General features: G+C 42.7%; 1 non-coding gene across 1 annotated transcript; it reads right to left on the bottom strand.

The window, feature by feature from the left end:
• Positions 1–27,829: 27,829 nt before the first annotated feature.
• Positions 27,830–27,904, bottom strand: Trnal-caa (transfer RNA leucine (anticodon CAA)). The gene has a single exon. It is a non-coding gene; the product is annotated as a tRNA-Leu (tRNA).
• Positions 27,905–72,089: the final 44,185 nt, after the last annotated feature.

The raw sequence follows: 72,089 nt of genomic DNA on the forward strand, positions 1-72,089 counted from the left end.
TGATACCCTTCTAAGTGCAAAGACAAACAAGCACAAGTGTAGAGAATCATCAGCGTAGCTTCGACAATACACTTGAAAGAGCCGGCCGCTGTGACCGAGCGGTTCTAAGCGCTTCAGCCCGGAACCGCGCTGCTGCTACGGTCGCAGGTTCGAATCCTGCCTCAGGCATGGATGTGTGTGATGTCCTTAGGTTAGTTAGGTTTAAGTAGTTCGAAGTATAGGGGACTGATGGCCTCAAATGTTAACTCCCATAGTGCTTAGGGCCATTTGAACCACTTTGTTGAATAGAGTGCATGGCAGAGAAAATGACCTTCACCTAACTTTGTTTTTGGATGAATCATGATTCCATCAAAGTATTCGCTAACTCACAAAAACTGTTTTTGGAGTTGTGAAAGGCCTAACGTAGAACACGAGGCCCGCTGCATGATAAATAAAATAAGAGTGTACTGCACTATTAGAGGTGAGAGAAGAATAGGCCCTATCCCAGGAAACAATTAACAGAGGGAGATATGCGGAAAACATTTTACCGTCTCTTTTCAGTCATTTAACTGAGAGATGACGTGCTTTCACGACCTTTCAGCAGGACTACAGCCAACTTCTCATTACAGCAAATTCATCAACTGTTTCTTTTGAAAGCCCTTGTCGCCAGTTTTGTAAAGACCATGTCGCTACTGCTGTGGAGGCCGAGTTGCCAGTGTTGTTACGGTAGGCTGACTTTGTGAGTTCGTGAAACGGCTTCTTGTACGGTACACCGCTAAGACAATTTCTTCTTTCCGCTATTACACAGCTGCGCCTCAGGGATATTTAACCTATAGGAGAATGAAGGTTCTACAACACTGCAACAAATTAGCAAAAAAGTCATACAAATGAATTATAAAGGTTCACTTATCTTTGGGACTTATTGAATGAATATGTCTGCAACTCTGCATGTAATATAACACAAAACGGTCCTCAATAGCTGTGTGCAAATAATCATAGGTAAATTTCACAGTGCATAAGAAATGCAATTACAACAACTGTCTATTGACTTCAAAGAGTTCACTAAACGACGTTCCCTGTCTAACTGAGCCCTGGACGATGATCTATAACCTAGTGGGCGAGAGCTGCTCTACTATCTTCCGAGTAGGCTTCTGTTCGTTGTCGTCCAGTCACTGGCGAATTGTACTCGACCGGAAATTCGCAGATATCTTCATCCTCAGCGCCGCCCGTGGCGCTGGTGAAACTCGCGCAAGTGGCGAGTCTCTATGTCACTGGCAACAGCTCACATTTTTACGCCAGTGATGCCTTTGCCCTGGCTATGTCTTGTTCGGACAACACAACAGTTTATATACAGAGTTATCACTAACAATATATAGCTTCCTCGTTCCCCCGATTTAACCCCCCTCAGATAATTTATCGCCGCGCGGGGTAACCGGGCGGTCTAGGGCTCCTTGTCGCTGTCTGCGTGGCTCACCCCGTCGCAGGTTCGAGTCCTCCCTCGGGCATGGGTGTGTGTGTTGTCGCTAGCGTAAGTTAGTTTAAGTTGGGTTAAGCAATGCGTAAGCTTAAGGACCGATGACCTCTGTAGTTTGGTCCCATAAGACCTTAGCACAAAAAAAGAAATGTCTGGTGGGCATTAAAAGACAAAGTGTCCAAATAATTTCACAGTCTTTAGATGAACTTAAAACTAACATTCATCTACAAATTACTGCTATTTCTCAGAGAGAACTGCAGAGTCTAATGAGCAGTTTCCTAAGTAGGTGTGAGAACTACTTGAGCAACAAGGGGAGGCAGTTCCAGTAACTCCTTGCTTAATACAGAGGGGTCCAAAAGTATGTATCCACTGTTTAAAATTCCATAACTGGCAAACTAATTGACGGAATTGTCTCATCTTTGGTAGTGTAATAGTTTGTAGTTCCGGCAATCGCCATACAAGCGTTGTATTGCGTTGTTTTGTTTTGTCAGATGACAGTCGCCAGATAGTCAGTGTTTTGTTTTTAGTTGCACCTAGTTACTCGAGTAAACATGGCTGGCGCAAGGCTTACATTCGATGAAAGGAAATCAGTTTTGAAGTGGTATTTTAAGTACGAAAACATTAATAAGGTTCAACGGAAATGGCGTAATGAGTATCAAATAGAGCCACCGACACGTTTAACGATTCGTCGCATTCGAGACAAATTTGAAGCCGAAGGCTCTGTTAAAAGTGTACACAAACAACGATCTGGACGACCTGTAACAGTAACAAATCCAGCTAACTCCTGTCGTGTGTTACAACAGTTTCACTCGCTCACCACAGAAGTCTGTGAGACAGTGTGCCTGTGAAACTGGAGTGAGTCGCTCAAGTGCTCGGGGAATTTTGAAGACAGCAAAGTGGAAGCGCTACATCCCACGATTGCTACACGCAATGAACGAGGACGAGCCAGATCGAAGAACGGAGTACTGCGAGTGGTTTACTAACATGGTGCGCAACGATGAAGAGTTTGCAGAGATGATTGTGTGGTCTGATGAGGCACAGTTCAAACTCAATGGTACAGTAAATCGCCACAATTGCATCTACCGGGCTGCCAAAAGTCCGAACGTCCATGTAGACAAAACCGTGAATTTGCCAGGAGTAACTGTGTGGTGTGGGTTGTCTTACCGGGTCTTGATTGGGCCATTCTTCTTTGACGGCACAGTTACCGGTGAGGTGTACCTTCAGAAGCTTCAGACATCCATTTTACCTGCCATCCGAGACCTGTAAGGACACAGAAGAGTTTACTTTCAACAATATGGTGCCCCAGCCCACTACCAAAATCGTGTTAACGCTTATCTTGACGAAAATCTACCAGGAAGATGGATAGGGCATAGAGGTGCTGTGGAGTATCCACCACGTTCCCCAGGCCTAACTCCTCTGGCCTTTTACCTGTGGGGAGCACTAAAGGACGTCGTTTATCGACAAAAGCCACGCCCATTGGATGAACTTCGAGAATCCATCGTACATTCATGTGCAAATATCCAACTGAACACGTTGCAGTCAGTAGTTCGTGCTGCAGATCGGCGGCATCGTTTGTGTGTAGGTTTTAATGGTGACCATTTCGAACACTTACAGTGATATCTTTAAGTTGGACTTTGAGCTACACTTTCACCAAATATGAGACAACTTCGTCAATTAGTTTGCAAGTTATGGACTTTTAAACAGTGGATACATTTTATGGACCCCTCTGTATATGTCTGTAATTTACTTTTCTTTTTAAGTCTTTATATTATGTATGTTAGAAATAACTGACACGACAAACCGTACTATATTTGCTCCGGGCGTCCTGTCACCGGCGCCTTGTCCACAGCAGCCGGGCTCGCCGACCGGCCGCGCGCCGCGACAACTATTCCGGTAACAATTGATCACCCTATCATGAACTAGCCCACCACAAGAAGAAGTGCAGGTGCTTAAATTTCCACCCTCCGTCACAAAAGTAGGCTACCTAGGTGTTGAGGAACTTCGGTCATTTGAACATCGTGCAAGCAATGCATTGCGGCAGATTACTGTTCTTGACATTAACATGATCAGTCCCATTCCAACCAACACATTGACACTCACCTTGCAAGATATGCTGTGGTTCCTCTTTTCGCTGCTCACTCTGCAGGTGCCATCAAATCCTTGCACATGCTGTGTGGCACATGCTGGGGTACGTGTACGAACTATGCACGAATACCTGCTCTCCAAAATGTGGCCGACCCTTGCGCCGCGGGGTTCTAGGCGCTTCAATCCGGAACCGCGCTGCTGCTAGGGTCGCAGGTTCGAATCTTGCCTCGGGCATCGATGTGTCTGTTTTCCTCCCGTTAGTTAAGTTTAAAAAGTTCTAAGTCTAGGGGACTGATGACCTCAGATCTTAAGTCCCATAGTGCTTAGAGCCATTTGAACCAAAATGATGATAACAATCACGATACAGTTGTTGATTATAGAAATGGACACCTTCAGGCTAAGATGATTTTTTACAAGAAATAATGTTGATTTACTGTTAGTTCAAAGTACTTGAATAATTGAAATTAAACGTTAGTTTGATACCGTTCACAAATTACTTTCAATAATCAGTGATTTATTTTTATTAATTCCAAACAAAAAAATGAAACATATTTTGTAGGAAATCTGATGTACACTGAGGTGACAAAAGTCATAGGATACCTCCTAATATCTTGTCGGACAGCCGAGCCGGTTAGCCGCTAGGTCTGAGGCCCCTTGTCACGGTCCGCGTGGCTACCCCCGTCGGAGGTTCGAGTCCTCCCTCGGGCATGGGGGTGTGTGTGTTGTCCATAGCATAAATTAGTTTAAGTTAGATTAAGATTTGTGTAGGCTTAGGGACCAATGACCTCAGCAGTTTGGTCCCATAGGAACTTACCACAAATTTCCAATTTTTTTCTTGTCGGACAAGTCATTGAAAGTCCCCTGCAGAAAAATTAAGCAATTCTGCCTCTATAGCAGTCTATAACTGCGAAAGTGTTGCCAGTGCAGGATTTTGTGCTCGAACTGAACTCTCGATTATGTCCCAGAAATCTTCGATGGGATTCATGTCAGGCGATCTGGATCGCCAAATCATTATCTCGAATTATCCTGAATCTTCAAACCACTCACGAACAGTCGTGGACCAGTGACATGGTGTATTGTCATCCACAAAAATTCCACCGTTGAATGGCTGCAGATCGTCTCCAGGTAGCTGAACATAACCACTTCCTGTCAGTGACAAGTTCAGTACAATGTGAGGATCCAGCCCATTCCATGCAAATACAGCCCACACCATTATGGAGCCAACACCAGCTTGCATAGTGCCTTGTTGACAACCTGAGTCCATAGTTTCGCCGGTTTTGTGCCTGACTCGAACCCTACTATGAACTCTTACCAACTCAAATCGGGACACGTCTGACCAGGCCACTGTATCAACTTGTCCAGTGTCCAACCGATATGGTCACGACCCCAGGTGAGGCACTGATGGTTAAGTCGTCCTGTTAGCGAAGGCAGTCGGTCATCTGTTGCCATAGCCCATTAACGGCACATTTCGGCGCAGTGTCGTAACGGATTGGTTCGTCGTACGTCCCACATTGATTTCTGCAGTTATTTCACTCAGTTTTGCTTGTCTATTAGCACTGACAACTCTGCGCAAACGCCGTTGCCCTCTGTCGTTAAGTGAAGGCCGTCGGCCACTGCGTTGCTCGTGATGAGAGGTAATACCCGAAATTTTATATTCCTGCACACTCGTGACACTGTGGATCTCGGAATACTGAATATCCTAACGATTTCCGACATGGCATGTCCCATACGTCTACCTTCAACCACCATTCCATGTTCAAAGTCTGTTAATGTCCGTCGTGTGGTTATAACCGCATTGGAAAGCTTTTCATATGTATCACCTATGAAAAAAGACAGCTCCCTCGATACACCTCCCTTTGTATGCGATACTACCGCCATTTGTACAAGTGCATATCTCTACTCCATGACTTTGTCATCTCAGTGTAGTTTAATTTTGTACTCGGGCACGTTTTCTCTGGAGGTCGCAGATTTCGAGATATTCAAGAAAAATGTAAAAAAAGTAACCTTTAAACGCATTCGCACTCTAGTGCTCACCCTGAACCGGTTAGGATTTTTAGCACATTGTTCATGACACTTTCTGTCACCACTGTACAAAAATATGCGACGACACGAATTATTTCCTATATTTTCCTTCGTTGACTGGACAAGTTGAGAGAATTTTTGTGTCTAAATGTTACGAATTGAATGATCATCATAATAAAATAAGAGAAATCAGAGCTCGAAAGGAAAGATTGACGTATTCCTTTTTCCCACGCACCATTCGAGAGTGGAATGGTAGAGAAGTAGTATGAAAATGGTTCGATGAACCCTCTGCCACACACTTAAGTGTGAATTACAGAGTAACCTTGTAGATGTAGACCATGTAGATGTAGATACAGGGTCGCCAGAAACAGCCAGTAAAGTTCGTGAGGGTGTTGCAGGGTATGTTGTGCTGAGAAACAGTTATTCAGGAAAAAATTCGATACATTGCGCCGTTTCCGAGTTAATTAGCAGTGATGTTAGCCAATCAGGTCGTTGCACGCACAAATCCAAGTGGCCCTCCAGAGATAGTGTCGCCAAACGTAAGGAAGAGAGGAGAGGTGATTAGTGGGACCCGTCAACCAACAACTCTGGCAGGCGTAGCGTAGCGTTTCACAAGACAGTATTCGCCATATATACCATCAACTGAATGCCAGAGACAGTGCCTGCATTGCCACCCGTGTAGGTTACACCATGTACTAATATGCGTGTTTGCATATGTACTAATATGCGTATTAGCCCAGTAATGCAGAATTGCTTGAGCTATTAACCTGTAAATGTAATCATTTCATATGCTCCATATGCACTGTTGCAACAATAAATCTTGAGTGAAGTGTAAACCTCTAAAAGGGTGTACTAATTTTTGCAGGATGATTTTTCCAACGTGTACAAACTCAAGGGATTGGTCGATGAGAGGATACGAAACAAAAATTTTCTAATGAACTTACGTTCGGAAATGTATGGTTTCCATGCTGGAGACCGTTTGTTCAATCATACTTTGTTACAGAAACTGCCATTAACATGCGCTGTACCACGCAGCCACAGCTACAGTATGCATGGTTTCCTCCTAGAGGGTGGTCCTGTTCCTGATACGTCATGCCCTAGCGCTCTCTCCTGCTGTAGTAATTGCTGATGTTGCGTCCGATTCATTTCCCTTGCTGACTCACTTTGTGGTGGATGTGTTACAGCGTTGTACGTAATGGTTCCGTATACGAATCGAGAGCTTGCCGACATGGTGTTTACCTACGGAAAGGCGAATGGCAACGGGCGGCGGGCAGGAACATTGTATCGGAAGACTTATCCTCGCCGGCAACAATCAGAGCATTCAATGTTTGCAACAGTGTTTCGCCGTTCGTCTGATACACGATCGTTTCAGGAAGCAGGAAATCATGAAGGACGTATCCGAAATGTTCGAACACCAGACTTGGGGGAAAACGCAATTAACGCTGTGGGAGTCGACCGCCGTGTCAGTACCAGGGAGAGTAAGCCACACGACCGTGTGGAACATTGGTTCAAAATGGTTCAAATGGCTCTGAGCACTATGGGACTTAACATCTGAGGTCATCATTCCCCTAGAACTCAGAACTACTTAAACCCAACTAACCTAAGGACATCACACACATCCATGCCCGAGGCAGGATTCGAACCTGCGACCGTAGCGGTCGCGCAGTTCCAGAGTGAAGCGTCTACAAGCGCTCGGCCCCGCGGCCGGCTGTGGAATATTTTCCATGCCAATTGTTACTTCCCTTATCACTTACAGCGTATGCAGGGCTTACTAGCGACAGACTTTCCACATCGCGAGCCGTTTTGTCACTGGTTTCTTCACCAGGCAACCAATTCTAGGATTTGTGTCATCCATCCCATTCACAGATGAGGCCACGCTTACGTAAAGTGGTATCTCCAACTTTTATAACAGTCATCTGTGGGATGGTACGCAGAACCTGCATGGTATGGTGAAAGCGGATCACCATTATCGGTGCGTCCGGAATGTGTGGGTCGGGCTAATTGGCGACCGTATTTTCGGCATTTCTTGCGTGTGGCTTTGCGTCTCCTGCTGGAAGAAGTGCCATTGACGATTCGAAGGGTTATGTGGCTGCTACGTGATGGTGCTCCAGCCCACTCCGCCGTTAACGCCCGGACGCATTTCTATCGTGTCGATGGATCATATGGGGGGTTCAGTTGCGTGGCGTGCTCGTTCATCGGATACCAACCCGCGTGATTCCTGGTTATGCGGCCATCCCAAAAGTATCCTGTTTGCAGAGCCCATTCCAGATATAGAGACACTGAAGCAGCGCATTCATGCTGTCTGTGAACACTGTTCGGATGCAGCCTGGCCGATGTGAACGTGTGAGACAATATGCTACGTCGCCTACACGCATGCCCTGAAGCATGATATGTTCCAGGGGAAGAGTGAGTCTAACAAGGGGCAAGGACAGTATTTTTATGAGCTACCTGTTTCTGGTATACATTGATGCTACGTTTATGGAACGACCACATGGACTAGACGCCTTCAGCCGTTTGTTGGATCATTTTAATTGACTTGAAGCCAGCATCATGTTCACAATGCTGGACGACAGGAATGGGTAGTTTCCTTTTCTGGGCGTTTTGGTGTACAAAAAAGATGATGGGACTCTGAGAAACAGTGTTTATAGAAAATCAATGCATACGGGCTGCATCTACATGCGATGAGTTGTGGTCGAACGTACCAACACAAGGGGGCCCTGAAGGCGTTTGTAAGAAGGACTTATGCCATCTCGAGTACAGAAACGGTGACATAAGAAATAGAACATTTAGATCTCGCGTTCAAGTAGAATGGCTACCCTGACAAACAGATCCGCCGTGATTTATAGTCCGGAACTTTGTCGGAACCAATGGAAGACCTATATAGATCTGTTGCTATCCTACCTCAAGTTGGTAGCGAGTCCTCCAATGTGCGAAGGATTTTAAAATGATATAATATAAAAGTGTGCTTGTCCCTCTGCAAGACTGGGGCTCCCCTTGGGTAGATTGAAGATGATCTACGATTGAAGAAACTGAGCGTTTATAGAATCCCTTGCCATTTTGGGAAACCATATCTTATTGACCAAATGGTTCGCCCGTTCACGACAGATGTTTTGAGCACCATCACCAACGTGATCACCTAAGACTATGTAATCGGCAGTGGCAAAGCATTATCATACCGTCCGCCCCAATAGCTGAGTGGTCAGCGTGATGGAATGCCGTGCAAAGGGGCCCTGGTTCGATTCCCGGCTGGGTCGGAGATTTTCTCCTCTCAGGGACTGGGTGTTGTGTTGTCCTCATCATTATCATCTCATCTCCATCGACACACACGTCGCCGAAGTGGCGTCAACTAAAAAGACTTGCATCAGGCTACCGGTCTACCCAACGGGAGGCTCTAGCCACACGACATTACATTACATTGTTCTACCGACGGACAGAGAATGATATAAGATGGCAGACGGACGGTCACGCAGATCCCAGATTGAGATTCATTGGGAGAATCCTCGGGAATGCGGTCCAATATCAAAGAAAGTAGCTTACAAAACACTCGTTCCACTAATACTTCAAGAACGGTCGTCTGTGTCTGACTTGTACCAGATAGCATTGACAGATGAAATAAAAAACATTCAAAGAAGAGCAGCGCGTTACGTTACAGTCTCGTTTAGTAAGTGCCAGAGCGTCACTGAGACGCTCCGTCAACAGTGGCACATGCTGCAAGAGAACCGTTCTGCATACTTTATAGTCTACTGCTAAAATTCCGAGAATTTATGTTCCTAGAAGAGACAAGAAATATATAACTCGCAAAATGACCATGAAGATTATATTAGAGAGATTCGAACGAACAGGGACGCTTACCAGCAAACTTTCTTCTCCCGACTGAAACAGGAACAAGTGTAGCGCCAATGGTACACAAAGCACTCTCCACTACATACCGTAAGGTGACTTCAGCGGAACAGGTGGTAGATGAAGAAAAGTTGTTCCTGCATCTCACTGTAAGGGACTTTTCTCAAATTAATCGATTGAAATTATACTGGCAGATAATATTATAAATAGAAAGAAACGGTTCCCTCAGCTAAACGTGAAGCCACGTTTTATCAGATATCAAAAAGTAACAGTCGTTGACTCGCCCGCAGGGCCGGCTGAAGAACATTTTTCCACACAAGTGACTTACCTCGGTGCCCCCCTCGCCCCCCCCCCCCCTCCACACCCACTTTTTCTCGTACACTTGTTGGTTTTCGCTAGTTGTGATACACACGGTCACTGTATACAAATCTTACTTTTCGGCCCCCTTGTGCACCAGCCGGCGTGTTGTGTTGGATTGATCTTAAACCGACTCTGCTCGCCTGTGTACTTCGTAGCAAGTCATCTTTTATGCCAACTTTCGCCAATGGGGCACTCTTTTTATCTTGACTTTGCCTTCTGGGCTAATGGGCAACAGTCTCTCTCGCAGGCATTTTTGTTCTCCACGACATATTTTATCCGCTCTTTTAGCGTACTGATTGTTCATGAGATTAGACGTAATGGCTACCGATGAAATGGCTACATTTGGGATTCTAAAAATTGTTTCACATTCACGCAAAGAACATGTGTCGTGTAACGCGTTCTTGCTTGCTAGAGCCGGTTTGGGAAGGAGCATATGATTTAGAAACCGACGGGATGTACTTATGGCGAGTGGCTTACACATGAGTCCATCTCGATGATCAAAAAATGGTTCAAATGGCTCTGAGCACTATGGGACGCAACATCTGTGGTCATAACTCCCCTAGAACTTAGAACTACCTAAACCTAACTAACCTAAGGACATCACACACATCCATGCCCGAGTCAGGATTCGAACCTGCGACCGTAGCAGTCCCGCGGTTCCTGACTGAGCGCCTAGAACCGCTAGACCACCACGGCCGGCCCATCTCGATGATCCCAGTTACACGCAGGATGAGCGCAGAGGATTATCAGCAGTGCTCTAGTTCTGCTAAGTAAGCGTTCTACCCCCCGCCCCCCTGAAGCGATGATCTTACTTGGTCCATAGACCACAATAAATACCACGACAAATATTGTAATGAATTATCCTGAGTGCTCTAGTTCTTCCAAGTAAGCATTCTACCACCCGCCCCCTGAAGCGATGATCTTACTTGGTCCATAGACCACAATAAATACCACGACAAATATTGTAATGAATTATCCTGATTAATAATCAGACTGGCTTGGCTGCCTGTACAGATAAACGCATGGTAATAACTGCAACAAAGAATACTAATTCGTTTTTATCCGATTCGGGGATTCTGGTAAGCATATAGAGCCCCTCGACACATCGGTCAAATACCTTGTGGCGATAGCAAGAAACAGTTGTAGCGATACACTTATCCCATCCACCAATCCGTTCCGTGTAGCCTCAGCAGCATTGCTCTCGATCCTTCCTGCAACAAAGACGAAGCCACAGGCAGTTCAGAATTCTCCTGGTGAAACTGTGCACGATGTAGTTGCCAGGTAGGGAAATTGAAAGACATTTTGATTTTCAGGCATACGACGAAAAACGGATACACACCATCAATAATCGACTTGACCACCGTTATATTTACACTATGGATAACACTGTCGGCTGTCATCCACCTTGCACCAAAATTTAATGTAAATGCTGCCGTTTACTGTTCTGTGTTGTGTGCTGTTGTGACTTTTTTAAATTATGGATAAGTTTGAAACGAGAAAGAAGTGGAATATCGATTTTGATCCACACATTAGCGTTATGGTGCGTAAAAATATGTGGCACTACTATAATAGCCTGATTACCTGTCTAAAGAAGTTTAATGTTAGGACTGGAGTCGTTATTTGGAGGCGGGTGGGCTTATGGGTTTGTAATGTTCCAGCATTTCACAAGGCAACGGGGCGGTAAAGAGCATAACAAATAACATTACATTAAAATCAGCCCGTAATAGTACGCGTGGAGTTGCCTGTCTCCTAAACGTCGATGGATGAGATTCTATAAAAATAATTCGCTCAGAATTATATCAGCAGTAGTCCAAATGGCAAAATACTGCCCAATCTGGTCACCCGGGAAATACCCAATTATGAAAACCAGTTCCTATACGTATCGATGGAGAGGGGTTTGTGATGGGTTGAAGGGGTATGCGATGACAGAACAGTCTATAGTTCGTTCATTTCTAAAAAAGTAAACTTTAGCGTGCCGACTGTGCACTGCATTCATGGCCCCCCCCCCCCCCCTCGCCTTTCGTCAAAATGTACGCTCTTCTTATACTATAGTAACTGAATCCAGCAGGAATTACATGCATAATTAAATCTTAAAAATATCATGCATTCATGCACTATCAAATGACCAAACGTGCACAATTAAAGAAAAACATGCAATAACAGAATTTCTTCTGCTATTGTGATACATTTTATTTTATTTTAAAACGATGTACAACAACCAGTTTTACGCAATCACCACCGACTGTGATAGGTCTGCGCGTTGAGGCGCTGAGCTGCCAGTCCCTGGATTCGGGAAGAGAGGCGGTTCGAATCCATTCGCCGACAACCTTGAAAATGGGTTTCTATGGTCCCATTTCCAATTTAGCCAAATGCTAGGGTTGGTACATTTCTATAGGCCTCAGCCAATTCCTTCTCAATTCCTTTCTTTCCTGACAGATTACAATTCCCTTAAAGATGTAGCCTGTCTGCTTAAATCATAAGAGCTACATCGAAGGCGAGCCGAAAATCCCTTAGGAGACTCCCGGCACTAAAAGATGTACGACAATTAAATAATAATCCAAATTATCCTCGTTTAGGCTCATGCATTAATCTACCGGGATATTCTTTACTGCAGAAAATGATCTTTCTACATGGCAAGAAGTGAGAAATGCCTACATAAATGAAGAAATTTGGGAAATTGTAAGGTTGAATACTTCCACATCCTTTGCCTTTTTACTCTCTGTCGAACAGAATAACATCAGAAGTGTTTAATCCAGCAACCTGTCGGTAATATAACGGTGTTCCAAAAAATATACGTTCGTCCATTCCTCATCACTTCCTCAGCTCAGATCCAGACTGAAAGAGGCAGAGTATAAAATGACCTTGGAGGATTAAGGGAGATTAGAGCATGACTGCTTCTTGATGGTTTGCCAGAATAAGGCACTCCCAAGTAACGAGATTATGCCTCTGTTTGGTGAAAACTCCGTATCATCGTCGAATAAAATGGTTTATCGTTCTTTATGGAAATTCCATATTTTGTGGAGCAAAATTCAGGAAATACGCTACTATGGACAACAGCGTTATATTATGCACTAAAGACAAAAAAGGTGAGTTATATTCGGGATTAAAGTGTAAAATTTATCATATCAAGTACTAAAAAATCAAAATATGCAACATCCATAAATTTATAATCATGCAAGAAAAAACTATGGTTATTTGGTATTATTAAGACAAACCAAAAAACTGTAGTTTTTCTTTGCGTCTTTGTACATTTTTACGTTAAAGAAAATGAATGGTATCAGAGTTTGAGAAGTCTACGTAACATATACAAAACACGCATTTAAATGAATATCCTGGTTCTAATAATAACTGTTACTGAACTAAGTTTGATTGCAGGTTACACCGAATAATACTGTAATACTGTAATAACCCAAGCATACATGCAGCAGCTGAAGAAATGGTAAACTGTACTCTTAAAAGCATTATTGACTGTTTTTCTGTGAATGATCTCACCCTCAGTCTAAAAATTAAAAATGAATAAAAACACATTCAGTTTTGCACATCTAGGGTACTACAACAATACGTGTAACACACTGCGAGGGAATAACAAATTGGGGGGAACTTCACAATTCTTAGGGGTCCACATTTAAGAGAATTTAAACTGGAAAAATCACGTTTTGGAACGCCTAAAACAACTTAGTTCAGCCATATTTGCACTTTGAATCATTGCAAATCTTCGGGAGAGACAAATCAGGAAACTGACGTATTTTACATTCGATAACGTCATATGCAATAATGTTCTGGGGTAACTAATTTTTAAGAAAAAATGCCTTCATTGTCCACAAACGTGCTGCCAGAATAACCTATGGTGGTTACCCATGATTATCCTGTAAATATCTGTTTAGGGAGCTGTGCATTATGGCTGCTGCTTCACAGCATATTTATAACTTCATTAAGTTTGTTGTAAATAACCCATCGAATTCAAAACGAATGATGATATACATGTTTACAATACCTGAAGAAAAATTAACATTCATTACTCCACGTTAAGAATGTCTTTAACACAGGAACTGGTGCACAATGCTGCAGCTTGTAACCTCCCCGCAAAAATTATTAAATTGAAATTAAAATAATTATTATGGATAGCGATTCTAATTTTTGTGTGACCTCAGAACAAAATTGGTTCCCATTTATAATCTCCGTGCACAAATGCATTCACATTTAATGTACCCACAAAATTCTTTTCTCATTTAATATAAGCTCGAAACAGAAAAATTCCTAAACCTCATAATAAAAAATAAATTCAGTAACCTGGTAAAATTTGGACGACAGCAGTGCTGCGTCGTGGCCCTGTAAGATCATTCTGAATAAAAAGCAAAAATTCTTACCTCAATAAAAATAAAAAATCGGCGAATATATCTGCTCTTAACCTAAAAATTTTTTCGGCACAGTTCCGTGCAATGCTGGCTTATACATTTGTGATTTGTGAAAGGAAGCAACTGATTTTTTTTAAATGAATGCCTTTTTTTAAAAAAATTACTTTATATTACCAAAATTATTATTAGGACATTTTTAAAACATTTGGATGACAGTTCATATACATTACTAGATATGCGCGACGCTGCTTCTTTACCTTATACAATAATACTCCATCTCCAGACTCCCAACCAGAGCAGACTGCAGACAACCTCAGACACGCAACTAGCCACAACTAACTGCTACAGTTACACAGTTCGTACTGCAGCCAACACTGCTCTCTGGTCAGCGATTCTATATCACAGGCAGCGCATACCTCTTACAAGCTACAGCAGAGAGCAAAGTAAAACCTGTAAACAAACTGAAAAAGTTTATCCTTGAGAATTCCTATTCCATAGAAGAACTTCTATTATTGTAATGTGTAAAAGATTATGGATTGGAATTACTAACTCACATATGCCGATTTAATAAAGAAAAGTTGTAAATGTTCAGCATGTAGCCATTTGCACAAATTAGATAGCAATGTGAATCTAAAATGATTTGGTTCAAATCATTATGATTTACCATGCAAGTGATCCATGGAACATGAATCTCACTATGAGTAACTCACTAATAATCCAGACCATTTAGATAAAGTGGAGTGGCATGTGGTACTTCGCCTCCAGCAGCAGTGGTAATGTCTGAGCCATGTGAGACCAATCCATACGATGAAAGTAGTCACCTGGACTGGACAGCTGTAGCTGCAATACTAATTACGTAAATTTATTATTTAGATGTGTTGATTAAAACTTTATTACTATCCAGCGTATACTGTCACCTGGTAACATTGGAGAGACTCTGAAAATGACCTACAGATTAGAATTAACTTTTGAAGTCACTTAGGGGATCTGACACAAGAGCTAAGTGGAAGCCAAGGTTTCATACCCTCACAACTTTGAATCAATATTGTATATACACTGGTGTGAATAACGTAAAGACGAAAGTAAATTTCGCATGTTGTGTCACTACCAAGTAACATAGATCGATGAAACTAGGACGATACATAGAAAGAACTGCTACAGTATAGAAAAAAGGTAACTGAAAGAAACCATCAATGAGACGAACAGAAATGACACTTTTATTCAAAGACAGTAAATACGCTGAAATCTCCACGATTCATGATAGTACCCTGGACATTATAGAAGGTGGGGGGCATGGTTCTCAATAGGGTGTGTGATCACCATGGACAGCATCGCATTCCATGCAACATCCTCCCATGCTAGCCACAAGGTTGGTAAGGATTTCTTGTGGTGGGGTGTTGTATGCCTCCACCAGTGCAGTTGACAACTGCCGAATGGTTGTTGGTGCTGTCGTCGTGTTGCAGTACACCTTGCCAATGCGCCCCTCATGTGCTCTCTGCTTAATGGGACTGACGTATTGGGAATGAGGCTTGACACTGGTTTTATCCTGCCCACCTATACTGGTTGAAAATCATCCCTTGTGGACACTGTGATCAGGACACAGCAGTGGTGGATCTGAACCATGTCATACTGACATGTACAAGTACTAGCAAATTATTTAAAAAATGCAGATATCCGGGTCTGACTTACAAGTTGTGCGAATCTGGTCGTCCAATGGAACCTACCTGGATCGTTTACTGGCACATCTGTTTGTGTTTTTACTTTCGATTTTAATTAAGAAACACTGGACAGGTCACTCTCATCTACAAAAATTCGAAAAAAAAGTTGCTCGTGTTACTCGCGTAAATATCACTTGTTTACTTCTTTGTAATATACACGACACTTTCATTATAGGAAAAAATTTAAAGCCTGTAGCAGTTGTTGCACTTCTGTCATTTAAATTCTCTACTGTACTTTTAAAAGCAGTTTAAAAAACATAAAAAATTAGCATATGTTCTGTAAGATTTTAAAAGCAGTTTTTGTTGTTTAAAGTACTATGTTCTTGTGGATACAAAAAAAAAACAAGAAATACATTACTGTAGTCTGCCTCATAACAACAATAATAATAATAATAATAATTCCCGTGGAGGCCCGGGAAAAGAATAGGCCTCCGGTATGTTCTGCCAGTCGTAAAAGGCGACGAAAAGAACAAACCACTAATAGGGCTAACCCGCCTTTTAGTGTGATTAGTTGGTTCAGGACAGAACTAATGAAGCCTCGGACAAGCGTTGTCATGGTCGGGGACGACACCTGAACCCTATGCCCGCCCACAATTGTAACGACACTGCTAGCCAACTGGAAAATGATTCAAATCCAAATAGAGGTGTTTTCAGGGATATGCTTCCTGCAACCACCCTAGAAGGAAAACAAAGACAGAGGATGAGATGGTCAGATGAAGTTAATCGCCACCTCATGTTCTGTTATTACCAAGCAACAAACCTAGGAACCAACACAACGGAATACAGATCACAAGTATACACAACATTTATTACCAGATACCCAGAATTAAAATTTTTAACAGAACAACGACTAGCTGATCAGATCCATGTAATAATAAAAAATAACAGGATACCCCAGTCAGAATTAGAAAACATCAAACAACAAGTACAACAAATACTGGAACAAAACAATGTGCAATCAGAAGAAAATACAGTAACGGGCTCAAACATCCCAGAGCAAACAAACAAAGAACAACACGCATCAATTAAACAGTCAGAGGAAAACGAAATCTTAAGACAGCCACCAGAACAAGCACAAATAGAACACGAAGTGATACACATGTTAGATGTAGAAGAAAAATTTCAGCTGAAATATATAGAATACAAAGACACAAATACAGGCATTAGGCCATTCTTGCATAGATCGCCAAATAACCCACAAGTCGAAACAACAATAAAAACGATCAACAATCATACACAACAAAATAAATGAAAACACAACTATGGAAGAGTTACAACTACTGGTTTATATAGGAGCACTCACTACACTAAAGATACACACTAGGCAGAGATCAGAACCAACCAATACACAGAAGAAACCCACAAAACCAGCATGGCAACACAGGCTACAGATCAGAATAGAAAAACTGAGAAAAGACATCAGACAGCTAACACAATTTATAAGAAATGAAATGTCAGAAAAAAAACGGAAAAGGTTAGGTAAAATCTCACAACAAGAAGTGATAGAGCAATTAGATGAAAAGAAGCAGAAATTACAAGCATTGGCCAAACGACTTAGAAGATACAAAAAAAGTGAATATAGAAGGAAACAAAACCAAACATTCAACACAAACCAAAGGAAATTTTACCAGACAATAGATAACACACACATTAAAATAGACAATCCACCAAACATAACAGACATGGAACACTTCTGGAGCAACATATGGTCAAACCCAGTACAATATAACAGACATGCACGGTGGATACAAGCAGAAACAGACACATACAAGATGATACCACAAATGCCTGAAGTGATAATTTTGCAACATGAAGTCACTGGAGCAATTAATTCTAAGCACAATTGGAAAACCCCTGGAAAAGATAAAATAGCAAATTTCTGGCTAAAGAAGTTCACCTCAACACATTCACATCTAACTAAATTATTTAACAGTTACATTGCAGACCCATACACAGTCCCTGATACACTTACACAAGGAATAACTTATCTGAAACCTAAAGATGAAGCAGACACAGCGAACCCACAAAACATCACCCCATAATATGCCTATGAACAATATACAAAATATCAACTACAGTCATTACACAGAAATTAATGACACATACAACACAGAACAAAATTATAAATGAAGAACAAAAAGGCTGCTGCAAAAGGAGTACGAGGATGTAAAGAGCAACTGATAATAGATGCAGAGGTGACATATCAAGCTAAAACTAAACAAAGGTCGCTACACTATGCATACATTGATTACCAAAAAGCTTTTGATAGTGTACCCCACTCATGGTTACTACAAATATTGGAAATATACAAAGTAGATCCTAAATTGATACAGTTCCTAAACATAGTAATGAAAAATTGGAAAACCATACTTAATATCCAAACAAATTCAAATAAAATCACATCACAGCCAATACAGATTAAGCGTGGAATATACCAAGGAGACTCATTAAGTCCTTTCTTGTTCTGCCTTGCTCTGAACCCACTATCCAACATGCTAAATAATACAAATTATGGATACAATATTACTGGAACATACCCACACAAAATCACACATCTGCTGTACATGGATGATCTAAAACTACTGGCAGCAACAAATCAACAACTCAACCAATTACTAAAGATAACAAAAGTATTCAGCAGTGATATAAATATGGCTTTTGGAACAGACAAATGTAAGAAAAATAGCATATTCAAGGGAAAACACACTAAACAAGAAGATTACGTATTGGATAACCACAGCGACTGCACAGAAGCGATGGAAAAAACAGATGCCTATAAATATCTAGGATACAGACAAAAAATAGGAATAAATAATACAAATATTAAAGAAGAACTAAAAGAAAAATATAGACAAAGACTAACAAAAATACTAAAAACAGAATTGACAGCAAGAAACAAGACAAAAGCTATAAATACTTATGCTATACCAATATTGAGCTACTCATTTGGAGTAGTGAAATGGAGTAACACAGACCTAGAAGCACTCAATACACTTACACGATCACAATGCCACAAATACAGAATACATCACATACATTCAGCAACTGAAAGATTCACATTAAGCAGAAAGGAAGGAGGAAGGGGATTTATCGACATGAAAAAACCTACATTATGGACAGGTAGACAATTTAAGAAAATTCTTTACAGAATGAGCAGAAACTAGCAAAATACTCAAAGCAGTCACTCATATAAATACATCGGCTACACCACTGCAATTTCATAACCACTTCTACAACCCTTTAGATCACATAACATCAACAGATACGAAGAAAGTAAATTGGAAAAACAAAACACTACACGGCAAGCACCCGTATCATCTAACACAGCCACACATCGATCAAGATGCATCCAACACATGGCTAAGAAAAGGCAATATATACAGTGAGATGGAAGGATTCATGATTGCTATACAGGAGCAAACAATAAACACCAGATATTACAGCAAGCATATTATTAAACATCCCAATACCACAACAGATAAATGCAGACTTTGCAAACAACATATAGAAACAGTAGATCACATCACAAGCGGATGTACAATACTAGCAAATACAGAATACCCCAGAAGGCATGACAATGTAGCAAAAATAATACATCAACAGCTTGCCTTACAACATAAACTTATAAAACAACATGTTCCCACACACAAGTATGCACCACAAAATGTACTGGAGAACGATGAATACAAATTATACTGGAACAGAACCATTATGACAGATAAAACAACATCACATAACAAACCTGACATAATACTCACCAATAAGGAGAAGAAATTAACACAACTAATCGAAATATCCATACCCAATACAAGAAATATACATAAGAAAACAGGAGAAAAATTAAAAATACTTCCAACTACCGAGCGAGGTGGCGCAGTGGTTAGACACTGGACTCGCATTCGGAAGGACGACGGTTCAATCCCACGTCCGGCCATCCTGATTTAGGTTTTCCGTGATTTCCCTAAATCAATCCAGGCAAATGCCGGGATGGCTCCTCTGAAAGGGCACGGCCGACTTCCTTCCCCATCCTTCCCTAATCCGATGAGACCGATGACCACGCTGTCTGGTCTCCTTCCCCAAACCAACCAACCAACTTCCAACTGGCTGAGGAAGTCAAGGACATGTGGCATCAGGATGAAGTTAACATTATACCAATTATACGATCAACTACAGGATTCATACCACACAATATCCACCAGTACATCAACGTAATACAGCTACATCCAAACGTATATATATACAACTACAGAAATCTGTAATTATTGACACTTGTTCAGTTACCCGAAAGTTCCTAAATGCAATGTAACATATACCGTACAGTTAAAAGGAAGTCACGCTTGATCAAGGTCCATGTCACCTTCCATTTTTAACCCGACATAATGTCTGAGACAAGAAAGAAATAATATTAATAAAATTAATTGTTATAATAGTGGTAATAATAATGGTAATAGTAATAGTAATAATAATAATTATTATTATTATTATTATTGTTTCTCAGACGTTATGTCTGGTTAAAAATGGAATGTGACACAGACCTTCATCAAGTGTGACTTCCTCTTAACTGTACGGTATCTGTTACATTGCATATAGGAACTTTCGGGTAACTGAACATGTATCAATAATTACAGATTTCTGTAGCTGTATATATATATGTTTGGATGTAGCTGTATTACGTTGATGTACTGGTGGATATTGTGTGGTATGAATCCTGTAGTTGATAATATAATTGGTATAATGTTAACTTCATCCTGATGCCACATGTCCTTGACTTCCTCAGCCAGTTGGATGTACTTTTCAATTTTTTCTCCTGTTTTCTTCTGTATATTTGTTGTATTGGGTGTGGATATTTCGATTAGTTGTGTTAATTTCTTCTTTTTATTGGTGAATATGATGTCAGGTTTGTTATGTGGTGTTGTTTTATCTGTTATAATGGTTCTATTCCAGTATAATTTGTATTCATCATTTGTTTAGTTTTAGCTTGATAGGTCACCTCTGCATCTATTATCAGTTGCTCTTTACATCCTCGTACTCCTTTTGCAGCAGCCTTTTTGTTCTTCATTTATAATTTTGTTCTGTGTTGTATGTGCCATTAATTTCTGTGTAATGACTGTAGTTGATATTTTGTGTATTGTTCATAGGCATATTATGGGGCGATGTTTTGTGGGTTTGCTGTGTCTGCTTCATCTTTAGGTTTCAGATAAGTTATTCCTTGTGTAAGTGTATCAGGGACTGTGTATAGGTCTGCAATGTAACTGTTAAATAATTTAGTTAGATGTGAATGTGTTGAGGTGAACTTCTTTAGCCAGAAATTTGCTATTTTATCTTTTCCAGGGGTTTTCCAATTGTGCTTAGAATTAATTGCTCCAGTGACTTCATGTTGCAAAATTATCACTTCAGGCATTTGTGGTATCATCTTGTATGTGTCTGTTTCTGCTTGTATCCACTGTGCATGTCTGTTATATTGTACCGGGTTTGACCATATGTTGCTCCAGAAGTGTTCCATGTCTGTTATGTTTGGTGGATTGTCTATTTTAATGTGTGTGTTATCTATTGTCTGGTAAAATTTCCTTTGGTTTGTGTTGAATGTTTGGTTTTGTTTCCTTCTATATTCACTTTTTTTGTATCTTCTAAGTCGTTTGGCCAATGCTTATAATTTCTGCTTCTTTTCATTTAATTGCTCTATCGCTTCTTATTGTGAGATTTTACCTAACCTTTTTCATTTTTTTGTCTGATATTTCGTTTCTTGTAAATTGTGTTAGCTGTCCAATGTCTTTGCTCTGTTTTTCTATTCTGATCTGTAGCCTGTGTTGCCATGCGGGTTTTGTGGGTGTCTCCTGTGTGTTGGTTGGTTCTGATCTCTGCTTAGTGTATATATTTAGTCTAGTGAGTGCTCCTATATAAACCAGTAGTTGTAACTCTTCCATAGCTGTATTTTCATTTATTTTGTTATGTATGATTGTGTTGATAGGTATTATTATTAGTATTATTATTATTACTATTGTCGTTATTACTATTAATAATAACAATAATAATTCCTTCTTAATGTAAATAATTTGAAGGATTTATTGACAGTGGTGAAGCTATGTATCAATATATGTAAGACATTGTAATTCATTGTAAATCAGTACAATAATAGATCTAGTTAAAAGTATTATAGCTCAGTTTGTGGAGGGCTTGTCTCATGTCCCAAGTTCCAAGTCGAATACCACCCCATTCTACACTAAATAATCTGGCGTACTCTGCCATTGTTTTCCATACGTATGGGTGCCACTCACAGGGGTAGCCTTCCATAAGCATGTACTATGGTTTACCTGTACATCTTCTCCACATTTCTGAACCAATCACAGGTAGTTTCTGGTTGCCTATCTCAGGGGCAGCTTTAGCTCACGGAGAATAAGCGAATCCTGAACTCGAACCTGATAGCCATGCAGTGTCTTCTTCGACCAGTGCACACCTGTGGGAACAAAACACAGTCAAAAGGTATGTGTGGGAGTTATAGCCCAGCCGTTAAGTTAATAGATTCTTCATCAGAAAATATGTAGCCTCCTTTTTAATTTCCCCAGCTTATAGCAACTGATTCAAACAGATTCATTCAAAAAATTGGTTACCGTTCCTCCTCACCAGCTGGTCTGTAAGGACACCCATATTTCGTCTCTTCTAATACTGGATTGTACATCCAACAGCAGCTTAAAATACATGAACTTCTAAGTCTCTCTAACCTAACATCAACAACTGAATACATATGGGCTGTTAAGTCTCTCTCTTTCTTCAACACTGCAACAGCTGAGCTTTAATGTTACATGCTAATTATTTTCGGTATAGCAATAAACGGACTGTAAAGTCTCTGACACTGCAAATGCATGAACTGCTATGACTCTCTCTCACAAATGAGCAGTCGCGTTTTATGGGAAATACGTATGATGGAATAAAACATATTGACACTTAAAGTTGCAAAATAAAATGTATTATTGTACATATTTTGATGCAGATTTCATAAATTGTCGCCGCGCGGGATTAGCCGAGCGGACTGAGGCACTGCAGATGGTTCAAATGGTTCTAAGCACTATGGGACTTAACATCTGAGGTCATCAGTCCCCTAGACTTGGAAATACTTAAACCTAACTAACCTAAGGACAGCACACACATCCATGCCCGAGGCAGGATTCGAACCTGCGACCGTAGCAGCAGCGCGATTCCGGACTTAAGCGCCTAGAACCGCTCGACCACGGCGGCCGGCTAATGCGCTGCAGTCATGGACTGTGCAGCTGGTCCCGGCAGAGGTTCGAGTCCACCCTCGGGCGTGGGTGTGTGTATTTGTCCTTAGGATAATTTCAGTTAAGTAGTGTGTAAGCTTAGGGACTGATGACCTTAGCAGTTAAGTCCCATAAGATTTCACAAACATTATAGACTGTTAAATTACGTTTTATCCGCTGTTAACTGTCCAAAACAAAGTCATCCTTTCTTTTTCCTCATCGACCCCAATCATCACCCTGCATATTTTTCAAGTAACTGCTTTTTATGTGATTTAAATTTGGCATGTATTACATGCCAACAAACTAGAACAGTATAGATGCGGTTATGCCATATGCAAACACAATTTGTCTGGACTTCCTGTTTATAGAGCTAATACTAGCAGACTGAAGTATGTAACACACATACACACATTAAAACCCTTTTCCATTTCCTTCTCCTCATGAACTTTATGTTCCAACACATACTCACGAAAGAGCGCTTTAACATTTGTGAAACCTTCAGGAAAGGGAGTGGGAACCAAAGGCAACCTTTGGAGCAGGTCAGACTTTAACACAGTGGTTCAGATGTGGACAGCCCCTGTGTACCTTGAAACAATATTTATTTAAGAACTGTTTTATCTTACAGAGGCACAGCCGAGCATGAATTCAACACTGTCCACTGAAATACATGGGACGCCGGTCAGAAGCTCCTTGGATATATAACCGGCAGCTTACAAACATGCAGCAAGATATTTGGCAGATTTGAAGTTACTGCATTAACACAATTTTAACAAATTCTATTAATTGAATCCTTTAAAACCAAAATGGACACGGATAGACAACATTAATATATGGGCAGAAGCCCTATTATCAAAATACTAATAACCTTGAAACTGGTTAACGCAACGAGTGTACCTCCCAGCTGAACTTAACCGAGACCTTGGGCACTGCCACTCTGGTGATATTGTAGTTAAATATACCAACACAGGAAAACATGCAGAATTAACGAATCTTAGACTTTTTAAAATCATACAACCATCTAAATACTACAACAACTTAATCTTTTCAGGACTGAATTTCATCTGAAGGAAGGAAAAGTTTCCCATATCTGGTAATGCTCTTAGGTGATCTTTTAATGATTTTAGATGCAATATTTATACAAAAATATGTACTCGTTTTGAAAGCATACTTTGTACACTTGGCTTCATTTTATGGACTGAAGAAACTAATTACGAAATATTCTCTATTGTTGTAAATAGTAAAATGATCATTCAATAACCACAATGCAAAATAACAATTACAATATTCAATTATACAGTGGAACATAGCGAACCAACCACATCTGTGTATTCTGCTGGTCAGATGTTGCTGTACAGTGCTACATTGACTTGCTGATAATTTTATAGTGACGTCCAAAAGTTGGCAATACTTGCGCTTGATGAAAAGCCAGAACATTCGCGTATGTTTACATCAGGTTTACATTGGGAAAAAATACTTCCGTTGGAGTCGAGACACAATGAAGTTGATGTAAACATTTGTAGCCAGAGGGTCTGAAAGGGTTAATCTGCTACATAATAAGCAACTTAGTGTCTGTCGCCGTTTTTCTTTAAAACACAGTCCACACCAAGCTAGGTGTCGAGCACTGCACTAGTTTCAGAAAAATAGCCATAATATACAGAAAGTACCAAGTATGTTAAGCTGCTATCAGTTACGTCAAACAAGTAATTCACAGGCGTATAATTAATGAATTTTAACGAGTGCCACGCACAGGGAAAGCACCAGCTCCAAAACAAATTTAGCAAACTATGCACAGTGGTAGGAAACCCAAGGAAATCCGGACATGTTACAGAATGGGCTTTACGAATCCGCTACTGAGTAAATGCATATCAGTTGTGCTGATGCTGAGCAAGCGCTTAAAGCACACTTTAGGTAAGTTTCCACAGCACCGACGGGCTACAGGGGCCCCACGCAGTACGTACAACCACAGAACTTAAGCCTCGCCTGTTTCCTGACTCCCTTGCATCATGCCCATGCCCAATGCCAACAATTTTCACAGGCGTCTACAACAAAAGAAAGACAGAGTTGAAGACTATGCAGTTTTAATGTTCCCTCAGAGCCCCTCAACAAGGGTACCTCATGCACACGAATAACTGCCTGTACTAATTCCACCATATGCAAACAGCACTCGCGCCACTTTTTTTGAAAAGGAAAAAAAGGACACGTAAGAGAGCGCATGCGATCCTGCAGGATCATAAGGGATCCCCAAATATTATAGTCTGGCAGTGAGTAACCCAAGGATCTCAGCCCAAAAATACGGAACGAATAGAATCAAGTCCAGCCCACAAGTCCACGGGTGCAGCTTATCACTACACGCCCGGCCAGGCGGCAACGCAGCGACCTGCCGATCCATAAGCGACTCGGCAGACCATTTCGGAACTGCCACCTGCTTGACAACACGAGCCTAGCGATCCAGCACGTGACCACAGCGACTCCTAAATGCTTGCTGTTGAGCTTAGAGTCAATGCCCGCTGTGTCCAGCGACTGACCTCTTGCCTGATCTGTGAAGCCTAAACTACACTACCGGCCATTAAAATTGCTACACCAAGAAGAAATGCAGATGATAAACGGGTATTCATTAGACAAATATATTATACTAGAACTGACATGTGATTGCATTTTCACCCAATTTGGGTGCATAGATCCTGAGAAATCACTACCCAGAACAACCACCTCTGGCTGTAATAACGGCCTTGATACGCCTGGGCATTGAGTCAAACAGAGCTTGGATGGCGTGTACAGGTAAAGCTGCCCATGCAGCTTCAACACGATACCACAGTTCATCAAGAGTAGTGACTGGCGTATTGTGACGAGCCAGTTGCTCGGCCACCATTGACCAGACGTTTTCAGTTGGTGAGAGATCTGGAGAATATGTTGGCCAGGGCAGCAGTCGAACATTTTCTGTATCCCGAAAGGCCCGTACAGCACCTGCAACATGCGGTCGTGCATTATCTTGCTGAAAAGTAGAGTTTCGCAGGGATCGAAAGAAGGGTAAAGACACGGGACGTAACACATCTGAAATGTAACGTCCACTGTTCATAGTGCCGTCAATGCGAACAAGAGGTGATCGAGACGTGTAACCAATGGCACCCCATACCATCACGCCGGGTGACGAATGACGAATACACGCTTCCAATGTGCGTTCACCGCCATGTCGCCAAACACGGATGCGACCATCATGATGCTGTAAACAGAACCTGGATTCATCCTAAGAAATGACGTTTTGCCATTCGTGCACCCAGTTCGTCGTTAAGTACACCATCGCAGGCGCTCCTGTCTGTAATGCAGCGTCAAGGGTAACCTCAGCCACGGTCTCCGAGCTGATAGTCCATGCTGCTGCAAACGTCGTCGAATTGTTCATGCAGGTGGTTGTTGTATTGCAAATGTCTCGATCTGTTGACTCAGGGATGGAGACGTGGCTGCACGATCCGTTACAGCCATACGGATAAGATGCCTGTCATCTGGACTGCTAGTGATATGAGGCCGTTGGGATCCAGCACGGCGTTACGTATTACCCTCCTGAACCCACCGATTCCATATTCTGCTAACAGTCATTGGATCTCGACCAACGCGAGCAGCAATGTCGCGATACGATAAACCGCAACCGCGTTAGGTTACAAATGGTTCAAATGGCTCTGAGCACTATGGGACTTAACATCTGAGGTCATCACGCCCCTAGAACTTAGAACTAGTTAAACCTAACTAACCTAAGGATATCACACACATCCATGCCCGAGGCAGGATTCGAACCTGGAACCGTAGCGGTCGCGCGGTTCCAGACTGTAGCGCCTAGAACCGCTCGGCCACTCTGGCCGGCGATAGTCTACAATCCGACCTTTATCAAAGTCGGAAACGTGATGGTATGTATTTCTCCTCCTTACACGAGGCATCACAACAACGTTTCACCAGGCAACGCCGGTCACCTGCTGTTTGTGTATGAGAAATCGGTTGGAAACTTTCCTCACGTCAGCACGTAGTAGCTGTCGCCACCGGTGGCTACCTTGTGTGAATGCTCTGAAAAGCTATCCTTTGCATATCACAGCATCTTCTTCCTGTCGGTTAAATTTCGCCTCTGTAGCACGTCACCTTCGAGTTGTAGCAATTTTAATGGCCAGTTGTGTAGTTTTCGCAGGGGTACACACGCATAGCATCTAACAAGAGGCTAAAATCTTTGCGTCAGCGGTGTGCTGCTGGATCGTATCGATACGACCGTATCAATATGTACATCATAGATTGAGTCTGACCACGGTGAACCATACTACAGAGTACATGAGGCACAAGCTCACAACACTTGGATGCTTTAAATACAGGGTGAACATTAATAAAACCGACAAACTGCAGGGGCAAATTCGTGACTGCAAGTGGAGGAGAAATGTTCTTATGAACATGTGTCGGAAAATGCATCAGTAGATGGCACTGACGAACAAAAGTTCCTCCGACCAAGTAAGGTGTTTGTAGCCAACATATGACGATTATGTACATGGATGATTCCAGTCTGGTAAAGGTTACTTCTTCGGTAAAGAGGACTGATGCCAGATATCCCATAATTGTAATGGTCTGGTGCAAAAACTATCGAAACAATCCTTTACGTACAGGGAAGTCCGCTACTGATAATCCTTGCACCCTTTGCATGTGATGTGGATAGTAGCAGTTGTCATGAAGGATGCAGATAATTGTACTCGAAACTTCCTGGAAGATTAAAACTGTGTGCCGGACCGAGACTCGAACTCGGGACCTTTGCCTTTTGCGGGCAACTGCTCTACCAACTGAGCTACCCAAGCACGACTCACGTCGCGTCCACACAGCTTCAATACCGCCACTACCTCGTCTCCTACTTCCCAAACTTCAAAGAAGCTCTCCTGCGAAACTTGCAGAACTAGCACTCCTGGAAAAAAGGATATTGCGGAAACATGGCTTAGCCAAAGCCTTGGGGATGTGTCTAGGATGATATTTTCACTCTACAGCGGAGTGTGCACTGATACGAAAATTCTTGGCAGATTAAAACTGTGCCGGACCGAGACTCGAACTCGGGACCTTTGCTTTCGCCGGCGAGTGCTCTACCAACTGAGGAATAGTACTTCGGCTTACACCATGTTGGCGTGCCACTTGCCTTGAGCTTGTATTAGGATGCATCTCAATATCCTGTAGAGGTTGGTCCTCCAAATCTGGTGTGCGCACAGTCCGCCACCTCACTGCCCGTTAGTCTGTGTGAAAAGACCCTTCATCACCCAAATGCCCAAGAAGGGCTCGAAATATTTTGTGATATGGTTGGTGTCTCTGATGATACTTGTTTTGGTATAGGCATGCGGCCTCTCGACCGTTTCCATCTGCTAAGACGTACGCAAACACTATCTCGGATTGTTCTCGGCATGAGTACCAGACCATTCTGCTGCTTACAGTACGCCTGCAACACACAAGTAACGTTCGTCACGTAGTCAGAGGAACATTTATTTGTCAAAGCCTCTGCCATGGCAACGATGCTTGTCCAGACTGAGGTCAGTAGGACCTTTCTTCTTGCGTTTACAGTCAGGAATCCATCCCCGCAGTTTGTCGGTTTTTTAATTTCCACCCCGTATATGCACTGAGCTATTTCTTGAAACTTTAACTTAAACTTAGCCCCCTTATGCAAGTTGATAGTGGATACACTGTTGCTCGTGTTGCAGCTGGAGACGTCGATGTCCAGAAGCAATTGATGGTAGTCGGTTGTCATCCAATCCTCGGTTTATTTGAGGCTGGTGCACAACTGGTTGTACTCCATCTCAGTGAACTGCCCCGCAGTATCTTGCCAGTATTTCTACAGTTCTACCACAACTTCAAATTCTACATTCGTGCTGTAGCGACATTACCACAATTCAGTCTGCTGGTGGACATTTGATACATAAAGGTGAGCAGCAACATTCTGAAACGATTTAACTTGATGGCTGAACTGTCAACACACACACAAACGCGCGCGCGCAAGCACACACCCAAGTGAGCTGTGGTGTCAGTGAAATGGGGAGGGCGATAGCGGCACTATGGAAACTAGAGCTTCACAACTACACTACTGGCCATTAAAAAAGTTACACCACGAAGATGACGTGTTACAGACGCGAAATTTAACCGACAAGAAGAAGATGCTGTGATATGCAAATTATTAGCTTTTCAGAGCATTCACACAAGGTTGGCGCCGGTGGCGACACCTACTACGTGATGGCATGAAGAAAGTTTCCAACCGATTTCTCATACACAAACAGCAGTTGACCGGCGTTGCCTGGTGAAATGATGTTGTGATGCCTCGTGTAAGGAGGAGAAATGCGTACCATCACGTTTCCGACTTTGATAAAGTTCGGATTGTAGCCTATCACGGTTGCGGTTTGTCGTATAGCGACATTGCTGCTCGCGTTGGTCGAGATCCTTGACTGTTAGCAGAATATGGAATCGGTGGGTTCAGGAGGGTAATACGGAATGCCGTGCTGGATCCCAACGGCCTCGTATCACTAGCAGTCGAGATGACAGGCATTTTATCCGCATGGCTGTACTGGATCGTGCAGCCACGTCTCGATCCCTGAGTCAACAGATGGGGACGTTTGCAAGACAACAACGATCTGCACGAACAGTTCGACGACGTTTGCAGCAGTATGGACTATCAGCTTGGAGTCCATGGCTGCGGATACACTTAACGCTGCATCACAGACTGGAGCGCCTGCGATGGTGTACTCAACGACGAACCTGGGTGCACGAATGGCAAAACGTCATTTTTTCGGATGAGTCCAGGTTCTGTTTACAGCATCATGATGGTCGCATCCGTGTTTGTCGACATGGCAGTGACGCACATTGGAAGCGTGTATTCGTCATCGCCATACTGGCGTATCACTCGGCGTGATGGTATGGGGTGCCATTGGTTACACGTCTCGGTCACCTCTTTTTGGCATTGACGGCACTTTAACCAGTGGACGTTAGATTTCAGATGTGTTACGACCCGTGGCTCTACCCTTCATTCGATCCCTACATTTCAGCAGGATAATGAACGACCGCATGTTGCAGGTCCTGTAAGGACCTTTCTGAATACAGAAAATGTTCGACTGCTGCCCTGGCCTACACATTCTCCAGATCTCTCACCAACTGAAAACGTCTTGTCAGTGGTGGCCGAGCAACTGGCTCGTCACAGTACGCCAGTCACTACTCTTGATGAACTGTGGTATAAAGCTGCATGGGCAGCTGTACCTGTGCACGCCATCCAAGCTCTATTTGACTCAATGCTCAGGCGTATCAAGGCCGTTATTACAGCCAGAGGTGGTTGTTCTGGGTACTGATTTCTCAGGATCTATGCACCCAAATTGCTTGAAAATGTAATCACATGTCATTTCTAGTATGATATATTTGTCCAATGAATACCCGTTTATCATCTGCATTTCTTCTTGGTGTAGCAAGTTTAATGGCCAGTAGTGTATATGAGTACGGAAAGGAGGTCAGGTAACCATGTAGACTGTGTCAATGAGATCCGACGTCACAGGCGAGGCGTCCTGGAAGTAACCTGGCAATGTGTACTGCCAGAAACAGCTCCAGCAACCACTACAGTAAAGCCATTACATTCCTAAAACAGCATACTTCTGTGTTGCTCCATTCCTGATTATGGAAATAACAGCCGGCCGAAGTGGCCGTGCGGTTAAAGGCGCTGCAGTCTGGAACCGCAAGACCGCTACGGTCGCAGGTTCGAATCGTGTCTCGGGCATGGATGTTTGTGATGTCCTTAGGTCAGTTAGGTTTAACTAGTTCTAAGTTCTAGGGGACTAATGACCTCAGCAGTTGAGTCCCATAGTGCTCAGAGCCATTTTGAGCCAAATAACAACAGTAGTGTGTGACTAAGACATAGACGGCCTGCGTGCGTTTCGATTGGTCAGCGGCGATTGTGAAACTCGAACTGTGAAATAAAGATCTATAACAAATTTCTGTGTTAAATCACAAGCTCAGAAGTGAACGAAGATATCGCTGAACATCTTATCTATTTTATAAAAAGTGGTGAGACATGTGACTAAGAGAAACTTTTGTATGTCTTCCTCAGTCAAAGAATATAAGACCATCAGACTCGGAGCTATAATACACAGCCACAGAATAGATCCCATGTTTGACTCTGTGGAAGACTGTCTAACTGTATTAAACATTGACAAATAGTATTTAAAATGTACGAATCACTTCTAAGCCGTGCACAATACGGAACAGTTGCTGTGTTTTTACATTCTGGCTACAGAAACAGTAAGAATACCTGGAATTTGACGTGTAAAACTTGCCGAAAGAGAAAATATTACAAAATGTATTCTGTCTATCTACAGCTTTAATTATTTAGGTGTAAAATGTGTGGGGACCCCAAAATAGGTAGAAGTGTTATATTAAAGCATTTTGGACAGTTCGAGTGAATGGTTTGGCCTCCCAAATCGCCCGACATAAATCCCATTAAACGTTTATTGAACATATCGAGAGATCAGTTCGTGCAAAAATCCTGCTCCGAAAACACTTTCGCAATTATGGTCAGCTATAGAGGCAGCATGGCTCAGTATTTCTGCAGAGGACTTCCAACGACTTTTTGAGTCCATGCCACGCCGAGTTGCTGCACAGCGCCAGGTGACACAGTATCAGGAGGTATCCCGTGACTTTCGTCATCTGAGTTGTAATACACTCCTGGAAATTGAAATAAGAACACCGTGAATTCATTGTCCCAGGAAGGGGAAACTTTATTGACACATTCCTGGGGTCAGATACATCACATGATCACGCTGACAGAACCACAGGCACATAGACACAGGCAACAGAGCATGCACAATGTCGGCACTAGTACAGTGTATATCCACCTTTCGCAGCAATGCAGGCTGCTATTCTCCCATGGAGACGATCGTAGAGATGCTGGATGTAGTCCTGTGGAACGGCTTGCCATGCCATTTCCACCTGGCGCCTCAGTTGGACCAGCGTTCGTGCTGGACGTGCAGACCGCGTGAGACGACGCTTCGTCCAGTCCCAAACATGCTCATTGGTGGACAGATCCGGAGATCTTGCTGGCCAGGGTAGTTGACTTACACCTTCTAGAGCACGTTGGGTGGCACGGGATACATGCGGACGTGCATTGTCCTGTTGGAACAGCAAGTTCCCTTGCCGGTCTAGGAATGGTAGAACGATGGGTTCGATGACGGTTTGGATGTACCGTGCACTATTCAGTGTCCCCTCGACGATCACCAATGGTGTACGGCCAGTGTAGGAGATCGCTCCCCACACCATGATGCCGGGTGTTAGCCCTGTGTGCCTCGGTCGTATGCAGTCCTGATTGTGGCGCTCACCTGCACGGCGCCAAACACGCATACGACCATCATTGGCACCAAGGCAGAAGCGACTCTCATCGCTGAAGACGACACGTCTCCATTCGTCCCTCCATTCACGCCTGTCGCGACACCACTGGAGGCGGGCTGCGCGATGTTGGGGCGTGAGCGGAAGACGGCCTAACGGTGTGCGGGACCGTAGCCCAGCTTCATGGAGACGGTTGCGAATCGTCCTCGCCGATACCCCAGGAGCAACAGTGTCCCTAATTTGCTGGGAAGCGGCGGTGCGGTCCCCTACGGCACTGCGTAGGATCCTACGGTCTTGGCGTGCATCCGTGCGTCGCTGCGGTCCGGTCCCAGGTCGACGGGCACGTGCACCTTCCGCCGACCACTGGCGACAACATCGATGTACTGTGGAGACCTCACGCCCCACGTGTTGAGCAATTCGGCGGTACGTCCACCCGGCCTCCCGCATGCCCACTATACGCCCTCGCTCAAAGTCCGTCAACTGCACATACGGTTCACGTCCACGCTGTCGCGGCATGCTACCAGTGTTAAAGACTGCGATGGAGCTCCGTATGCCACGGCAAACTGGCTGACACTGACGGCGGCGGTGCACAAATGCTGCGCAGCTAGCGCCATTCGACGGCCAACACCGCGGTTCCTGGAGTGTCCGCTGTGCCGTGCGTGTGATCATTGCTTGTACAGCCCTCTCGCACTGTCCGGAGCAAGTATGGTGGGTCTGACACACCGGTGTCAATGTGTTCTTTTTTCCATTTCCAAGAGTGTATTATTGGGCTTACTGTCGTATGAAAGCTATTAAGTACCCTTGGAAAGGCATTCACTAAGCTACGTATTAAATGATCAACTTATAAGACGAGACATTTGGTTTATATAATTTACGTAAATGTAAAGATGCGCATCTAGCGCAAACGCTAATATATCGACTGCGCAGTCAGAGAAACATTTTAACAGAAGCTGAACTGAGCGTTCCGCTTCGATCTAAATAAAAAATATGACGGTAAAAACTTTTGTAGATCTTCAGTTTTTATCGCACTTCTCCTTGTAATGTGAAAGGGTAAAAAAGGTCGATTGTGAGCCATAAAAACGAGCGGTCTTGCCAGCGTGCAGACAGCAGTTATTAATCGGTCAACTTCAAGTAATTTATGTTCGATACTGTAAATCGGCAAGTTATTGTTATTATAAAAGTGTTAAACAGTGAAAGAATTGCATCGAAAGAAAGAGAAAGATAATGAGTGTAATTTTTTATATAGTCGTGAACCAAGAAGCGATCACAAGACGGGCTGAAATCTTATCGCACCAACATAGTCAGAAAATTACTTATGTAAGTTATACTGTTTATAAATAAGCCCTAAGTGCTTGTGAGAATTATTTCAATATATTTAGGGTTTACCTGAATTCTTATTCTATTCTTTTCCTTTTTTTACCTCAATGTCAGATTATTTTTATACACCCCTGGAAATTGAAATAAGAACACCGTGAATTCATTGTCCCAGGAAGGGGAAACTTTATTGACACATTCCTGGGGTCAGATACATCACATGATCACACTGACAGAACCACAGGCACATAGACACAGGCAACAGAGCATGCACAATGTCGGCACTAGTACAGTGTATATCCACCTTTCGCAGCAATGCAGGCTGCTATTCTCCCATGGAGACGATCGTAGAGATGCTGGATGTAGTCCTGTGGAACGGCTTGCCATGCCATTTCCACCTGGCGCCTCAGTTGGACCAGCATTCGTGCTGGACGTGCAGACCGCGTGAGACGACGCTTCATCCAGTCCCAAACATGCTCAATGGGGGACAGATCCGGAGATCTTGCTGGCCAGGGTAGTTGACTTACACCTTCTAGAGCACGTTGGGTGGCACGGGATACATGCGGACGTGCATTGTCCTGTTGGAACAGCAAGTTCCCTTGCCGGTCTAGGAATGGTAGAACGATGGGTTCGATGACGGTTTGGATGTACCGTGCACTATTCAGTGTCCCCTCGACGATCACCAGTGGTGTGCGGCCAGTGTAGGAGATCGCTCCCCACACCATGATGCCGGGTGTTGGCCCTGTGTGCCTCGGTCGTATGCAGTCCTGATTGTGGCGCTCACCTGCACGGCGCCAAACACGCATACGACCATCATTGGCACCAAGGCAGAAGCGACTCTCATCGCTGAAGACGACACGTCTCCATTCGTCCCTCCATTCACGCCTGTCGCGACACCACTGGAGGCGGGCTGCACGATGTTGGGGCGTGAGCGGAAGACGGCCTAACGGTGTGCGGGACCGTAGCCCAGCTTCATGGAGACGGTTGCGAATGGTCCTCGCCGATACCCCAGGAGCAACAGTGTCCCTAATTTGCTGGGAAGTGGCGGTGCGGTCCCCTACGGCACTGCGTAGGATCCTACGGTCTTGGCGTGCATCCGTGCGTCGCTGCGGTCCGGTCCCAGGTCGACGGGCACGTGCACCTTCCGCCGACCACTGGCGACAACATCGATGTACTGTGGAGACCTCACGCCCCACGTGTTGAGCAATTCGGCGGTACGTCCACCCGGCCTCCCGCATGCCCACTATACGCCCTCGCTCAAAGTCCGTCAACTGCACATACGGTTCACGTCCACGCTGTCGCGGCATGCTACCAGTGTTAAAGACTGCGATGGAGCTCCGTAAGCCACGGCAAACTGGCTGACACTGACGGCGGCGGTGCACAAATGCTGCGCAGCTAGCGCCATTCGACGGCCAACACCGCGGTTCCTGGAGTGTCCGCTGTGCCGTGCGTGTGATCATTGCTTGTACAGCCCTCTCGCAGTGTCCGGAGCAAGTATGGTGGGTCTGACACACCGGTGTCAATGTGTTCTTTTTTCCATTTCCAGGAGTGTAACTGTCAATCAGCCTTTACTACAGCAGAGAATACTGCGGCATTCTGGTCGTAGACAGAAGGCCGATCCTTGTTTTCTATACAACTCACAGCCGCCCCATTTATTAATGATTTCATGTGCGAATGCAGTTTGTATTGTTCACAGTTAAAGGTCCCTTAGGTAATTATAAAATTCATACTGATTACGTAATGGAATCCGGATTGTTCTTTTCCAAATAATAGAAGCCTTTGCGTAATCAGAACTAGCCTCCTTCTGTGAACGGTCAGGAGCCGACCAAAAGACGGACGTCTTCAGCCTCTTTCGTATTTCCCGTGGCAAAGCTGGGCCAAACTGAAAACACGACATTCTAGTATGAAATACAACACCTATATAAGTGTTAGATTAAAACTGAAAAAATTGTAATATATCAGTATTTAATTTATTTTTTCATCATACCAGAGAGTGTACAACAAAACTCAGAGACGACGAAGTGGCGTGGAGCGGGAGGGATAAGTAACGGCACAGTCCCACGAGACTGGAAGCTCGTAAGCCGTCCACCGATCAGAAGCAAAGCGCCGTTACGTCTCAGTCTCACGAGGTGATTTGCTCGTGGGCAGTAGCGTGAAGATACTGAAAGCGATGCCTTCGGGAGCGGCTAACGGGAGTGTAGCGTCGTACGGGGCTCATGGCGAGAGCGAGATGACAGTTTGACGAGCAGTGGCAGGAGTATGGTCCGTTTCAGCGACTCTTAGCGGCTGTTCGCCGGTCGGAGCTCCGAGAGTAAGGATACATGAGCGCTGCCACGTTTGCTTGTGGCCGCGCGGAGTGGGTGCCTGCCGCTGCAGCAATGTGTACGGTGATCCGCACTGCACGCTACATGGGGCGCCCACGGACGCTGTGGCCGCTGCATTTGATTTGACGGTACTCACGTCAGTGACTATGAAAGTAATGTGTGACACTTGTTTTGACATCGAAATATGTACATATCAGTCCAGGGCAAGTGAACTGTGCTAAAATTTAGTTTAGAATGGAAATTTGTGGAACTCAAACTACAGGATGCGAAACTCAGGCGAGCAGCAACGAACAATTCGTCTGCGAGAAAGCAATCCTTTTTCAACGAAATTTACGTATGCTATCTGACTGTAGTAGATTAAAACTGAAGAAAATGCAAAAAGGTGGGAATTTAAGGAGATGGGACATGGATAAACTGAAAGAATCAGAGGTTGTACAGAGTTTCAAGGAGAGCATAAGGGAACAATCGACAGGAATGGGGGAAAGAAGTACAGTAGAAGAAGAATGGGCAGCTCTGAGAGATGAAGTAGTGAAGGCAGCAGAGGATCAAGTAGGTAGAAAGACGAGAGCTAGTAGAATTCCTTGGGTAACAGAAGAAATATTGAACTTAATTGATGAAAGGAGAAAATATAAAATTGCAGTAAATGAAGCAGGCAAAAAGGAATACAGACGCCTCAAAAATGAGGTCGACAGGAAGTGGAAAATGGCTAAGCAGGGATGGCTAGAAGACAAATGTAAGGATGTAGAGGCTTATCTCACTAGGGGTAAGATAGATACTGCCTGCAGGAAAATTAAAGAGATCTTTGGAGAAAAGAGAACCACTTGTATGAATATCAAGAGCTCAGATGGAAACCCAGTTCTAAGCAAAGAAGGGAAAGCAGAAAGGTGGAAGGAGTATATAGAGGGTCTATACAAGGGCGATGTACTTGAGGACAATATTATGGAAATGGAAGAGGAGGTAGATGAAGATGAAATGGGAGATACGATACTGCGTGAAGAGTTTGACAGAGCACTGAGAGACCTGAGTCGAAACAAGGCCCCGGTAGTAGACAACATTCCATTAGAACTACTGATGGCCATGGGAGAGCCAGTCCTGACAAAACTCTACCATCTGGTGAGCAAGATGTATGAGACAGGCAAAATACCCCCAGACTTCAAGAAGAATATAATAATTCCAATCCCAAAGAAAGCAGTTGTTGACATATGTGAAAATTACCGAACTATCAGTTTAATAAATCACAGCTGCAAAATACTAACGCGAATTCTTTACAGACGAATGGAAAAACTGGTAGAAGACGACCTTGGGGAATATCAGTTTGGATTCCGTAGAAATATTGGAACACATGAGGCAATACTGACCTTACGACTTATCTTAGAAGAAAGATTAACGAAAGGCAAACCTACGTTTCTAGCATTTGTAGACTTAGAGAAAGCTTTTGACAATGTTGACTGGAATACTCTCTTTCAAATTCTAAAGGTGGCAGGTGTAAAATACAGGGAGCGAAAGGCTATTTGCAATTTGTACAGAAACCAGATGGCAGTTATAAGACTCGAGGGGCATGAAAGGGAAGCAGTGGTTGGGAAAGGAGTGAGACAGGGTTGTAGCCTCTCCCCGATGTTATTCAATCTGTATATTGAGCAAGAGTAAAGGAAACAAAAGAAAAATTTGGAGTAGGTATTAAAATCCATGGAGAAGAAATAAAAACTTTGAGGTTCGTCGATGACATTGTAATTCTATCAGAGACAGCAAAGGACTTGGAAGAGCATGAATGGAACGGACAGTGTCTTGAAAAGAGGATATAAGATGAACATCAACAAAAGCAAAACGAGGATAATGGAATGTAGTCGAATTAAGTCGGGTGATGCTGAGGGAATTAGATTAGGAAATGAGACACTTAAAGTAGTAAAGGAGTTTTGCTATTTGGGGAGCAAAATAACTGATGACGGTCGAAGTAGAGAAGATATAAGATGTAGACTGGCAATGGCAAGGAAAGCGTTTCTGAAGAAGAGAAATTTGTTAACATCGAGTATTGATTTAAGTGTCAGGAAGTCGTTTCTGAAAGTGTTTGTATGGAGTGTAGCCATGTATGGAAGTGAAACATGGACGATAAATAGTTTGGACAAGAAGAGAATAGAAGCTTTCTAAATGTGGTGCTATAGAAGAATGCTGAAGATTAGATGGGTAGATCACATAACTAATGATGGAGTATTGAATAGAACTGGGGAGAAGAGGAGTATGTGGCACAACGTGACAAAAAGAAGGGACCGGTTCGTAGGACATGTTCTGAGGCATCAAGGGATCACAAACTTAGCATTGGAGGGCAGCGTGGAGGGTAAAAATCGTAGAGGGAGACCAAGAGATGAATACACTAAGCAGATTCAGAAGGATGTGGGTTGCAGTAAGTACTGGGAGATGAAGAAGCTTGCACAGTATAGGGTAGCATGGAGAGCTGCATCAAACCAGTCTCAGGACTGAAGACCACACAACAATAACATCTGACTGTAAAACAAATGACTCAGATTAAAATGTTGACCCTGAATATTTCCAATCTTTATCTTTAGTCTTGTAAACAACATAAAAATTAACGAATCTGACTTTCTGAAAAACTGCTTGATAATTCACAAGGTAGGACTTTACTGAAATCTTTTACTGGTATTGATCCTCAGAACCACTACTAATATTTTCACAGACGCACTTTGGCAGTCGCTGTACATTACAGTGGACATCAGCTTTGACGGTAATTAAATTTATTGGCACGGAACGCTCATCTGTTCTGCAACCTGCTGCTATTGAAATAATGATGATACTCAAAACTCAGGTTTCATAAGCCATACTTGCTATCTGCATTGCAAGACGGTATATTACCAATATTTAAAAACTGCTCCTCAGTACACAACTCGCGATGAGCAATGCGACTATGCGGGGTCATGAAAATAATGAAAATGACGGACTAATATTAATGACAGGTAAATGAGAACAAGACTCCAAGGTAAATTATGCTTCATTAAGCCATGACAACAGTACATCTTCTCTTAAAGTTTTTACACTTACACAAATTAGCAAAATATTCCTTAATAACTTTCCCTTGTGCAATTACTTTCCTTAACAATTCTTTCGACTGTAAGACAAAATCATATGTTGCATTACAAAATTTCTACAGTAAATTAGAACCATAGCAATGCTCTAATAACAAGAAATTATACAGCTACAAATATCTAAAAAAATTGAATTACCGTTGTTTTATCGGTCTTCCACTAATATAGTCTCTTTTTTTTCCTCAGAACAATTTAGAACAACGTTGCCGGACTGTCCAACACACACTGCTACTCTCTTCAAAAGAAGTAACCTCTCTGACCAACATCTGTGGTCTCAAGAACAGACTTACTAAGAATATGATAGTACACAGGTTGACCGCATTTATCAAATTCGCAACTTCATTCACATTTATGGGCAAAACTTCTTAAAAATCGTCATAGCAAATTCGACAGTCCCCGTTCAACTCTTCTATCGACAAGATCAGTGACTCTTGTATTGAGAAACATCCTCCAGGTTGACGCACGGGCCGGCCCGCCACGCATATTCGTAACTGTGGAGGCCTAGCATGCAGGGGGGTAGCTCCGTCTATTCCACATTAAACATTTAAGTAATAATTATGTGATAGTACTTTAAACTTAGATCAACTGAGAGGGGGGGGGGAGGGGTGAATTGCTTAAACATTAAATATGCCATTTTAAACTTAGTGACACTAGGGTCGCCGTTTTAAACTTAACACAACTGGATTTTTTTTTAATTTCACATCATATTTATCTTAGGAAAACAGTTCTCATCCCACCGTCTTGGATTTTCTAATTTCTTACCGTTTTAACCCTCCTGCCACCAGGTTTATTTTTTCTCATTGAGTACCAATGGCGTCAAACAGATCGCAAGTAACTTTCAGCGGATGTAATGCCAATATTTTAATGAAGTAACATGAAAACATACATTACAGTTGTTCATTGCAATAGTAAAGACTTTATTTTCATAAATATTACTTTCAAGAAACAGTAAGGGATTTAGACTGGAGTCGTATTGACCCCAGTGGTAATAGGAAGGGTACAGCAACACCTGATGCAAGAAACCCTAACAATTGGTACAAAAATAAGCGGTAAATAATATTTTCATTGTTGCATGTGTTTTGTATAACAGCAGCTGTTCAGCATAACATTCATGAGTCCATTTCCAAACATGTTACATTCTACAAACAAACAACGTCAGTTAGGGTCAAACTGATTCCAGTGGTATCCTGTGCAAAAACCATTAATACATTTTCATGTGTGGCAAAGACAAAACGAAACATCACTGGATATAACCGACTCAGAGGGAGAAGCTCATGTACACTGCTCAAAAAAAGTTTTTAATACTCTCGTAAAATGTAGTCTATAATACTAGAGGTCTCACTGACCTAGGCACTTCATGCATTATCCAGTTAAAGCACGTACATTGGACGGTATTTACTACTGGTATGCTGTCTGGTCGTTTCCCAGTTACGTTAACATACCGCTGCCGCAGCGGCACATTGCGAGCAGTCAAATATCAACAACAGCTTCATTCAGTTTGTGTTCAACAATGCAGTAACATGCCACATAGAGGCATAGAACACTTTGATAGAGTCAGGATAGTGCCTTTACTTTCAGTAGGCCACACAGCAAGATGTTGTCGATCGGCTACATGTCACTCAAAGTGGTGTGTCTAACGTGTGGGAAAAGTATAGAGAGACGGAACTGTGAACGATAGGCCTCGCAGTGGTCGTCCTCGTATGATAACACCAATGCAGGATCGCTTCCTCGAACTGCTGGCTCACAGGTGCCCAACATCAGCTGCCAGAAACAATGAAAATTACTTCTCCCAGGCAACAAGGATTCGTATTTTAGACCAAACAGTGCGCTAAAGATTGCATCAGGGTGGTCTTCATTCCAGAAGACCAATGAGATGTTTTGCACTAAACCAACATAACCGACGTAATTGAAGAACGTGGGTTCTTGCACGTCAACATTGGACCATTGCTGAATAGAGTAATGTTATGTTTGCTGAAGAGACCAAAATTAGTTTGGCGAAGCGCTAGACCACACTAGGAACCCTGCCTGTTATTTTCAGTTTGCTGGTGGAAGTCGAATGTTCCGGGCGGCAATTATGATTGGACGGCGAACCCCTCTAATTCCCAACGACGGCAATTTAACTGGTCCTCTATACCTCCAAGAGGTCCTACAAACGATTGTAAGGCCCTGCACAAGGGAAGTTGGTGACAACTTCGTCCTAGTCGATGACACTGCAAAACCGCACCGCATTCCAGCAGTGTCTCGGTATCTGCAAAGATGCAACATCAACCGAATGCATTGGCCAGCACTGTCCCCAGACATGAATACAACTGAGGATGTATGGGACCTGTTGAAAGTGCCCATTGCATAATGTACGAATCCACCTGACAATCTTCAGGACCGCACTGTACCTGCCATTGACCTGTGGGACCCCAAACCCTAAGATAAACTTGATGGTCTCATCCAGACCATGCCTCACATAGTAGAATAACCTATTCGTGTGCAGTGATTATATACTCACTGCTAATGACTGATAATCATCATGATGAGATAAAGATTTTCGGTGTTTTTGTTTTCTGGGTGTACACTTAGGAGAGAGCCTGCTTTGTTTTGTAATGAGTTTTTGTAACTAACCAAAATCATTCTTCTTTTCAGAATGCATTCTTCTTCTTCTTCTTCTTCTTCTTCTTCTTTCGAATGGGCCAGCTAAGGGCCACGATATTCAGCTTTTCAGCCTGGAGAAGGACTTGATGTTTGCCCAGTAATCCCGCATTCTCTGGCTGTGTTTCTCCTTTCTCTCCTTTGCCCAAAGGGCGACGGTCTTTTTACGGTGTGATCTGTCCTGAAACCTCTTTTCTTTTAGTTCCTTCTGAGAAGTGCTCCGTGTCACATTCAGTTATGTTCAGTTTCTGAATGTCTTTCTTGACTTCTATCAGCCATGGTGTCACGGGCTTTCTGCTCTTCCAGTAGTTGAGTAGTCGGTTGACTAGTCTTGTTTGGTCCATCCTTGTGATATGTCCACAGAAAGCGAGACGTCTCTTCCTGGCTACATCTGTGATTTTCTCAGTATGATTGTATAGCTCCTGGTTTGTTTGTACTCATCATCTATTTTGACCGGTCCCAGAATTTTTCTCAGGATCTTCATCTCCTGAATCTCTAGTTTATTTGTCAAGCTTTTCCTGTTCAGATTCAAGCATTCTGAGGCATATAGGGTTTCAGGGCCAAAAAGTGTTTGGTAGTGTTCTAGTTTGGAATTGTGAGATAGGCATTTCTTATTATAGATGTTCTTGGTTAATCGATATGCTAATTGTAACTTACACTACTGGCCATTAAAATTGCTACACCACGAGGATGACATGCTACAGACGTGAAATTTAAGCGACAGGAAGAAGATGCTGTGATATGCAAATTATTAGCTTTTCAGAGCATTCACACAAGGTTGGCGACGGTGTCGACACCTACAATGTGCTGACATCAGGAAAGTTTCCAACCGATTTCTCATACACAAACAGCAGTTGACCGGCGTTGCCTGGTGAAACGTTGTCGTGATGCCTCGTGTAAGGAGAAGAAACGCGTACCATCACGTTTCCGACTTTGATAAAGGTCGGATTGTAGCCTATCACGATTGCGGTTTATCGTATCGCAACATTGCTGCTCGCGTTGGTCGAGATTCAATGACTGTAGAATATGGGTTCAGTGGGTTCATGAGGGTAATACGGAACGCCGTGCTGGATCCCAACGGCTTCGTATCACTAGCAGTCGAGATGACAGGCATCTTATCCGCATGGCTGTAACGGATCGTAAGGCCACGTCTTGATCCCTGAGTCAACAGATGGGGACGTTTGCAAAACAACAACCATCTGCACGAACAGTTCGACGACGTTTGCAGCAGCATGGACAATCAGCTCGGAGACCATGGCTGCGGTTACCCTTGACGCTGCATCACAGACAGGAGCGCCTGCGATGGTGTACTCAACGGCGAACCTGGATGCACGAATGTCAAACCGTCATTTTTTCGGACGAGTCCAGGTTCTGTTTACAGCATCATGATGATCGCATCAGTGTTTGGCGACATCGCGTTGAACGCACATTGGAAGCGTGTATTCGTCATCGCCATACTGGCGTATCACCTGGCGTGATGGTATGGGGTGCCATTGGTTACACATCTCGGTCACCTCTTCTTCGCATTGACGGCAGTTTGAACAGTGGACATTACATTTCAGATGTGTTACGACCCGTGGATCTACATTCGATCCCTGCGAAACCCTACATTTCAGCAGGATAATGCACGATCACATGTTAAAGGTCCTGTACGGGCCTTTCTGGATACAGAAAATGTTCGACTGCTGCCCTGGCCAGCACATTCTCCAGATCTCTCACCAAAACGTTCAAAACGTCTGGTCAATGGTGGCCGAGCAACTGGCTCATCACAATACGCCAGTCACTACTCTTGATGAACTGTGGTATCGTGTTGAAGCTGCATGGGCAGCTGTATCTGTACACACCATCCAAGCTCTGTTTGACTCAATGCCCAGGCGTATCAAGGCCGTTATTACGGCCTGAGGCGGTTGTTCTGGGTACTGATTTCTCAGGATCTATGCACCCTAATTGCGTGAAAATGTAATCACATGTCATTTCTAGCATAATATATTTGTCCAATGAATACCCGTTTAGCCGGCCGGTGTGACCGTGCGGTTCTAGGTGCTTCAGTTTGGAACCACGTGACAGCTACGGTCGCAGGTTCGAATCCTGCCTCGGGCATGGATGTGTGTGATGTCCTTAAGTTAGTTAGGTTTAAGTAGCTACGTTCTAGGGGACTGATGACCACAGATGTTAAGTCCCATAGTGCTCAGAGGCATTTGAACCATTTAAATACCCGTTTATCTGCATTTCTCTTGGTGTAGCAATTTTAATGGCCAGTAGTGTATTATCCGAGTTGTTAGTGCTGTTCCTTCTGATAGATTAGGTTCCAACCATTCTCCTAGTTACTTGAATCTGTCAACTTTCTCAATTTGACCTTGTTCCAGCTGTAGTTCACTGGGAGTATCACTGATATTGGTGCGGTATTTTGTCTTTTCGAGTGACAACTGAAGTCCTACCTTGGCAGCCTGGAGTTCGAGCATGTTGAGCTGCTTTACTGCTACTTCCACTGAGCTTGCTGTAAGTGCCAGATCATCTGCGAAAGCTAAACAGTCTACTACTAGTCCCTTCCGTTTATGTCCCAAGTAAATACCGCTCGGTATATTTTGTACTTCCATTTCTTTTCGCCACTCTCTGCTCACCTTGTCCAGTGCACAGTTGAAGAGAAGAGGTGAAAGTCCATCTCCCTGTCTACCTCCTGTATTTATTTCAAAGCTTTCTGAAAGTGTTCCCCTGAACTTTACTCGTGACCTAGTGTTACTCAGGGTCTTTTGGATAAGGCTGTGGGTTTTCGGAAGGCATTATGCTTATTCTTTAATAAGGTATTGTAAAAACCACAATAGGTGTACTATAAGAAGTCATCGTAGCAAACTCCATGATATTCCGAACTTTTGTTGAGATGTGTATTTTGAAAATAATAATTTTGAAAAACATGGAGATACATATTTCCAATGTGCTTATGGGATCACACAGACCTCAGTGGTACTAGTAGGGTTACACATAGGTCATGTGACCTAGCTGCACCAATCTGGATTCTAAACTTAGCGCAAGTGACATGAGTAGTCCTGGCAATCATGCAGTCTACAGAAAATCCAAATGGCTCTGAGCACTATGGGACTTAACTTCTGAGGTCATCAGTCCCCTAGAACTTAGAACTACTTAAACCTAACTAACCTAAGGACATCACACACATCCATGCCCGAGGCAGGATTCGAACCTGCGACCGCAGCGGTCGCGCGGTTCCACACTGTAGCGTGCACCACTGAACTGTGATGTCAGGGAAGACGCAGAGTTTTTTATTTTCCCATCGTTTTAAACTTAGGTCATATGCTTATGCCCACCATCTAGGATTTTAAACGTAGCGCAAATTGGGGGAGAAATGGGAGGCAGAGGAGGCGGAAATCTGGAATGTCTGCATGACGTCATTGGGAAACATATCAGAAATTGGCTAATCACTTTCTGCATTGGAATCATATAGCACAACTGAAAATTTAGTTCGCTCGAAATTAATTTAAAATAATCTATCGTATTCCACCTTTGGTGCCGGCCGAAGTGGCCATGCGGTTAAAGGCGCTGCAGTCTGGAACCGCAAGACCGCTACGGTCGCAGGTTCCAATCCTGCCTCGGGCATGGATGTTTGTGATGTCCTTAGGTTAGTTAGGTTTAACTAGTTCTAAGTTCTGGGGGACTAATGACCTCAGAAGTTGAGTCCCATAGCGCTCAGAGCCATTTGAACCATTTGAACCACCTTTGGTCCCTCGACTTTACTGTAAATGTTCTTGTGGATAAACAATATCAATAGCTTTGGGTTCCTTAATAGTATAAAATTTTAGTAATTATTTCATGAAAATTTGGGCATTCCGTAATAATTCATACGCCCACCACATGTCTGTGTGAGATCACGTTCCTATCCATGCATAAAAGTGTGACGACAACGACGCCACGTTGATCGCAGTATCGTTCATACTTGACAGGTTGTAGTTAGAGTGAGCTGTAAGCTTTTATCATGACTTTTCTCTTTAAAAATACGAAATACATTGTTTAAGGGAAATATTTGCACAAAATGGTGTCCAGCCGCTTTACTCTTCAAAAGAGTACAAGAATGTCAAAAAAGTAACACGAGTATTTAACTACTCTGACGTTTCATTAGCATACTGCCCGTAGCAGAGACGGATCTGTACGACTGTCCCACACAGTTCATCGTTCCAGACAGCTCTGCAGAAGCACAACATTCCCCAGTGGCGCCGTATTTTTTGGAGCCATCCATCAGTCAACCGGACAGTCTCGCAGTAGACTCGGAAACGTGCTGCAGTAATCCCATTAAGAGAGTCGGAGAAAATTTCCTGTTTTTCTACTGCCCTCAGAGTGCACTAGCCACCAGTGAGGCCCAAGTACGCGCGATTGTCGCGAAAATTTAATTATTCCCTATAATTGCTGAACGCAGATGTGTAGAGTGACCATGAACTATTGTTAATCGAAAACAGCGGAAGGAACATAGGCAAAAACAAAGACCAGCTGCATGTTTTTCTGACACAACACACACATCAGTTTTAAGAGTAAAGATTTACGGTTCGTGTGCTCGGGCCTCTGTAGTTCTTTCGCCGTGATTTATTCCTAGGAACTTGTCTATGTCTCGATTATTTCATTACCCTATCGCTCTGTAAGTAGAAGCCATATCCACACGGCTTCTCGTCGAAGTGAAGTCCAGAAGTCTCATCGTATTATCAGCGGAGTATCAGTAGTGTCTTCGTATTACATTCCGACAAGTTAAGTACTTGCCAGAAGGTGACAGGTAGAAACTTGTCGAAAGTTCGCTTTACAATGACTTTATTGATGGCCTGGTTAGCCGAGAGGACTTCGTCAGACTGTATGCTAACTCACTTTCTCCTCGAATATATCACAGATTTCAAAGATCCAGCTTTCAGAGAGGAATCAGTGGTTAATCTTCAGACTGCTGCATAGTGCTCTTGTAGGGAATATGAACATAAAATTACACCAATATTATTACAAGCAAGGTATTAACCAATACCTTGATGGCAAGATACATTTAAAAAATTGTACAGCTCAGTCAAAAATCTCAGTTACAGTACAAATAACATCTACATGTGACGAGAATTTCTTCACTTGAAGCATGATTTTCATTTTGCATTAGAAGACAGACAAAGCGTTTCACGAGACAACATGTGGAGGTTAGGACGCCGAGGAAACTACACTGGCGGAAAAAAATCACAACACCAAAAAATAATTAATGTAGATTAATGAAAATTTGGGAATACATTTGTCTAGGTAACATATTTAAGTAATTAACATTGGAAGATCACAAAGATACACTGATCAGCCAGAACATCATGACCACCGACTTATTATCAACATAAACCCGTCCAGGCGATAGCAGCGTCACCTGGAGAGGAATGTATGCTAGTCAGACACACGCACGGTGCATGTCGTATCAGTGTGTAGGATGGGGAAGCTGCGCGATCTATTTTGTTTCACCGAGGGCAGACTATGATGACCCGGAGGCTCGGTAGAGCATTTCGGAAACTGCACGAATTGTCGGGCGTTCGAGGAGTGTTGTGGTGTCTACAACACGTGGCGAAACCAAGGTGAAACCATGTCCTGACTTCGTGGGGCTGGGCGGTAACCCGTTATTACAGATGTCGGAACTGTGGCAGAACTAACATCAGACTTTAATGATGCGCAGAGATAAGTGTGTCTGAAGATGCAATGTACTGAACACTAACGGTGGACCTCCACAGTCGACGATCGATGTGTCTGCCAATGCTAACAGCAGCGTTGCATGGTCTGATGAATTACTATACGATGCTCATCAAGCCAAGGGGAGGGTGCGAATCCGTAGTCTTCCAGGGAAACAACTTCTTGACACCTGTACTGCGGGGTGGAGACCAGCAGGCGGCTCCATTATGCTTTGGGGCACATTCACGAGAACATGCATGAGTCCAGTGGAGTTCGTGCAAGGCTCCATGACGGCCAAAGAGTATCGTACATTGGTTGAAGGCCACGTACACCCGTTCATAACGATCATGTTGCCCAACGGCTGTGGAATTTTTCAACAAGATAATGCACTTACACATTAAAATATGCACAAAAATACACTAAATATACACTAAGTGAAGTGATTCTACTTGTGTTTCTTGTAGTACATTATTAAATATGTTTCCACGTCTTTCAGAAAGGTCATCCTTACGTCTGTCAAAATAATTTCCAAATTTGAAAAAATCCCTCTGTGTCACATCTTGGTACGAAGCAGAAATTCATTCCTGGAATGTCGCTTGCAAAATAATCCTCGAAAAGTGCGTCCGGAATCATAATGCCTGATATAATGTTTTCCTTTAACCCATAAATTTAACAGCAAGCAAGCATATGGCGATTTTGAAACGTACTAAAAAACTTAATTGCAGTATTTCATATAAATTGAGGGAATCACACATTACTATAGATATTGCAACGGCTTTAACGACTGAGCGTTTCATCTTAAATTTTGCTTTTTAAGAAGCGATAGCGGCTGGTTCCACGCTAGGTTTCAGATTGCGTGAAACGTTGATCCGTTTTTACATTCAAGTCAGGCAGCCAGTGAGAGTTGTCATAGAAATAAACTCTATTTGTATGCATTCTTAAATTTTGTTCTCACTGATGACCACATCTTAGTAATAATTCACAGTGTAGCTGATCCCGGCGGAAGTTCGAGTCCTCCCTGTGTGTGTTCGTCCTTAGGATAATTTAGGTTAAGTAGTGTGTAAGCTTAGGGACTGATGACCTTAGCAGTTAAGTCCCATCAGATTTCACACACATTTGAACATTTTTAATAGTTCACAACAGTTGCGAGAGAAGCCCAGTTGACTTGATATTACTATCAAGTCAATTACTAACCATGCAAGATTAGGCATATAATTTAATACATTCTAACCAACGATAAACAAAACGGGGACAAGACGGCTTAATTGTAAAAGCATTCTTTTAAAAATCATTCTCCTAAATCTTCACTTTTCTTGCTTTTTAAAGACCAGAGACATTCACCAGTTTCTCCATGTCGAGCGAACATTCATGTCTTTTCGCTGCTATTATGACAAGATCTCTTACCCGCTCGATGCTCATTGAGAATGTGAGATTTTTTTAAATGATACTCAACTTGTAAAAGGTACGTTCTGCAGAAGCAAGAGACAATGGCACGGACAATAATATTCTTAACGCAATTGTTACATTTAGGAAAACGCCTTACAAGTTCATTTCGAAGATGTACTGAATTACTTTTAAACATGTCTTCGCAGTTTGTGGAAGCATAGTTGACAGCAGTTCCTATTCGTTTGCAAGATCCTGCGAATTTATGTCTCCTGAATGGATTTCATGGTCTCTCAAAGCTTCTGCAAGTTTTCTACATCCTCTGTTGAAATATTATTTTTTGTCGCCAAGCTCTTAACGTCAAAAATAACACTGAACACATCACACCAGTAATTCAGATGCTGAGACCGTTCCTACAAAGACATAATAGCGGGGTTTTCAACAACATAGAAGTTTACCCTCGCACTGTTCTCTTTCCCTGGAATGGGTTCATCCTTATTTTCGTAAGAAATCTGCCTATAATTCATCTGGATTCTGTTAACCCACCGACATTTCCTAAAGATACAACCAATTCCTCTGTTCTTTCTTTTCCTTTCCAAAACCTTGGCTCTGTGTTCTTCATCTACATCTACATCTACAGCTATGTCTACATGGTTCCTCCGAAATTCACACTTAAGTGCCTGGCAGAGGGTTCATCGAACCATTTACATACCACACTTCTCTACCATCCCACTCTCGAATGGCGCATGATGAAAAGGAACATTTAAATCTTTCCGTGCAAGCTCTGATTTCTCTTATTTTATTATGATGGTCATTTCTCCCTGTGTAGGTGGGTGTCAACAAAATATTTTCGCATTAGGAAGAGAAAGTTGGTGACTGAAATTTTGTAAGTAGATCTCGCCGCAAAGAAAACCGCCTTTGTTGCAGTGACTGCCACCCCAACTCGCGTATCACATCAGTGACACCTCACCCCTGTTGCGCGATAACACGAAACGAGCTGCCCTTCTTTGCACTTTTTCGATGTCCTCCGTCAACCCTACCTTGTAAGGATCCCATACCGCGCAGCAATATTCCAGCGGAGAACGGACAAATGTAATGTAGGCTGTCTCTTTAGTGGGTTTGTTGCATCTTCTAAGTGTTCTGCCAACAAAGTGCAGTCTTTGTTCCGCCTTCCCCACAACATTATCTCTGTGATCTTTCCAATTTAAGCTGCTCGTAACTGTAATTCCTAGGTATTTAGTCGAATTGACAGCCCTTAGATTTGTGCGATTTATCGTATACCCAAAATTAATCAGATTTCTTTTAATACCCATGTGGATGACTTCGCACTTTTCTTTGTTTATTATCAGTTGCCACTTTTCGCACCATACAGAAATTCTCTCTAGATTATTTTGTAATTGGGATTGATCGTCTGATAATTTTATTAGACCGTAAATTACAGCGTCATCTGCAAACACTCTAAGGGGGCTGCTCAGATATCACCTAGATCATTATGAAAATCAGAAACAGCAGATGCCCTATGACACTACCTTGCGGAACGCCAGATGTAACTTCTGTTCTACTCTATGATTTACCGTCTATCACTACGAACCGTGACCTCTCTGTGAGGAAATCACGAATCCAGTCACACAACCGAGACGATACTCCGTATGTACGCAATTTGATTAATAGTCGCTTGTGAGGAACGGCGTCAATTACACTAAGTGTTGATTTTATTAATTTGACTGTAGTGTCTAAATGCATATCTTCTCGCTCAACTGCTTTATGGACTCTGTGACATGGTAAAGGGCATTATGCCATACCTACAGCACACAAAGAAAAATTAAATTTTGAAATATCTTTCAAGAGGTTAGATGCTTCACTGAAGCACAATGGATTATTTTTGCATCTGTTCGTCAATTCTGTTAATGCAAGTCTTATGTTATTAAGATCACATCCTACAAGCCCACACATTCAATCCTAGCCTCCCATCTTGTATCACGCAGCGGCTTCAGAGTCAGGTGTATGTGATTCTTGACTGCTTCCCAGCGCTTCAAAAAGGCAGAAAATAATGTAAACTATACCAAAAGTGTAGCTCGACTACAGATAATTTAACTGCATCACTAACAACCAAGTTAAAGCTATGAGCAGCGAGGGACATAATGAGCTCTTGGAATTTCTTCGATGATACAAGCTTGAGTACCACTCTTCTTGCCCTTCATGTTGCTCCAGTTGTCACACGATTGTCCCCTACTATCTGCATGTGTACGCCAAGGTTATGCAGTATCTGAAGTAACAGCTCTGCAAGACCTTATCCAGTAGTGTCACTCGCTTCAAAAAGTGCAAAATGTTCTTCAACTGCATCTGTTCTGGGAAACACGTCTACCACTCTTAAAACACTCTTAATTGTTACTTGTGACTTAAGTCTGTCGCACAGTTTAATATTATTCAATTGAATAATACTTATTTTTGACTATGGTACCCTTCATGATAGATACAATCTTATCAGAAATTATTCATGATTTCATTTTGTATGTCTTTACTTAATTATGTAAACAACCCTCCTGACTTAGCCATACGATTGATATGGTCATCTAATACAGGATAGAGTGCGGGCATTAATTCTATTTGCCCTAAAAATTTCCACTGCCTGGATTTGCCAACATTTCATGGTCGCCTCTTAATGAAAGATTCCTTTCGACGAGAAAACATACTACGGAAAATAACCTTAACAAAACCAGTCTCCTCCTCTCTTCTCCCTGATCAGTTTGAAGCTGTGTCGCCTAGTCAATTAATTTTGAGTTTTTAATTCTGTGTGAAAGCTCTTTCCACTTACACATTTCAGTAATATGATTGCGGGACACTTCAGGGTTAGAGAGAAATTTGGCAAGTGTTGCAGTATCTTGTGTTTAAATTGTGTTTAAATTTAACAGCCTGAATCGTAATCCACATCCATTGCTTGTATTGAAAATGAAAATGAGTAGTTACTCACCAATGAAAGAACGTAAAGAAAATGAGGCTTCTATGCAACATATATGTGCAGTTAATGGTTTGAAATCGATTTTGGTATAACTAAAGTCATAAGAGCAAAGTTATTTTCAAATAACTAATTTTATGCCACTGCACAACTGGCATTATTCAAGGCAAGATATAATTTCATTAAGTAGTCATCAGGGCCAAAAGTTAATTTTTCAGTACCATCTCAATGCCATTGCACAAACGGAATTATTCTCTAAAACTTGATTGCTGAGTCAAATACATGTTTCATTACTGGCAAAAATGGAGGAGTGCAAGAAACAAGTTCACAGACGCAGTCAGATACAGGTTTGTCGAATAATTAATTTGGAACAATTTTATCTTTCATATTTTCACTAATTAAAAAGTAAACAATTTTGGGTGAGATACTTTCACCTTTAAAAACAATTTTATCCATGATACTTTCAATATAAATGCCACGTTCACTTAACTTTTTCATCATTTACAGCATGACAAAACCAATGGAAAACAATAAAACACGTTCTTTTCTCTCTGTCCACAGGAGATGTGACACCTTTTTCACTGACACCTTACGGGTGTTCTTAGTTGCCCTTATCCTAAAATTATCATTCAATATCCGGCCAGTTTCTCAGATCGCAAACATCGTCGACAACCTAAAAGCTGTTACCTTCCTTAGATGATTTTCTTTCGTCTTGGGATCTACGCCTGCTCTGGTTTCTTCCCCAGTAAAATTATTGTCATTTATTTCCGCTAGTGGAATAGTTTCATCAGCCACTGTTTCTTGCTTGCATGAAGAGTACGATTCTTCAGCACTGTCGTCTGATGAATCTGTAGTAACACTACATTATTTCACATTAGACTGTACATTGACTTAAACACTATCAAATCGATCTAAAAATTTATTTAATAAACCTATTTACCACAGGTGCTCTCATAGAATGTCACACCTACGCTTTGTTTTCTTGACACCCGACTTAAGATCCATTCTACAATCTAGCTCCAATAGCACCAGACACAGACCAGAAACTGCCTTCGTACTTCACACCTGACTAAGTTGCTGAACCAAGACACCGGAAACATTAGGTCCCTTTACTCAAAAGCCATAGTGAAGCAAAACCGCCGAGTGACATTGAATGACATTGCAGCAGGTTTACAGATTAGTCATAGGTCAGCACACCACATTATGCATGATGTGCTCCAGTTTCACAAAGTGTCTGCAAGATGAGTGCCACGGCAGCTGACTCCTGAAATGAGAGAACGACGTGTTGATGTTTGTGAAGAACTTCTTCGGCGCTTTGAACGAGAGGTGATGGCTTCCTTGCAAGAATCGTTACCGGAGACGAAACCTGGGTTCACTTCCACCAACCGGAAACGAAGAGAGCGTGCTAGGAATGGCGCCATTCCTTATCACCAAACCAAAAAGCTTCGAACAGAACCATCAGCAGGGAAGGTTATGCTGACTCTCTTTTGGGACGAAAAAGGCGTCATTTTTGAGCATTTAATGCCTAGAGGGACCACTGTCACCAGTGAATCATAGACAGATCTCCTAAAATATCGTCTGCGGCCTGCAATCAAATCAAAGCGATGTGGAGTGCTGTCAGTAGGTGTCCTTTTGCAACATGACAATGCAATGCCCCACACTGCTCGTACAACAGTTGCAACAATCACAGACCTGCATTTTGAGTGTCTTCCTCATCCACCATACTCACCAGACCTTGCCCCAAGCCATTTACATATGTTTGGACCACTCAGAGTCGCAATGGGAGGAAAGAAGTTCCGTTCTGATGAAGAGGTACGCCACACGGTGCATGAGTGGTTGCGCGGACTACCAAAAGAATTTTTATAAAGGAATTTAAGAACTTTGTAAGCGCTGGAGGACTTGCATTGAGCGTGGGGGAGATTATGTTGAAAAGTGATACAGCTTTGTACCACTTCTGCACAATAAATAATATTTAAAAAATATTTAAGGTTTTCATTTGATTCACCCTCGTAGAATCAACAATAAGGGTTCTCTTGATAACGGGATTACTGCGAATGGATCCTGTTAACATTCTTAATTTGAAGAATTTTTCTATCTTTTAACAGCAAACCAAACTTTGTTAAGTAAGAACAAATATCTACAGAGCTCAAGGCGTGGCTCCCAGAGCTCGAGGGCCCCGCAACTGCGGTGTTTTTGGTAGCCTTAAACCGACCCTGACTTAGCCAATCAGTTGATTTCGCTCGCAAATTCAAGCTCCTGTACACGCTAAAATGCGATAAAACACACACATCTATTGGCGCGTGAGTTAGCACTCGTTAAAGTGCTCATACCAATCAAAATGTGCTTTTTTCGGAGGTGATAAATTTAAGCTCGGTAATAGAAAGCTAATTTTGTTCGGTTTGAGGAAAGCAAAAGAGCCGGCCGGAGTCGCCGAGCGGTTCTAGGCGCTTCAGTCTGGAACCGCGCAACCGCTACGGTCGCAGGTTCGAATCCTGCCTCGGGCATGGATGTGTGTGATGTCCTTAGGTTAGTTAGGTTTAAGTAGTTCTAAGTGTTCTAAGTTCTAGGGGACTGATGACCTCAGAAGTTAAGTCCCATAGTGCTCAGAGCCATTTGAACCAAAGCAAAAGACGAGCACGTCTGGCGCCACCGTCTTTGGCAGTCTGCTTGCGGGCGCAACCGACTGGGTGGCTGACTTCAGTGCTAAACAGCTTGGAAACGGAATAACATATCGAATTTTTTCTTAACAATTATTTTTCCGAGTAACTGAGCCGTGGCGACTGGTGGTAGGGTGTTCTACTTGCATCGCTGATATCGATATTCGGCTGTCTTGCTATCTTTGACTGCTCCCCCCGGCGGTTTGCCGGGTGAACGTGTGACGAGACAGTCTCCGGTCGGCGTTCAACGAACCAGGTTGTGTTGAATACAAGCCTACGTCCCTAACAGTGGTGCCTGAGCCTCGCCGTGCTCGCCGCCCTTGTCTTGTGGCGCGCGCCGGGTGTACGGTACCGATCATTGGGCGCCCTGACGTGAAAAATTGTGGGGCCTCCGTCCTCTCACGCTGAACAGCTTCCAAGCTCGTCATTTTCGAGCTCCAAGCTACGTATGACCTTTATTCTGCGTTTAACTAAGAAGATTGTTGAAACTTATTGTGGCATGGGTAGCTGCCGGAGATGGTTCTGAACATGGTTCCACAGTGGCTATTTTAAGGAGGCTAATGTTCTTCATTTCGTTTCTCATCGTCTATGGAGTGTGTGTTTTAAGTGTTTTTCATGCAAATTTAAACTTGTTTTAGGACATATTGACCGCTTTGGGACTGGTTGCGGTAGTGTACGCGCCCGGCAGTCGTAGGGTTAATGGTTTACTCATTTGTCACGGCAGAATTTGTATGTTTATTTAATGTTGAAAATGCCTTAAGGCAACTGGAAGTGATCTCTGTCTAAGTTTACTACTAATTTACTGGGAGACGGGTAATGTTAGAGCATTTCTCCATAAGAACTTGGGGGCATGCTTATTACATATTCCAGTGTGGCTGTGGTTTGACGATGTTTTTATTGCAATCTACTTGTGCTGCAGTCCATTTGTTAAGTCTGCTCGTTTCCTGGCGTCGGTGCGGTTATGGATTCTTGTCAGGACCGCTCATTGTGAGGCCGGTCGGACTATATATAAATATATATACCGCCTGCTAGTGAGCCTGTGCACAAGCCGTGGGGACTGAACGCTCGTATTGTTGCCGGCCGTAGCATTATTGCTTCCAAATACTGCTGTGGGCCTTAACGCTATTCTCTAAAGCCGGCCGGAGTGGCCGAGCGGTTCTAGGCGCTGCAGTCCGGGACCGCGGGACTGCTACGGTCGCAGGTTCGAATCGTGCCTCGGGCATGGATGTGTGTGTTGTCCTTAGGTTAGTTAGGTATAAGTAGTTCTAAGTTATAGGGGCCTGATGACCTCAGCAGTTTAAGTCCCATAGTGACCAGAGCCATTTGAACCATATTCTCTAAAGTTAAGTGCAATTTGAGAATCATTCTGAGTCATTATGTCCGTTAGTTAAGTGAGGCCACTTCGTTAATATTAGCGTTTCTGAAAGTCATTTTACTGGTTCAGTTATTACTAGCCATTCTTTTTCAACAGTTATGTTACTCATTTGTGTATCTTTAATGAATGTCCAACTTGTTATTTTTCCTGTGTGCCAGTTTTGCGACCTTAGTTGGCCCACTTTGCATTTTTAGTATATGCATGTTTCACTGTGGACCTTTATGTGGGCAGTTCAAGTTTTATTAATCTTTAAGATCTTTGTTTTTTAATGAAGTTGTGGTATTATGTGGCTCTGTAACTTTGGGTTGGAAGTGTATATTGTTACTAGTCTTTTGAGATATGGTTAAATAAGAACGATTATTTCACCGTGCCTACTATCTATGATTTTGGTTGCGGACGCAAAGTATGATTCTTATTCGTGTTTATGTAATTCAGTTAAAGTGAAGATTTGTATATTGCATCAGTAAGAGGTCAAATGTCCGAATTGAAGTTTATAATAAAGTCTGTTTTGTGTCAAATTAAAATTGTAAAACCATCACAATCTTTTCCATCACTGGTGATCCCGGGCTTCCTACTCCCTTTAAATAACTGTTGTTCTTGGTTGTTTTTTTGGGGAAGGAGACCAGACAGCGAGGTCATCGATCTCTCATAGAGATGAAAAGAGCTTGTCGATTAATCAGGTAAAACGCCATATATTTCATTGCAGGTTCAGTAGAAACAATTCCTACTTTCGAAGGGTTGAGTGCTACATAGAAAGAGAGAATATGTGTTCTACTTTTCCCTTTATTGAAGTTCTATCACTTCGTCCCAGAAGTGCTAAGGTGGGTTAGCGCGAAACAGTGCTCCGCTCGTCAGCCAAAAGGATTTAAGAAATGCTAATATAGAATAAAACTTTTAGAATAATTAGCTGTACACAAATATTTTAAAATACATTAAAAGACGCTTTTTATTGATGATATTTAATATAACTGACATTCAGACACCTCACTGAGCAGTCTGTTAGGCGAAAGACATTCTCAAGGTTTCAACATTGCTACCGTTTACAAGTATTTACTTCATTTAAATACACACAATCCGTCAATTTCAATGTTATGGCCCAATTTCAAGTAGTGTCTACAAACTACAAAACAAAGATGCAGAAAGTTTATGTTTGGGTTGCTGACATAAAAAAAAAATATTTTTCAGTGGACAGCCTAAAATTTGTACTTAGGCTCAAATTTAAAACATAATATTTACTAAATGCAACTAAGAGCTATTGATACTTTCTTAAACGCTGTACGTACTCATTTTCGTATCCTTATGCTGCCTTCTTGCTACTGCAAGCCTTATTTCTCACGTTTATATAGTTATGTACTTACATATGGTCACTCGGCTTGTTATTGTGTCAATAAGCATTGCCTGACAGATTTGTATGTTTTAATTACACTGTAAGACAAAAAGAATTGACGCGCCAGACGTACATGTATAAACGAACAGGTGATTACAGTTTGAGAAAAATTGGATGATTTATTCAAGAAAAGAGCATAACAAATTGAGCAAGCAACACAACAACGATTTGGTCACCCTCTGGCCCTTATGCAAGTACTTTTTGGGTTTGGCATTTATTGACAGATTTGTTGGATGACGTCTTATTCCTGTGACATCGCCACCCTGTGGAGGTCTTTGCCTTCTTAACGGTTTCCTTCCATACTGCCCTCTCGTTTACTTTCTTTCTACGTCCTCTGATTTCTAGAGCTCTGATATTTTCTTCTACATCGCCCAGCCATTGCTTACGTCATCTTCCTTTTAATCTTCTTCTTATCGGTTTCCACTGGAGACTACCTTTGTAGTTCTTGTGTCCTCTTTCCCAAGGACACGTCCCAGCCAGGCTATTCTTTAATTAGCCTTGCAATACCGGTTGCTTGTACGAGATGATCCAATTCATAATCGGTTCTTGCTCTCCAGGTACCATCATTATTTCGTATCCCTCCATAACTTTAGGACGGGTGGTAGGGACAGAGCATCGAGTGACATTATACTGAGTGCACTATCCGAAAATTACCTCGAGCAATTAAACAGAGAACCGACTCGTGGAGATAACATCTTGGACCTACTAATAACAAACAGACCCGAACTTTTCGACTCTGTATGTACAGAACAGGGAATCAGTGATCATAAGGCCGTTGCAGCATCCCTGAATATGGAATTTAATAGGAACATAAAAAAAGGGAGGAAGGTTTATCTCTTTAGCAAGAGTAATAGAAGGCAGATTTCAGACTACCTAACAGATCAAAACGAAAATTTCTGTTCCGACACTGACAATGTTGAGTGTTTATGGAAAAAGTTCAAGGCAATCGTAAAATGCGTTTTAGACAGGTACGTGCCGAGTAAAACTGTGAGGGACGGGAAAAACCCACCGTGGTACAACAACAAAGTTAGGAAACTACTGCGAAAGCAAAGAGAGCTCCACTCCAAGTTTAAACGCAGCCAAAACCTCTCAGACAAACAGAAGCTAAACGATGTCAAAGTTAGCGTAAGGAGGGCTATGCGTGAAGCGTTCATTGAATTCGAAAGTGAAATTCTATGTACCGACTTGACAGAAAATCCTAGGAAGTTCTGGTCTTACGTTAAATCAGTAAGTGGCTCGAAACAGCATATTCAGACACTACGGGATGATGATGGCATTGGAACAGAGGATGACACGCGTAAAGCTGAAATACTAAACACCTTTTTCCAAAGCTGTTTCACAGAGGAAGACCGCACTGCAGTTCCTTCTCTAAATCCTCGCACAAACGAAAAAATGGCTGACATGGAAATAAGCGTCCAAGGAATAGAAAAGCAACTGGAATCACTCAATAGAGGAAAGTCCACTGGACCTGACGGGATACCAATTCGATTCTACACAGAGTACGCCAAAGAACTTGCCCCCCTTCTAACAGCCGTGTACCGCAAGTCTCTAGAGGAACGGAGGGTTCCAAATGATTGGAAAAGAGCACAGATAGTCCCAGTCTTCAAGAAGGGTCGTCGAGCAGATGCGCAAAACTATAGACCTATATCTCTTACGTCGATCTCTTGTAGAATTTTAGAACATGTTTTTTGCTCGCGTATCATGTCATTTCTGGAAACCCAGAATCTACTATGTAGGAATCAACATGGATTCCGGAAACAGCGATCGTGTGAGACCCAACTCGCCTTATTTGTTCATGAGACCCAGAAAATATTAGATACAGGCTCCCAGGTAGATGCTATTTTTCCTGACTTCCGGAAGGCGTTCGATACAGTTCCGCACTGTCGCCTGATAAACAAAGTAAGAGCCTACGGAATATCAGACCAGCTGTGTGGCTGGATTGAAGAGTTTTTAGCAAACAGAACACAGCATGTTGTTATCAATGGAGAGACGTCTACAGACGTTAAAGTAACCTCTGGCGTGCCACAGGGGAGTGTTATGGGACCATTGCTTTTCGCAATATATATAAATGACTTAGTAGATAGTGTCGGAAGTTCCATGCGGCTTTTCGCGGATGATGCTGTAGTATACAGAGAAGTTGCAGCCTTAGAAAATTGTAGCGAAATGCAGGAAGATCTGCAGCGGATAGGCACTTGGTGCAGGGAGTGGCAACTGACCCGTAACATAGACAAATGTAATGTATTGCGAATACATAGAAAGAAGGATCCTTTATTGTATGATTATATGATAGCGGAACAAACACTGGTAGCAGTTACTTCTGTAAAATATCTGGGAGTATGCGTGCGGAACGATTTGAAGTGGAATGATCATATAAAATTAATTGTTGGTAAGGCGGGTACCAGGTTGAGATTCATTGGGAGAGTGCTTAGAAAATGTAGTCCATCAACAAAGGAGGTGGCTTACAAAACACTCGTTCGACCTATACTTGAGTATTGCTCATCAGTGTGGGATCCGTACCAGATCGGTCTGACGGAGGAGATAGAGAAGATCCAAAGAAGAGCGGCGCGTTTCGTCACAGGGTTATTTGGTAACCGTGATAGCGTTACGGAGATGTTTAATAAACTCAAGTGGCAGACTCTGCAAGAGAGGCGCTCTGCATCGCGGTGTAGCTTGCTCGCCAGGTTTCGAGAGGGTGCGTTTCTGGATGAGGTATCGAATATATTGCTTCCCCCTACTTATACCTCCCGAGGAGATCACGAATGTAAAATTAGAGAGATTAGAGCGCGCACGGAGGCTTTCAGACAGTCGTTCCTCCCGCGAACCATACGCGACTGGAACAGGAAAGGGAGGTAATGACAGTGGCACGTAAAGTGCCCTCCGCCACACACCGTTGGGTGGCTTGCGGAGTATCAATGTAGATGTAGATGTAGAACTTTTCCGCGTAGTTCCTCGTTCAGATACTCTGAGTTGTTGTTCATCAGTGCTGGCTCCGTCCATGCTTCACATCTATATGTAATTGCTGGCGTAATTATAACCTTATACGCAGTCATTCTGAGCTGTCGATTTACCATCCTAGTTGTCATTAGCTTCTTAAATGTATTATCACTTAAAATGCAGGCCTTTTATTTCAGTGGACGTGGAATTTACTTTATTAGTATTAGCCCATAGGTATTCGAAATACTCTGCGTGATGAAAATAAAAACTGCTTGTGCAAATTAACCAGGTTATTGTCCCCTGTTCTACGGAATTTCATATATTTAGATTTGGATTATTTAATTTCCAGCCCCCTATGCTGTACCGCTTTTTTCAGTTCCACCACTACTCTCTCCAATGACACCCTTAGTCCACTAATAACTACAACGTCTTCAGCATATGCAGCTAAATGTGTGGTTCTTACACCTGTGTGTCCAGAACTTTGTAGTTTTCGTATAATTGATTCTAAGGTCAAATTGAAAAGCATTGTGGAAAGAGCATCACCTTCTATAACTCCTTTATTGATACTGAAACAGTCGGTTTATTCGCCATTGCTTTGGAACCCGCCAAGGTTGCCTTAATATCCGAAATATATTTGGACAGTATGCCAAGCAATTTTATATCCTCCATCGTCTCTTCCCTGTTTAAATTAGCAAAGGCCTGCTTGAAGGCCACGTAGATATTGTTGAGTTTTATATTATATTCATGTGCTTTTCCTGCATCTGTTAGGCCTGAAGGCACGCTGATATTCACCCAATATATTTTCCGTATATGGGACTAATCAGTTGCACAAAATTCCGGATAAAAACGTATATGCGACATTCAACAGAATAACCCCTCTGTAGTTAGAGCAACATGCCTGTCACCTTTCCTGTGTACGTCTGGATTACACCTACAGTCCATTCTTCTGGAATTCTTTCGTGAGTCCAGATTAAACAGATAATTTTATGTTTCCATTTATGTAAAGTAATGCTGCCTCCCTTCAACAGCCCGGCAGTTGTTCCATAATTCCCTCCAGATTTGTATTTTTTTTTTTTTTACAATCAACACCAAGCCGAATCACTGTTTGCATAATGGCCAGAGGTGGACCAACGAGTAAATGACCCGCTCGATTTTTAAAGCTTTTTCTCTTGAATTAATTCTATTAATTTTTTTCAAAATTGTGATCATTTGTTGGTCAACACATTCATTTACATCTACCGATTTCTGTCCCTTTCGGATAAATCCTTTCTGGTGTGTCGTTTTTTGTCTTGTAGTTATTTTACCCCCAAGTGCAATAAAGGACTTCCTTTCTCTCTTTCCTTAACCCTCGTACTGCAGAATCTTTTTGTTACACTGAGTACTGCTGGGGTCAGTATGACAGTAAATAATTAACACGGGATATATTGGCAGTATTTTATGTATTTTAATGAACTGAACATAAAAGCATACATTACTGATTAAAACCAGGTATATCATGTATATAAGCACTTACAGATCTTCTCTTAATCCTTGATCTTATAGATCCTTAGATTTAAAACAAAGCTCCTCTTTACATTTAAAACAAAGTATCTCTGAATGTTGGTTACAGTCAAAAGAAAAACATCTTCTGCACGTTTTTGAATGTTTTCTATCCACTGAACGTTCACATAGAGAGCACCGTCCACGTTTTGCCCCAGTATGCACTTCTGCTGAAGGAGGAGGACGAGGAAGAGAAGCTTTGCTGTCCCGACTTCTGTTTTTCTGTACTACACTTATTTCCAGTTCCAGAAGAAATTCTCTTCTTTTATTGTTTTTTTATTCCAGTCAGGATTTAAGTCCAGCCGTATTATAAAAGCATTTAGGGCACTAATATCCTAAATATTATAAAAAATAATCATTGACCGTGTTCTTGTCATACGTTTTGTGGTGTAGGTCCTGACTAACTTGTGTATTGTGTCTACACCTGATTTATTTCTATTATAGTCGAGGATTAGAATAGGTTTCCCTACTTGACCGTCACCTGTTTCCTCTCTTAAATGCATAGTACTCAGCACTGTCACTATCTTACTCATTTTTGGGCAACAGGAGACTATTGTAGCTGATTCCTGGAATCCGAAGAGACATGAAGCTGCAGCTCTTCCCCTTGCTTCGATAAATTCTGCAGGTAATTCACGACGCCTTTTTCTTAGTGTTCCTAGCAGAGTCACTTGTCTTCGTCCTAGTTCCTTTGCCAGCTCCAAACTTGTAAGGAATTTATCTGTTGTGATATTTCTACCACTCCCGGATAAATTTTCAGTCAATTCTAACACTACTCTTTTTCCCTTATTTATTTCTCTAGGCTGGCCTTCGCCCTTTCCTGCGTGCACCTGCAGGAGTGTGACATAGTAATTAATGCTGTCACATGCAGCCCATATCTTTATATCGCAGTTTCCAGGTTTTGAGGGGCTGTACTGGCGAAATGGGCACCTGCCCCCAAAAGTTACCAGTTGTTCATCAATCGTAATATTCTCGTGTGGTTCGTATGCATCATGTAATGTGCTTACCCACGGTTGGAATAAATCACTCATAGGGGCCAATTTATCAGGGCTACGATTCTGTCGCCGGTGCTGAGCATCGTCAAACCGAATACAGCGTGATATTTCTGTAAAGCAGTTCCTAGCCACAGAACTATTGAAAATTGGTTGGCCAGGACCTTCATTCCATGAATCACTATGCCCTGATTGTGACTCTTGTACACTACCGCAAGAATAAGCAGGCCAAGAAAGCATTCAAATTCTTCTCTCTCAAGATCTTTCCATTTGTTACTGAAAGTAATGTTACCATCTTTCTTGATCTACTTCAGAATAATCTGGAAAATGCTGGGCTTCATAAATAATTGAAATGCTGACTGCACAGTATTTGCGTTCCTTACAATATGCCTCGTGGGACCTGGAGCATTCTTCAATAAGTTTCGTGCTGGCTGTCTCCTATGTAATCTAACATGATTTTTCCCTATGTTTCATTTCCATTTCTCTACCGGAAAAAATAGGATTACTATTTTACATATGTACTTACATATTATTATTGTTAGTACTATGTTTATAGTTTTTGCAAACATATGGTAGATTATATATACTTACTTGAAAACATTCTGACTTGAAATGTCAGCAACTTCAGGAAGTAGTTTCCAAATCTTCACCAGAATCTCCAGTTATTCACTACCTCCAGAAATAATAGCATCAATCTCTTCATCGTCATCAGACAGTATATCTCGTAATTCCTCTACTTCATCCAAAATTGCTTCTATTTCAGCACTACTCAAACATTTTCTAGTCATAATGCAGTTCTTGCAGACGCTGAGGCAAAACACCAGCAACAACTGAGACAATACACAACAACGGCTGAGAGAAGAAACGGCAACAATGGGTATACATAATAAGTGGTAAATGTTAGTTGCAGGTGTTTCGTATAACATTTGTTCAACGTAACATTCGTCATTATGTTTTCATAATGTTACATTCAAAAACAAAACAAAAATTTAGATTGGGGTCACACTGACCCCAGTGGTACTCAGTGCATAGCCCATGAATAAATTTTAATATGTTGTAAATATAAAACTAAACAATATGTGATTGCATACAAGCAGCTTAGAAAGGCAAAGTCACAAATTTTGAAAATAATCGTTTTGAAAACAAGGGAGATATGTATTTCAAATGTACTTATGTGGTCGTATTGAATATCGACACCAGTGGCATTTGTTGCTTTGCCAAACGGTGCGCACCGTAATTGTTTGTTAAAATTTAGAGTCCCTAATATGCCAACCGTTATATAGAAATGTTACGTATGCATCGGTAACACATTTATCGATGTATGAACACGCTGACGTAAACACTGAATCTTAGCTTTGTTTGCTTCTGTGCGGGCGTACCTGACGGTTGACTTTTCAACTACGAAAGTGAGCACGTACAGTGTTTAAGAACGTATGAATAGTTCCACGGTGACAACTACTGTATTTAGTAAATATTCTGTTTTAAATTTGTCGGTTGCAAGTATATACTGTATGCTCGCTTTCAGAATTGCAGCGTCCACCGTTAACTGAGAGCTGAAATACAAGTGCATTTTGAAGCAAATGACTGCCAAAATTAAAAGGATATTTATAAATTATGTGACTTACTATCGAAACGTCAGATTTTTTTTCCCTAATGGTCAGTTAGTCTTTGTATAGTTGTAGGTACGGTTAGATACTGTAGAGCCGCAATATTTTTTATAATGTGTTAAAATACTTATATTCCTTGTGTCTTAATACTTTTTACTGTAAAACTGCTGTAAGTGCTAAAACATTTTATTTACTGTGCTGTATTTTGAAAATTTTTTGGTACTACACACAAGACATATATTGTACAATACATGTTGATTATAAAACAGGGATATGCGAGTATTAAAGCGAAATTAATATAACCCATCTTGGGGAACAAATACGTGTGTGAATTGTTTGGTTGCCGTTTTCAGAGACCAAAATCCTTATCGCATTTCGTATACACTGAGCAATGTAAATGTCATGTTATTCCTCCTAATACAATGTCTGACCTCCTTTTTCCCAGTGTAGTGCAGCTATTCGAGATGACATGGACTCAACAAGTCGTCGAAAGTCGCCTGCAGAAACATTGAGCCACGGTGCCGCTATAGCTGCCCACAATTGCGGAAGCGTTGCCAGTTCAGGATATCGCCCACGGACTGACCTCTCGGATTGTGTCCCATAAAAGTCCGATGGCATTCATCTTGGGCGTTCTGAGTGCCCAAATCATTCTCTCGTATTATCCAGAATGTTCTTCAAACTAGTCGTGAACTATTGTGATCCGGTTACATGGAACGCTGTAATCCATAAAAACTCCATCGTTGTTTGGGAATATGAAGTCCATGAATGGTTGAAAATGGTCTCCAAGTAGCCGAACATAACTATATCCAGTTAATGATCGGTGCAGTTGGATCAGAGGACCCAGCTCATTCGATGTAAGCACTGCCCACACCATTAAAGAACAATCACCAGTTTGCACAATGACTTGCTGACAACTTGGGTCCACGGCTTCGTGTGGTATGCACCACACTCGAATCCTACCATCAGGTCTTACCAACTGAAATCCGGACGTATCTCACGAGGCCACGGCTTTCCGCTCGTCTCTGGTCCAGCCGATATGATCACGAGCCCAAGAGAGGCGCTGCAAACGATGTGCTGTCAGCAAAGGCACTCGCGTCGATCGTCTGCTGCCACAGCCTATTAACGCCAGATTTAGCCGCACTGTCCTGACTGATACGTTAGTCGTACGTCTCACATTGATTTCCGCGGTTATTTCACACTGTTGTCTGTTAGCACTGACAACTCAACGCAAACGCCACTGCTGTTGGTCATTAAGTGAAGGCCATCGGCCATTTCGTTGTCCGTGGTGGGGAAAATGCCGAAATTTGGTATTCTCGCCACATTCGTGGTATTTCAAAATGAGACTTATTCAAACATGAATTAAACATTGTTATAAGTCTCTGCTGCATCTTCAAAAAAATGCGTACCTGAACCTTCATTGAAAACAGCAGATATTCCTTTTCTGCCCATCATTACACTTACGCTCGTCATACTCTAAATGTAGTCCAGGTACTTCTTAGAGCCTAAACTTTATCATCACAGAGTGCGGCACTAGGCAGGAAATCGTCTGTACGACTTCTGCTCAGAAGAGGTCCACAGTCTAACTTTCCAAAAATTCTTTTTGATCGTTTTCCTGTGAAATGCCACTTGCACCACTTACACTCTGAGGGCCTCAGATATTATTTATTACATGTTAGCACCTTTAAGTACGAATTTTAGGTTGCGATTTTCAGAAATATAGTGGCAGTCTAAGAAGCGGAAAATAAGTTGAAGATATGAATTGAAGTTTGTGTTAGGCATGGCATTGAACTTAGATAGTCCGTGCAGCTATGTTAGCTACAATGCTGTGGTGCTATAATGGCTAGCACGCCTGCCTAGTGAGTAAGGAGAAAATGGTTCAAATGGCTCTGAGCACTATGGGACTTAACATCTGGGGTCATCAGTCCCCTAGAACTTAGAACTACTTAAACCTAACTAACCTAAGGACATCACACACATTCATGCCCGAGGCAGGATTCGAACCTGCGATCGGTGCGGTCGTGCCGCTCCAGACTGAAGCGCCTAGAACCGCTCGGCCACACTGGCCGGCTAGTAACGAGATCTGGGTTCGTTCAAGTCCCGGCCATGGTACAAATTTTAATTCATTTCTTCAATTTTCGTTACTATCGTACAATTTTTTGTGTATGTCAGTAAGCCAGACATAAACATTCGCATTTTCGTTCTGTTTTTTGTAGACAATATTCGAGAATGGTCTGTAAGGCCGAAATTGGCCAGCTGTGGGTAATTAAATAAAGAAAATACGCGGAAACAGCAACCTAGGAGGAAACTGTCTTGAGAAGCTGGTTCGATAGCCCACTCTCAATGGAAATATTCTAAACCTTGCAGTTTCAAACAGGCCTGACAGTATCGACTGTGTCAAACTAGTGTTCAAGATATCATCATGGCGACGTGGGTTACTAAACTTAATACATCCTTCAACAAGGCTGGAAATCTATTTTTGCTAGAAAGTGCAGATAAGCGGCTGTTAGGGTCCCACTTAGAAATGATTTTATATCAGGTTGGTCTGCCACATGTATCATTATATCCAAATGGTTTACAAATGTTAATCTACATTCAGGTATGTGGTACTCTACTAATAGTAACGTATATAGTGTAACTTATGTAAGCCCTCCCTCAAACCTGTCATGTTATATCTGCACAGATCCGATGATGGCACCTTTAGTGTGTAGAAACCGGTTATCCAGTAAACAGTATTTAAGCTATCTTGGCTTCTGAATTATTTCTACTCTTTAATCTTGGTTTGTTGCACAATCCTTGAACATAATCCCAGTGCGAATACAATAAACACCCTTGAGACGGAAGAAGTTCTGTCCACAAATCAACGCAGATTTAGGAAGAATCGCTCGTGCGAAATTCTGTTTGCCTTTTTCGCACATGATACCCTGCGAACCTTCGACGAAGGACAACACGCAGATCCCATATTCCTAGATTTCCGGAAAGTGTTCGACACGGCGCCTCAGTGCAAACTCTTAACGAACGTACGAGGATACGGAACAGGTTTCCAGATATGTGAGTGACTCGAAGACTTCTTAAGTAATAGTATCCAGTACGTTGCCCTCGACGGCGATTGTTTGTCAGAGACGAGCCTATCGTCTGGTGTGGTCTAGGGGAGTGTGACAGGACCGCTTTTATTCCCTATTTACATAAATGAATTGATGGATCGTGTCAGCAGCACTCTCTGTTTGCTGATGACGTTGTGGCGCACGGGAAGGTTAAGTGTTTGAAGAAAGATACTAGACGCCTTCCAAAAAATTCCTAGTTGGTGTGATGAATGGTAGCTTGTTCTAAATGTAGAAAAATGTAAGTTAATGCATATGAGTAGGAAAATAGTCCCGTAATTAGTAGTGTAGTGCTTGACACAGTAATCTCGACAAATTATTTACGTGGATGTTGCACGGCAATGTGAAATGAAACTTGCACGTAAGGGCGGTAACAGTGATGTCGAATGGTCGACTTCGGTGTATTGGCGGCATCTCAGTGTTGCTCATATTTAAAGCAGTCCACGTACAGAACACTAGAGTGCCCCGTTATTGAGTACTATTTAAATGTTTGGGATCCCTATCAGAACACAGCTTAGTGCCGCTGTGGCTTGCGGAGTATGTATGAAGATGTGCACGGTCCGGTCACGTTATTGTGACCACCGCCTATGTTCGTCGTCAACGTGCAATTAACACTCACAAACGGCAGGTGGTACCACTAGCAGTGGAGGGTATATAAAGCGTGTCGGGGGGATGCGACAGACAGTGCAGTCGCTGTCGTAACGTGGAAACGGAGCGATTTATCTGAAGGCCAAATCGGCAAATTGTTATACCGGAGCCAAGATAGCCCCAGAGGGTCGGCATCCCATGTTACACCACAGGAGACAAGGTTGTCTATGACCAAGGCGTACCAAACGCACCATGGTAAACACCGGCTATTTACATACAAGATAATGGAAACAGACATTCCGAGCACTACCTCCTGCAGGGGGAGCTCGAGCCACGGCCTGCAGGAAGTATCACTACGCCAAAAGCTTATTGGCTCGAGATAGCTATTTAGCGGCTAGAACCAGCCCCAAAGCTCAGTTCACGCCGCATGCCGACTTCGTGTACTGCGACCGTTGAAGATTACGTCTTCGTCTCTGAATTGGACTGTTATTAGTGTGTGGGTGTTTTACCATGAACCTTTGTGGAAAATTAGAAATGAACATTTCTTTGGCTCAATTAGGAGACTTTTACTGGCATCGTTATTGTTACCTTTCGATTGTTGTTCAGTCATCAACTTCGTGAACGTACGTCAATAAAAGTTGTGTTTGTGAAAAATTTCGAATTGTCAGTCACAAGTCATCGGCTTTCGGGCCAAGGGTGGAAGCGTTTTCGAAACGGCGAAGTTTGTAAACTGTTTGCGTGCCGCTGTGTTCAGAGAATGCCGCGCATGGCAAAATGGCGCTATCCTTAACCGACGCCAAGACAACTGTGGTGCATCATGGACCATAATGCCAGGTGTGAACGGTGGCTGTAGATATGTGTACGGGTGAATAGACTGCAACTGTTGAGGAGCTCACCGGCCAGATAAACCAAGGTGCTACCAACAGTGCCTCATTGTCTCCTCAACGACCGTTCAACGAACGTTGCTGAGTATGAGCCTCCGCACCAGGCGCTTGGTTCATGAACCTGTGATCACTGCTGTTCATCGGTGATGAAGACTGTAATTTTCACGCCAGTACCTCAGCTGGACGTCTACTGAATGGCGACAGGTGGCCTTTTCAGATGGCTCACATTTTATGCTCTATCGAACAAGTGGCAGTTGGCATATACAGCCCTGTAATAATCATCGGAAGAGTCCAGGCCGGAGGAAGGTGCGTTATGGTCTGTGGAATGTTTTCGTCTCACGGTGATCTCGTCGTTCTAGAAGATACACTAGGTCAACACAAGTATGCGTCTGTCCTTGGAGACCATGGTCACCCCTGAACGCACTGAAGGCACAAAGGATCAACGCAAGTATGCGTCTACCATGGAGAACATGTTCATCCCTGAACGCGCTTTGTTTTCTTCCTCAGCACGTAGGCATCTACCAGCAGGAGAACGGAATATGTCACACAGCTCACAATGTACATCCATGGTTCGATAAGCAGCAGGATGAGTTTACTATACTCCCCTGGCCACCAAACTTCCCGGATTTAAACACAGTCGAGAATCTGTGGGATCACGTCGATCGGGCTTTACACGCCATGGATCGACATCCGAGAAGCGTAGAGCAGCTGGCCACCCACTAAAGTTGGCATAGTTCCACATCCCTGTCGGTACCTTGCAGTACCTCAGTGACTCTCTTTCTTCACATTTCGCAATGGCCCGGGTTGCAGAAGGTGGTTATTCAGGTTATAACAGGTGGTCACATTAACGTAGATGTATGACAGGACAGGTCTGTCGACAAATCTTTCTGAACAGACACATAACGACTACCGTCATCTGCCCCCCCGATCAATGAATCGCCTCCTCGCTTCCGTCAGCTGTGCATTCTCAAACAACTGCCAAGTGGCTACGCTCCGCTCCTCTCAGACAGGCAGGTGCGCTTGCGTACGCGACTTCCGTCGGTTCCCAGAGGACTATACTGTCATCATATTAACAAATTTCTATTTTTCGGAAACGCATTTCTTGCTATTGTCAGTCTGCTTTTTATGTTGTTTCTACTTCTGCCGTCGTCATGCACTTTTCCTGCTCAAATAACGAAACTCATTACTATTTAGTGTCACTTATTTCCTGGTCTAATTCCTTGAATAATACCTGATTTAATTTCACTACGTTCCATTAACCTTGTTTTACTTTTGTTAGTATTCAGCTTTTACCCTGTTCTTGGAGCCACTAGTCATTCAGTCCAACTGCTCTTAGGCAGTCGATTGCCTTCTCTGACAGAATTAAAATTCAGCATCAGATCTGGGTATTTTTATCTTTCCTCCCTGAAGCTTAACTCGTTTATCAAATTTGTCTTGGTTTATTTTACTACCTTCTCGATGTGCAGACTGAATAACATCGCGGGTAGGTTGCAGCCCTATCTCAGTCGTTTCTCAACTACTCCTTCCGTTTGATGCCCTTCTAGTCTTTATAACCACAGTCCGATTTCAGTGCAAGTTGTAGATAAAATTTCGCTACATCTGTTTAATCGCTGCTTGTGTCAGCATTCCGAAGAGGGTGTTCCAGTCAGCATTTTCAAAAGCTTTCTCTATATCTATAAATGCTATAGACGTAATTGCGTATTTCTTCATTCCACTTTCTAAGGTAAGTTGTAGAGTCAGCATTGCCTCGCGTGTTCTTGCATCTCTCCGGAAACCAAAATGATCCTCCCCGAGGTCGGCTTCTACTAGTTTTTCCATTTCCTATAAATAATTCGTGTCAGAATTTTTCAAACATGCTAGCTAGGGCATAATCACCTATGGCAAGATAACACACACCAACAAGCGACAAACTTCAGCAAGCCCCTGCATATCAGCAACGTTGACTGGAAATACCAGCTGCTACTAAAGCCGACCAACAGGCTACAGCAGGGAAAACGACGAGCTCGTCCACTGACGCACAAACAAATCGCCATTATTATCCTACACTGTGAATCTGATATATGGCCTATCGGACATAAAACGATGATGAACCTACTGTTACAGGTTTGCTGACGCTGACCGAGAGATCAACACCCGCACCCAGCGGCAGCCGCCGAGTAACAGCACCGCACAACGTCAGAGGTATCGACCTGCATGATACCCACTACTAACAAAGCCTACCCTTGCACGACCTGTCGCAGGCAGCAAGACATCCGCTACTGCTCTTTCCACCCGACCTAACTATCGCAGATGTTATTTTCCCTTGGCTCTTGCCTTGGCGCTTTTCTTCCTCTGCCCTTCAAATCGCTACCCTTCGTTCGACTTTCGATGCAATCTATCTACAGATGAGCGCGTATTAATGGTTAACCTTAACCAGACGTACGCAAACATCGCAGTACCCACATCCTGCCACACCTCACTTTAGTGAAAACTAACCCTTGTGCAGAGATGGCAGTAGACCTTTTGAGTTGGCCATCATGCCGGTGTGGGCGTGGATGGGCTCTTCTAAAATTTTTCAAACATGACTTATTAAACATCGTTTGGTAATATTCGTATCTGTCAACACCTGCCTTCTGCGCAATTGGTATTATTACAATCTTCTTGAATTCTGAGAGTATTTCACCAGTCACATTTACCTCGTCTACCAAAAGGAATAGTTTTGTCGTGGCTGGCTCTCCCATGGACTTCGGTAATTCTGAGGGAAAGTCGTCCAGTCCAGAGGCACTAGGTATTACAGTGCCTTGTCAAATTTTTCACACAATATCGTACCTCCCACGTCATTTTTATCTGCTTCCAGTTTGATAATGCTGTCTCGTATTTGTTTACCTCGAAGTAATAACAACTAAATACAGTGTTCTACAGAATTCGGGGACGAGCCAGGTAAAGTAACACAACATATTAACTGCTTAATGGAAATGACTGAAAGTGCGGGATCATGTTGCCAGAGGTCTACCAGTGCTGCACAGGAAATTGGTCATTACAAGAGGTGAAATCATCGTGGCCGAATGAGGCTGCCGAAGACGAGAAAAGACAGTGTAAGACATGCGGCGAGCAGTTTCGGTGCACTGTGGTAATGTTCTTCATTACAACACCGCCCGGAGACAACGTTTGGACGGTTTCATATGGGGAAGAATCATGAGGAAACTGGAAAAGGACAACTGTGAGGAGTATAA

Source organism: Schistocerca serialis, chromosome 2 (assembly GCF_023864345.2).
Source record: "Schistocerca serialis cubense isolate TAMUIC-IGC-003099 chromosome 2, iqSchSeri2.2, whole genome shotgun sequence".
In the NCBI taxonomy this organism is placed as follows: domain Eukaryota; kingdom Metazoa; phylum Arthropoda; class Insecta; order Orthoptera; family Acrididae; genus Schistocerca; species Schistocerca serialis.